Here is a 72,089-nt window from a genome sequence, read left to right as displayed (position 1 = left end):
TAATAAATAATAGCAGCTTTAAGGAAAAAAGAATATTTTAGATATTTTTAGCGTTGATATTTTTATACTTTACCACCAGCCTGTTAGTGGAGAGGGAAAAATCTGTCTGTGGTCAAAAAAGTTTTCTTTACAAAAGTGGCCGAAGGGTAAAAAATACACAGGCCAAATATTTGTTATGAAAAAGGATATTTTTATTGTTTTAGTGAGATAAAAAGTGATTTGGATAATTCTTGATTCTCAAAGATTGTTAATTTTAGAATAGTGGAACAAAAATGTCGATTTAGAGTGAAAGAAAAAGTGCACAGTTTTTTAGGAATATTTTATATCTTCAAAGATCGACTTAAATTTTCTACCAACAATTCAATACTTGAAGATCCTATTTCCATTATAATAAAACCAGACAACCAATTCCCATTGATTACAGGACATTTTTCTCATGATTCTCAATGCATGACAATGAGCTGCAGGGTATGTTGAGCTCTTTGAGGCTAGGTCGTGCTCGTAATACAAATGTGTCGCATGATCTGACATAGCATAATTTGTAATGACGTAATTGAGATGCTATTTGAGTCAAATACCTTCTAACTATATTTGCTAATTTCTTAATCAATTAGCTAGGTATTTATGTTATCATTAACATTGAGAAATGGAATTAAGTTTTTAAGGGGATGGTTAAGTGCATGATAAGATATTATATAATAATATTTTTATATTTCTTACAACCTATTGAAGATATAAATATTCAGCTGAGTGCTCCCAAAAAATCATATACAGAGACAAAACACCAAAATTACAATAAAATTAAAAATTCAACACCTTTGTAGAAAGTAATCCCTAGCACCATACATCCTAGCCATGGTGGGGAGTGAACAGAGCCCGCGGAAATCTAGTCACAGCCGGAAGGAAAGTCGGCGGAAGGACAGTGAACTTGATTCAGAACCTAATTCAGAAAATCTCTGGTAAGCTATATATGCAAGGATTTAAATTTTACTTTTGGCAGTAAACCTAACCATAGCATAATTAATGGTAGGAAAGGAGTTAGGATCGGGAAAGTAGCCTAGAAGCAGCCCTGTGGGAGGTTAGGTACAAATAAACAGTAGAACAGAGCTAAATGGTAGTCACCTTCCAAGTCTTGTGTTGTGTAATTTTCGTATTTCTATGATGACATCCTTCTTTTTCTCAGAAACTGCATATAACATAACTTTGTAAATAAGTTTACTATGCTGTTGAAATTGTCTATGACTAAATAATAATATAATGGTTTGTTTTTTATTTTAGGTCTTCCTTACTATCTGAGGTACAGACAAGTAGGAGTGCTCAACTAGCTTCAACTAAAAGTCTTCTTGTTCTTGGTAAGCAAAATTTTCTACTTCACTTGGTGTATGATTTACTTTATTTTCTAATTACCTACCTACCTGTAATAAAGTTTAAGATTTTTCTTGATTAAAAAAAATTACAACCTGTCTTCCTTAAAAGGAGCCCAAAACTTACCCTTGTTGAATACCAAACTTTTAGTTATGCCGTTTTAGGGATCTTAAAAAAATTAGACACTATATGAACAACTTTATGGAATATCTAATGATTAATGACTTATTCATTTTATATTAGGTGATAAAGAATCCGGGAAGACCACGCTTATCGCCAAACTGCAAGGAAACGAGGACCCTAAGAAAGGATCTGGGCTAGAATATGGTTATATTGATGTTAGGGATGAATATAGAGAAGGTATGATCCAGTTTTGCCTCTTAGATTGTGTTCTATATAAAGATGTAAGGTATTTTCTTATTAAATTAAGTTGATTTAGGAATTCTTTTAGGTTAAATAACTTAAACTAAAATAGTAAAAACACAACTTTCTTGTTTCAGATCACACCCGTTTAAGCCATTGGATCCTGGACGGAGACCCCACCCACGCTAACCTCCTTTCCTTCGCTCTGACGGAGACCAACTACTCCGACACGACGGTGCTGCTGTGCGTGTCCATGACAACACCTTGGAATATTATGGACCAGCTACAGAATTGGGCCACTGTACTTCAGGCAATTTATGTCTTCAATTTCTATCAATCTATTTTGTATCATAACTTCATATTTTCAGTATTACACGATTGGAAACTTACTTTTTCCATTTAAAAGTAAATGCACTAACCTAAATATGTATTTTCATTCATTTCTTAAGAATATTTCTATTAATATATGAAAAATTGGACACAATTGAATTAATATAGGATCACATCGACAAGCTGCCGTTAAGTAGCGAAGAAACGAAAAAATATCAGGCCGAGGCGTGGCGTAGCTGGGTACAATACATTGAACCCGGGGACGAACAGGAACTCGCCTCGCCGACCAAAAAGGGCCGCGGCGGAATTAACGGCGGTCCCGGCGGCGAACCTGAAGAAGAACTGGAGCTCGAACCCTTGCCCGAGGGCACGTTGACGCGGAACCTTGGTTTGGATCTAATTGTTGTTGTAACAAAGACGGATTATATTACAGAGTTGGAGAAAGATTTTGATTATAAAGATGAACACTTTGATTTTATACAGCAAGCAGTAAGTTACATTTTAATTATTAAAGTAAAGCAAATCAATCTCTGTATCTATAAATAAGATTTTGTCTATATGTATGTGGATTTGTATTGTTTTATTTACATTTGCATATGCTTTTAATCAAGTTGACCATAATCGAAAAAATAAGTACCTAGTTAGTAGTTATGTCTTATTCAAACAGTTTTTATTTTAATATTTTTAATTTCTAACAAATACTTTTTTTTGTTTTAGGTGAGGAAATTTTGTTTAATGTACGGAGCCAGCCTTTTCTATACTTCTGTGAAAGAAGACAAAAATTGTGATCTTTTGTATAAATATCTTGTACACAGAATCTATAATTTTCCTTTTAAGGTAAACACTTCAATTATGTAAACAAAAAAAATAAACAGTTTTCAATGTTTCATTTTAAAATAAAATAATCATTCATCCAACAACAACAAAAATTTATCTCATTTTTAAGCATAAGTAATATACAAGCACAGCTAAGCACTGTTAATAAAATATACATAAAGATTTTATAAATACAAATGCATACAACATTTAATTTTACTTTTTTAACTAGAATATCATTAACTTGATATTGGTGCGCTACTTAGGAACTTTATTATTTTCAATTTATCCCTTAATTAGGTACCTACGAAGATGCAAATTAAATAAGTGTGTATATTAATTGTTCTAATTATGTATCTAATACTATTGTAAACACTTGTTTAGAATATTACATTCTTTATATTATTCTTTTTATGATAAACAAGGATAACATCATCCATGAAGCGTAGCTCATCAAACATAAACAAACAAATTAAAGGAAAAGAAACCAAAAAGTAGATGCTTATTGCTTATCTATTCTAACAGTTCTGAAAGATCACGATGCCCAATAGACGATTTTATTTAAATCGCAATTTTAAAAATTAAGAATACCTAATTGAATCCAAAATAATGTTATGTTAAAAATATTCATATTGTTAACTTTTTAGACCCCCGCATTGGTAGTTGAAAAAGATGCTGTATTTATCCCCGCGGGATGGGACAATGACAAGAAAATTGCAATCCTTTATGAAAATATGCACAGGTATCAACTTGTTAATGAAGCGCAGCCACTTTATAACAATAGTATTTTATTACATACAAACAATGTAATATATGAGAATGTTTCAATGTATGATCGATCGCGATCACATCTTCTGTATTATTTTATATTCTTTGAGATCTTGAAACATTTTACTGTCTGTATTATATTCTGCATTGGATCCCCCGCTAAGTTGGGGGGATAAATGAAAAAAATATGTGAAGGTGAAAAACAAAAATGTATTGTGTAGGTATTGAAAATATCAGCTGATACTATTATCCGGAAAAAAATTTGAAAACCAGACCAAAAACACCAAAGATATGGAGAAATTTTGAAACTTGAATTTTGTTTAGTATCCGTCCAGATCAATATTACACAGATGTGATTGCCCGGCCAATGATTGGCATTGGAAGAAAACAACAAACATCCAGAGAAATTGAGGTATAAATATAAAACCTAGGATTGTAGGTGTAAAACAGTTGTCGGTATAGTAATGGGTTCATTTTTGTACGCAAGACGGAACAACTCATTACCTGGCTATCTGAGTATCAGTTTTGTATGTCACGGACCAACAAAAGACTGAATTCTACGACTTTTTTTGAATTGTACGATACACCATGGTTTGTAACTGAACCGGTTTTTGTCTAGCGGGATGAATAGGGTTCAGCAATCAATCAATCAAACTTGCTATATAGTTAAGAGGGTAAATATTCTTTCTCATTGTGTCATGATGTCCATTTTAAGATATTATGATTACCTACCCAGAATTGCAAGAGTAAAAAGAAAATATATATCTATTTTATTAAATACTACAAGAGACACTTAAATACCTAGCATAACAAAGTCTTTTAATAAAAACAACTAAAATGTAAGATGGGAATTCCCGGGAAGATATTTCAAATATTTTTCGTTTTGCATAGAAAAAATGTGTGTCATGCTTTTAAAGTTAGGTTATTTTATGTTTGTCCTCTGAATGATTCACATTTTACAATTCATTGTCTTATCCCTGATTTTTAAAACAGTATGTTTTTTCCAGGAAAAATATTTTTACTTAATAAATGTTAATTTCAGGTTGTAGCGGAAGAAGAACAGCAATTTCTCGGGCGCCAACAGGTTTTCCTGCAGCAAGGTGTTCCTGCCGCAGGCTCAGCACCCGGTGTCCCCGCAGGGGTACAGAAAACTCCGGACAGGAAGGTGCTCGGCTCACCAGGTGTCCAGGGCTCACCTAAGAAGGTAAAAAAAAAGACTGTAAGGGAATTTTCCTTTAATAGGATACACAAATGTTTCATATTAATGTCGTTGCTACAAAAGATCTAAACTACAAAAGACGAAATCTTACAAAAGACCCAATGCATAAGTCCAATCCTACAAAAGACCTAATTTTTTAATAGGCCTAATCCTACAGAAACTTTTGTAATTAGATCTTAAGTATCAATGCCATATTAAGATCATATTCATGGAACTCTCTTAATATTAAAGCTCCTAAAATGTATGACAGTAAATCTGATTTTAAGTTACTAATATACCTATAACTAGACAATGAATGAAAAATAACAAAAATGCTAAACATGCTAAAAGCAATACGAAAAATTACTTTTCAAAAGACTAAAGACAAAAATTCAAATCTGTTTTTTCTTCAAATAATGATCAACTTTTTTTTTATATATTGATTTTCTATAAAAAAAAAAAGAATAATTTTAAAAGCATGATATTAACAATAACTAAGACTAGACGCATCATAATCTTGATAAACATTGATAACAAAAGGAGTTGTTCTCTGAAAAACAAATATTGTAAGTTTAACAAATAAGGCAAAAGCACATCGGTCTATACAATAAATAAAAAAAAATATAATTGAAAGGATCTTGAAATTTATGCTCATTTGAAATTATGAACTTTGTCTTTTTTTACGTTTAGAGTTGCTCCTCTTAGGTACCACTAAACTTTGTACTAAAATCAATTTTGATTTAAATGTAGTATTATCTTAGACAAAAAACAGTTAAATTGTCTTTCGGAAACATCTTCTTGTTTAAAATAAAATTGATAAGGCTAATAAATGATTAATTTGTTCTAAGCGGAGGCATGGAATCAATTCTGATTATGTAAGCTATACATACATACAATATTTTCATAGTTTTTTTGTAGGGATAGAAGAAAGTATTCTGAAATATAAAAAAAACAAAGTTGTATCTAACTGCCATTTTTGTTGAAATATTATAAGACTTACAATTAATCTGGAATTACCAATATAATTCATACGAAGCTCGCAACGCATGAAAATGCGCGAAAAATATGAATATTTTTATAGCCGCGCGCTCCGTTCTGTGGATTCTATTATATATTTCTTATTATTTGTAGGCCTTAAGATTTTTGCCAGTCTATGTAAAAAAAGCAGTATGTAAATCTTTTTACCATTAGGAGAAAGAACACCTTTAATGAGGAAAAATGTATTTCCAACATGATCATATTTCTTTCATCTTAATCTGTCATGTTGACAAAGTTTCAGAATATTTGGTTCTATCTCTGAAGTTTTATAATTGCACAGCTTTTATATTAACCCGGCATTGCTTTAGATTATTGGATCGGGTGTAGTTTACGGTAAAATATTCCTGGTATCTTTTATCTCCAAAAATCTATCAATTTAAAGGCTGTTAGCCGCTAAACATCTGAAGTTCAAATTTTTAACCAACAAAAGATGGCCCATTAATAATCTAGAATAGCTATTACTCAAAAATACACAGTTATCTCGCAGCACAAATAGATGCGCGAGAAATACTTATTTTACGCGTGTTTTCTCTAGTCAAGCTTACCATGTGCAGCATTGAATCTTAGCTATCCCAGATTATTTATAGGACTTATGTCGCTTATAACGTTGTGCGGACATAACCATTTAAAGTTCATAGGGTTATTAAAATAATCGATCCTAGAAACATTTTACCGTGAACTGCACCAAATCCAGATTATTATATATTTGTGCTTAACATTGAATTACAATACATTGATTTTTTCCCTGATTAATTTTTTGTTGCATATTTTATCCAATTATATAAGTTGAAGTGGGTTTTGGAGTATTTCTAAATCGATTCTTTTTGTCGATATTCCAAAAGTTTGTTTGGTAGGATGCGCTGGAAATTTGAACTATTTGTGCGAATTTAACATAAAATTGTGCACTGCATGCATGAGTTTAGTTCTAGACAAGGATATGGATTCTATAAAAATATTAAATGAAATATAACAGCCAAAAAGAGTTAGTTTCATAAAAAGGTTTGTTTTATGAGGGAAAAATCAAGATTGATATAAAAATAATATTTTTACATAGAAGCGTATGTTGTAAAATAAACTTAAAACAAAAATGTTATTTTAAATTCAGAAAAGTTGATTTACTTATTTAATAAACATGGTAAAAAATTTAGATTTTCAAACATTGTTTTAAACATCAGATACTTTTAATGGAACTAACTCTTTAAGTGAACTTCTATGTTAATAACAACTCCGATTTAAATCTTAATTTTGGTTTATCATTTGTTTTACAGAATACTTGTCCTTGTCTTTGAATCTTAAGTTTGCAAGGTTTTAGTTTCAAGTAATTAAAACTATTTGCTTCATTGAGTTTATAGTACCGTAGCTACTCTATAATTGTTAGGAAAGTGAAAGTACAAACTACTAGTCTGTGAGGAAAAGAAATTTTAGAATATTTTCCAGTATTAAAATATAACATTTTTAGTTGATTTTAAGCACTGCTTTTGATTATGCTTATCCTTGTTATGATATACTGTATGGTGAAAAGTTTTATAATTTATTTTTATTTTTTGGTTTGGCTTTTATATTTATTTAGAAAATTTTAGCTTTTTGACCAGCTAGGTAGTAATATTGATTTTAAAATATTGGAAAGGGTAAGATCCCTATTACAAGCTTTTGGTTCATACGAACCTACTTTGTCGGAAAGCTGATGGGTTTGAATTTCAGTCCCAAAGCCTCATAAAGACGATTAAAGTTCCTTACTGCTGCTGCAAGATATGATTTAATGATAGTAGGGGTCGAGTCGGGGGAATGTCTTGGACCCAAAACAGATAGAATTTGACAACCTTTTCTGTAAGAGAAAAACGGTTAAAAAATCTATCTATAAATCATCGTACCCAAAAACTTGTCCCCCCCCCCCCCCCCCCAATACTTTTTGATTGGCAGTTTTCATACATAAGAATTGGGGCAAAGATTGATTCATTGTCCATTGTCCTATCCTTGCATTTTTAGACAAATTAGACATTTTTGTTTGTATTAGTCTACCCTAGAAAAATATTTAAATATTTTACCTAAACATGTTTTTAAACTTTTATTTCATTAGATGGACGTGACCCCAGGAAAACAAGCCCTGGGTGCCAACACAAGCGAGGGGGTCCTGGCAAACTTTTTCAACTCCTTGTTGAGCAAGAAGACGGGGGCGGGTGGTGTGTCCCCCGCTGGTCCTGGACTCCCCCCGGGTGCCCGTCCTGGCGTCTCTCCGCAACCAGATGATTGTAAGTATTTTAATTGTAATGCCAGTGTTGTGTGTAAATAAAATAAACAAGGAATACAACATTTATCAAATCAACGGAAAAAGTGAGTTGTATAGCAACTGCCCAGTGGCCATATAAAAAGAGAAATTGTGATTATTAAAACAATAGAAATCACGAAACCTTCGTATTATAAAGTAGTAAGTAAATTTGTCTGGTTTTATTTACCATTGCACCGATTGAGTTCTCTAAATTAGGGAAGTTTTACTCAAGTCTTTTGAATCTTTGTTTCTTGATTGAAATACCCTAGAGACCGTTCATAAACCATTTCAGTTGTTGCCAAATCAGTATTTTGAATTCTCGTAATAATTGTGCTTAATTTTATGTTTAGACAAAGCAGCTGTGAGATCAGATGCAGCCGCAGAATTAGATAGACTCACTAGGTACGTAATAATATTTTCTCGAAAACATTAAGATGATATTTAGAGAGTCTAGTTTTTTTTTCTCTATTAATCTAGGGGTTCGTGATTAATTAGTAATCACATAATATAAGTAGTGCAACTGCTATAATTAGAGCAGGGTTAGATAATGATGGGTTGGCTTATATATATCTCATAAAATAAGGACTGTAAAGTGAAAAGTCAACACACTAAAAAAATACTTGATAAAATAAAACTTAATGTTCAGATATTATCATTTTAACAAACACAACTAATTGTTTGACACAAGGTTAGATTATATAAATGATTTTAAAATGCTTGCTTTTTACTTTCTACTTTGTACCTAAAGGTTTGCTTTTTAAGTTAAGCAAAAAGTCTTGAATTTAGTAAGGGTTCCTAAGAGCTAAAAATAAGTTGATATACATCCCCAATGATAATAAACAAAATTACACCTCCTCTAGATGAAAACTATTTGTTGAAAAGTTTAGACACCTAGAGTTTAGAAGCAACAAATCAAAATTCAATAAAAAAAGTGCTCAAAGTTTTCGAGCCAACGAATAAGAAAAAACTTTGAGTACCAGTGTAATTTACTATTCAATAACCCCTTTCTCCCTTAGTAACGTAAACTCGTAATCATGTCATAAAGGATACTTAGCAATAGGAATTACAAGCTACCTTACGTGGATGTTCTTAAGTATCATATATTATCATACCTTGATTAAGAGATCTAATTCGCAGAAATCATACACAGATCAAAATAAACAAATATTTAATTGTTTCAGAAACCAAAAGAAAAGCCTGGCCAGTCCAAACAACAGTTTAGACGGACACAGCGCATCAGACTGCTAGCATAACAACAACAACAACTTATCACGTGACACCCCGGGGCAATCAATCAATCAATACAGTCAACTAGTATTTATCATATGATAATGAGAATAATATTCAGTTTTTATAAATATATTTTTTGTCTTTTTCATGAATTAAGTGATTGTTTAAGGACCAGAGTAATAAGTTTTCTTACAATTGTATTGGGTAAAAGAGTCTTCAACAAAAAAGAGAACTATTCACGAAAGAGGAGTAATGAGTTTAGTTACTCAACACTAAGTATACAAACTCTTCAACTCTCATTGGTGAATAATCCTTTTTGGTTACGGAGTCTTATTTCTAAAATTTTGTAAAGAAGCTCCTGTTAAAAAAAAATGTGTACCAAAGGCTTGTAAAATCATTTATTATATTTTTCATTTGTCTTCACTGATTTTATCTTCCATTTTCTTTGCTTCATTTTGTATGGCAGATTGTAGTTTTACTAAATACTGGATTTTAAAAATATATAAAAGGTTCCTATATAAAAGATTAAAGAATTGTAATATGTATATTTAAACTTGTAAAAAAAAAAAGAAAGCCATTTCTATTGATTAGTTTGTTTTATTTAGATATTTATTTTGATACAAAAAATGTTTTTTTTCTTTGTTAAACACGAATCGAGTGCCTTGAAATTTGTAATGGCATGTATTTTTTTTATTTTCAATGCATTTAAAATGTTTTCGCTCTATGCACTTAAATTATTCCTATTTTATATGATTATTAATTATTATACCTATGTAATATTTAATTTAAATCTTCCTACAATTTTTATTTTGAAAAGAAAGTTTGATGATTCCTGGTTTGTTTTTACCGATACAGTATCGGCTGTGATATGATAAGATATTTTATACAGTGTTCTGTCAAAACAGCTCAAATTAAACAGTAAACAGTTTAAAACAACTTAGAAATAGCCTCAGTGGAACTTTTTAAACAGTTTTCATATAAAGTACATTGAAAAATATTAAAAATCCGTCAAAATATTTAAATGAAAATGTTTCAAATTCTTATTTTTTTAGCTGTTTCTTTGTTATTTGATTTGAGCTGTTTTGTAAGATTACTTATTTTATACTGATGTCCATAGAAATGGTAGGATTTATATTAATCATTAAATCTAAGATATTGTTTAAATAATTTAGTAAATATTAGAATTAAATCAACTGTAAAAAAATGGTCTGAAATATGTAATAAAAGAAAAGAAAGCTCATTTTATGGATTTTTAACAGATTTTTATAATTGAATAGTTATTTATACCACATTTTAATTTACATAGGAACTTTAACATGAAATTAATTTTTAAAGTCACAATAAGATTTAATTTTTAAAATGTGTTACGCCAAATACTTTATATTTTGTATTTACAGGGATATAGGGGTTGTTCAATAGGAGATATATTCCTCCTAAATAAAAAGAAACTTGATTCTTCTCCTATTATGAAGAAATTGTAAAAAGAGAAGACTTTACTTAGGAAGAGTATTAATAAATCCTATTCCTATATCTCTCTATCCCTGAGTATTAAATTGATAAATAACAAAGAACCAGTGATTTTAGATCATTCATTTTATCATTTTATTTATTTTTAACATAGATTCTATATTAACAAATGAGGATTTCATAGAAAGATAGTTTCTTACCTTAAATAATTCAATAAAAGAAATCAATTTAGTTACCTACCTATTCAAGAACTGATGGATTTTTTCCTTTTATTTACAGCATTTTAAAATTACTACTCAAGATAACATGCAAAGTACTAAATAAAAAAAATAATCAGAGGTGTATTTCAGATTTCTGCACAATTTTTCAAGCTTTTTCTTCGACTGCAAAAATAGTTCATTTTCCACCCCCAGTTAAAAAATTTTTGTTTATAGATGAGTGAACAAGTAGCTTTTTGCTGATATTTCACATATTTCCTAAATCTTTGATGTTTTTGGTCCGATTTTCAAAATTTTCTGGAAAATAGTACCAGTTGAATTTTATTTTTAAGGCACCTTTTTTTTCAAAACTTTAGCCGGGGATCCCTTGCAGAATAAACTTAGTACCTAACCATTTCTTCCCATCCCTAAAATTAAAATGGTGTAAATAAAATGGAACCAAATCTAAAGTCTTGTTACTGCATGTAAGTTCACCAGCCTGCAAATAAAAGAGCTTTTGTTGAAAAATAATTTCATTGTGTACATCATGTCTCCATAACAATCCTGAAAACAATAATTATAAATATTCAGTTTTATTATTTTTGTTTTGTTGAGTTTTATTATTATTTTGGGTTCTGTTAGTTTTGGTTTTAAGGGATTTCCAATTTCTTTCAGTAAAACTAGTACTTAATAAGTCTGTCTATAACGGGTTTTTAACGGATTTTTTCTTTAAATAAACTTTTTTCGCGGATTTTTATATAACATTCCAAAAATATGTTACTTTTTTATTGCTTGATGTCTTTCTTTAGCATAATTTAGGTTATGGGCCAACAATCTGATAGAATTATCCTATATTATTTAAATATTCTAAGTTATCTAAGAAACTAACCCTTTCGATTAAAGACGTTTCTTTAAAAAATAAACCAACAATAAGAAAACGTCAAATAAGATATTCAAGGATTTAAGTAATTCTAAATAATCAAAAATACTTCATGATATTTAGGAAAGAAATACTAAGAGAGATATTGCTTCTGGAAAATATCTGTTTTTCCTACAACTTTTTGGCCAGTCAAGATATTTATTATCATAATTGTGCTTTAATTGTTGATTATAAAAATGTGTTCCCAGTTTCAAAGTACTTTATTTTGATTGGCGGAAAAGAAGTTGGTCTTATAGCTTTTTCACATGCTATGCTATATCTTTAAATTGTGTTTAGTATTTTTAATTATTTAGTAAACAAGAATCCTTTGGTATGATTATCTAACTAACAATAATAACTACTGCGCGCTCTACCAATAACAACAAACTTTGGATAATACGCATAACTGAACTATCATTTCAGATTATAAATATAAATACAGAATGCCTTGGCTTTCCAGAATCTTGTCCCAACCAAACTTAATAAATACTCGGGCTAGTATCAGAACATTTTGTGCTACGTCAGTGATTAATTACAAAGACATTTCTATTGAGGAGGAGAAGAATAAGATAACAGTGGAGGGTAAAATCTTGCCCTCCCCCCGTACAAAATATTTGGTGGCATGTGAACAGGCTGGAGGGGAGCAGGGATGCCATCCCTTCTGTAAATCTTCCATAGCTGCAAAGGTATGTAATAAGCGAGAATAAAAGAACAATATACGTATAAATTGTATCTAGCCTTTTTTATGGTCCCAAGGACCTCTAAATCAGTGGCATCCAAAAGGTATAGGTATGGGTTTTCAAGACCCACTTTTTAAGATTTGGCATGGCCTGGCCGAAACTCGTAGGATTTTCAATTGAACTGACTAAAAAGCATTATAAAATTATAAGCTGTGGTTCTATGCAGTTATGCATGTTTATATGCCAAAGTAGTTAGAAGTAAATAAAAAGCATTGTGCATTTTCTGTAGATAGAAATTATTGGTTGAAAAGTGTATACACTGCTATTTAGTATGGACCAACTAATCAAGATGTAATAAAAGCCCCTGAATATTTAGCCAACGATTGAGAGAACGTGTTTATAGAACTTGGATTACCAGTATATTACAAAGTCATACGTCTTTCCTTCTCCCTGTTAAACCTGTAATTTTTATAGGTCAAGCATACAGATGTATTAATTCTGGACCAGTTTCTTGACCCACAGGGGCAGCTACATAAAAGAGAAAATCTAGGAATGTGTAAGGTAAAAAATGTGTTTTTTTTTTATTTCATTGAAGCACACCTAGGTACTAATGCTCATTATTAAAAGTAAAACCATCCTATCAATCTTGATATTATTTAGATTTTTGATTTGAGTAGAAGGAATTTCTTTTCTAATAAACGGGTGTACCCTAGCTTATACTGAAATAATACTTCATTTAACTAAAAAAGTCCGAATTTGAGTCTTTTGCTGGTTGGTTTTCTAAATTATTTCAAAACAATTTATATGAACATGAAAGATTTATTATTTTTTTTTATTACCTATAGAAGCAATGGTTCAGATTAAGAAAACTGGTTGAGATGGCCCAAAGAGCTGGGCTTATGCCAGGTACAGTATTAATATTGCATTTAAATAACTTTTCAAGATTTTTAGAGTTATGTCAAAGAACCGTAATTTATTCCTTTGTTACTTTTCTAAATTTTTACGGGCCCTTTATTGGTTAAACTGCATAAAAACAAGCATAATTATAATTCCTGAAAATTAAAGATAACCTACTAATTTGTAAGAGATTTATAGGAAAATTTAACTATTTTTAGTTGGTAAAAGTGTGTATTTAATTTAAAAGTATTCAACAACAAAAAGTTACCTAATACATCTCTACAAAGACTACTTCAACTTAATTTTTTATCATTATTTAGGGTAAACTCACAAACAAAAGCGAATTTTACATACTTCTTAATTTGTATCATTCATATAGTGCCTACTGATATTTATTTTTAGGAAAAGAATTTTATGCTAAAGAAGTCCGACAGACTAAATGGGGATCTCAGAACTGTTATTGGGACGAAAGTTCTATCGATGCTCAATGGAAAAAATTGGAGCAGTCAAACAAGAGAAGCTACTTTTTGGGTTATTGTCAACATTCCAAACCAGTTTAAGTTATTGGAAAGATTATTTATACTAAAAAGTTAATTAAAATTAAAACTTTTTTTCTGAATATTAACACAATAGGTAACTATCTTTGTAAGTGATGAAAAGATACATAGCCCAGCCCCCTTTCCTTCATTTTGATTATATTGTGCCATCCCCTGAAGGGTTCCTAAGTCTGCACTGCAGGGCTGAGCTTATCTTACTTAAGATATTTTTAAATTCTTAAACTTCATATAGCTTAATAAATTGTAAATAAAGGTGGGGGGGCGGGGTTAGGTTTTTTCTTTGCCTAACCCCTGCGTGGGTCCTAACCGTGCGGGGCTACCAAATATAAACTAACCTGACCTAAATTAATAAACAAACTCACGAAAAACTAACCCCGGCCCCCTTACTTCAATTATAATAAAAAAAATCAGAGCTTACTTTGTGTTATAGCACCGATTGATCTGGATATCTGACACTTTTCTATAGATTTTCTCTACAATAAAACTAAGAAAGGATGTTTTATGTGTTCACTATTTTCAAAATATGATATGAAACCGAATATACAAATTTCAGAGTACAATGTCGCGTCAAACCGGACGCATAACTGATATTAAGAAAGTAAGTGGGGAGTTGTTCAGTCTAACCTATGGAGCTCTAGTTGCACAGATTTTAAAGGTAATTATTTTATAAGTTAATGGCGAAATCAGTTTTTTTAATTGCCCTTTAAATGTCTTATATATAATAATGTATAAGTCAGATATTTAAAGTAAATTAATAAGGTTCAGGCTAAAATAAGCTGCTGTGTGAGTTGTAAATGTTTTTTTAGGTATTTAATTCTAATTTTCCCTTATTATCTAGGTAATCTTATTTAACTTTATTTCTCTTATTTTACCGCATTGCATAAATTCATATGTCATTTGATTTGCATCAGGAATAAGACAAGGGATCGTTGAAAATAGTTTTTAGCAACTGTGCAAATTGTTAAAGGAATTTTCGTGGGTTAAATCTTGGCAAACTTTCTTGTGGCATATTTTTTTTTTTATAAAACTATCCCTGTAAAGAGTTACATGTATTTATGCAAATCATAATTTATTGCATTATCGTGGAATGGCTTACTCTACCGTGATTTATACATAGGTAAATGGAAGATGGATCAATCTCTTATTCCATGTTTAAAGCAATACAAAAAAAGTACTCTTTAATTTTTAGTTGTAAACAGCTGAAAACACCGTATAGGTTTCGTGATTTTTTTCCCAAATCAATTTCATTAGTGGTATAAGCTGCGATTAATCCCTCTTCTTAGTTTCTCCTTTAAGAATGACAGCATTTTTTATTCTTATTCAAATGCTATTGGCTGCACCCCAAAAATCTATGAGAGGGAGTGCAGTGAAATATCCTAAAACTACCTCGGGACCTATAAGATTTTTCATGAAATATAGAATTCAATCGTTACAGCAATTAGCGAGATCTTAACGGACAAACAAAAAATGACCTACTACTTTATTTGTAGGATTATTTCTGGAATAAGTTCCCAAAGTAAATGTTTCTTGAATGAACATGCCAATCTTTACTTGATTGATGATTTTGTGTTGGCAATTCAAATAAGTGGGTCAACTATTCTGCAAGTTTTTGTTCTTTTATTACGGGATAGAATGCATTCTTGGAATAATAACATCTGCTAGATTTTTTATGAAAATAACAGGGGTGTATATTATACATGGGATCTCCGGCTCGGGGGGGGGGGGGGGGGGGAAATAAAAAATAAGTGGTTGGAGGGGAAAAAAATATAAAAATTAAGAAAACTCAAACTGAAAACATTTTTTCCATTTCCCCCCCTCCTTGGTGAAAAAAAATAAAAAAATGTGTGGTAGGAGGGAAAAAATAAATGAAATATAGAGTTCTTTAAATATTTTCCCCCCTACTTGGTGAGAAAAAACTAGGGGGGGAAAAAATAAAAAAAATTTGTCGCCGGGGAAAAAAATAAATCTTGTGCAGAATATACACCCCTGGAAAATAACCACGCAAAGAATTATTATTATCTTACCTATCTAATGCAATGATGAAAAAATGTAAATTGATGAGTATCTTGAAATACTATTTTGCGGTATCCCTCGTATTGAATATGGACCTCTAACGAACTTTTTGAAGAATAACATCTTTTTGATGCTTATTTTAGGTTAGGTTAAGTTAAACAAAAATATGTATGTATTACATAGCAGGGAGGGAGGAGACATTGGGCTGTTTATTACACTAGTCCCCAAAGTTTTATATTACCTACCTACCGTTTTCTTAATCGTTGGCTTTACAACTTTTGGAATTTTATTGAATTTTTATTGGTTAGTTCATTAGTTTGAGTTTTCAAATTCAAACGTTTCAACTACTAAGTTAATCTACAGAAGGGGATAATTTTGTGTATCATTGTGGATGTACATTAGTGTGGCCCAAATGAAGGTCTAAATCGCTTTTCAATGTGCGGAATGTAAAAATAGGTTATGTATTGTTTGTAGATTTTAGCCCTATAATTGATTTTAAGAAAAAATCTATCGCTATCTCGCTAAATGCATATTTTTTTTAACCTTTTCTTCACCAAATTATGAAAGCCTTGCACCAGATATAAATCAAAACATCAAATTTTCTGTCTGTTTGTTTACAAACATTGAAATAAAATATTAAAATCACCAGGAATAAACATATGAAGAAAGAAAGTATAAAAATTTATTTATGTACAATTACAATAATTTGGGAAAGCTAATTCATACTGCAAAATCATTGAAGAAAAATAATTAAAGATAAGCCTTACTCTTTATTCCTGGTTTAATAAAAAACAATTACATTATTTTTTGCAATATTAATTTTTTTATTAGTATGCTTTTTTTAAAAGTTGAGTATGATAATAAGTATATTACATATTTTTTTACCTTCATTTAATTTTTTATTTGAGTAAATTGTCTCTTTATTGGCGACAATGTCTGTTGAGCCATGAAATTTATTAAAAACACTTTTTCCTATTTTATGTCTTTAAAACGTATATTTTTTTTTGAGTTTTTCATCATTTCTCTTCTCATAAGACTAATATCTACTGATTTAGTTCAATTTTTTACACAAATTATCAATTTAAATAAAACAATGTTTTTAGACGTTTTTCGGAATTATTCGGCAGGAATGGCGGTTCTGCCTACTTTTTATAATTGCTTCATATTTGAACTCTTGTTACATTATTTTAGGTTGGCAGTTCTTTAATTATTTCTTGTTAAAATCATGAAAATATGAAGTTTTTGATAAAAAGCTTAAGATTGAAATTTCGATATCAATTTTCATTGTAGAGAGGTCTAGTTTTCACAAAAAGGTCTACATTTGAGCCGGTAACAACTTCAAGGTATCCGCAATTTGATATGGTAAAGATTTAAAAATTCATGTTTTTTTGGGCCAGTCTAATGTACATCAACTAATCGGCCATTGTCTTATCATTTTAGATCCCTGAGTGATTAGGTACTTAGGCACAATAATAAAATTATTGTTCAAACTAGATTAAATTTTTCTATTTATTATACCTACTTAAAAAAATTACTTAAATTTGTAAAGGTATTTAATATGATTTAGGATTATGAGAATGTGGAAGAGGTTAACCGACAGCTAGAGAAGATGGGATATAATATTGGAGTCAGAATTGTCGAAGATTATCTCTCCAGGTAGTTTTAGAGATCTTAGCTGTCAAACAGCAAACGTTTAGATATCTAGCGTTAGAGAAAAGTAGTGAAAGAGTTGCTAATCGATTGTGTGAAATTAAATAGATTCAGTTTTTTGGCAAATGAGTGTTCCTCAAGCATTTACATACATTGGGCGTGAGTGGTTGTTACTTCCCCCCCCCCCCCCCCCCACAAAAAGCCTGGACGTTTTTCTTTCAAGATCCAATTTATATAATATTTTTAATGGCCACAAATATTTCAGAGATAGAAATGAAGCTAAAAACCTTCCTAGTCCACCAACACAAAAAAAATAAATTTTGGTTGACTTGTATTTTTACCTAGGACGAACACAACCAAATGTACAGACTTCCGAGAAACCTCAGAGAAGTTGCAGCAAGCTATGAAAATGTACCTTAATGTCTCACCTCAGGTTAGAATATATTTTTATTTTTATTCATCTTGCAAGGTACAAAAATTGTTCCAGAGTTTTCTCAATTTATTATATAGACAATAATATAAGAGGTTAACTTCCAAACAAAAAAATATGAATTTTACATATTTATTCAGACATTACAAATTGTTTTCAGCATGTTTGCTCTTCTCAGATGTCAATGTCTAACTCTTTCTTTTTACCTATTCTGATTTTTTATGAAAAATATGTTAAATTTTTTCTCCTCTTTCGACAATTCAAACAAAACTGATTTCGATCCTATAATTTTTCATTTTATTATCCTTGGAAAGCTGTCGATAATACGATGCGACAAATTGCTTTTCTCGTCATTTTTATGTTTTCAAGGAATTAAAAACAATGTTCTCCTTAAAGTTTGTATGTCAGCATGTTCCTAAATCATTAGGAAAACTCACCTTTGAATTTAGTCAATTTCAAAGAACTAAATATTTATGCAACCTTCATATTTTAGATCACAAGTTGGTCACCAGCCAACGATGAATTTTCTCTAGTATTTGAGGTAATAGGCTTTTTTTTCTAACGTCTTAATATATATGTATCAAAAACATATTTTCCAAATTCCCATGTCTTTTACTTTCTGTTTTACATATATCTTGCATCAATGCATAGGTTATAAAGTACTTTTTTGTCTTTTTGTTAGCCTAAACCACGACACATTTAAAGTAAGAGAAGGGGGGCTTTGCCTTGGTCCAAAACCTTGCAATCAATGGGTTGATTGTCTTTAATAAGAATGATTTAAGTGCCTTTGAATCTAATATAAAGGTCTGACTCGACGTTGTTATCCTCCGTCTCCCAGAGCCGGGATATTAAACAAAGAGGTTTTTAGGTTTTCTTCAAGAACCATGACATTTTTCTTTTCACATTAATTTTTTTGAGAACGCAATAAAGGAGTTAAATTTTGGGTTATTCTTTTTGGTTCGTATAGACTTGATTTTTACTTCAGTGGCGTGCATGCACAGGGTTCTCCTAGGGGATGATTTATTGAGATGGGAAAAATGGAAAATAAGGCCTTCCCCCTTCTGCACTCTTATTTTTCAATTATATTCAGTCAAATCCTGTTGGTGAATTTGTTGAGCTTCCAGAAAACTGTTCCAACCTGAAATATGCCAATATTTTATGTGGAGTCGTAAGGTAACATATATATTACATGGAGAATTATACATGTTGTCCTCATTTTGTTGTTGCTGCGCTACTTTTAAGATATAGGAATTGGGGGGGGGGGGGGGGCGGATGAGACACTTATCGAACTAAAAACTCAAAGGAACTCAACCAAAAAAAGGAGATTCAGCACTGAAATTTGGCCTGGTGGTCTTATCCGCCTCCCCCCCCCCCCCCCCTTTGGATCTAATCCAGAGGTGGATTCTTAAAACAAGATTTTTTTAAATAATCCTCCTTAGTTTATAGCAGGGTTTCGGATCCGCATTGATTTTATGCGGATCCGGATCCGGATCCTCAAAATTTGGTCAGTGCGGATCCGGATCCGGATCCGGATTCGGATGCGGATCCGGATCCTACTGGATCCGGATCCGGATCTTTGACAATAAAAATAAGATCACCAAATTTTTCAAAAAAATTTTATTCTCTAATTCGAAGTCAAAAATACTTTTAATTTTCAAGTCTGAACCTAAACCTTAAAGATTGGCTCTCATCAAGAGAATGTCTGAGATTTTATATAAATTTAGGTAGATTTTTCCATTTTTTCCGCATTTTTTGGAGTCTAAGGATCCGGATCCGCATTTTTTTGCGGATCCGGATCCGGATCCTTGGACTCAAAAATATGCGGATCCTTGCGGATCCGGATCCAGATCCGGATCCGAAACCCTGGTTTATAGTAAAATAATCCACAGAAACTGTGAACTTTTAAGGCTGTTTGTGCTGCCCAGGGAGGGAAAGAACATTGGACTGTATATTAAACACTAGTTTAAGTTTTAAAAGCACATTCTCTCATTGGTTGACTTGAAAATTGTTTGACTTCTTAAATCTTGATTTGTAGGTTCAAACTAGCTGTGTCCAAACTTTTCAACCAATTATTTTAATTTACAAAAAGAACTTTTTTTCCCTTTGGGGGTGAACATCATTTATCTTCCACTTTCTTATCCCGTAAGATTCATATTGCTTCCAATCGACGTTTTATTTTTTCGCTTAATTTGCAAATGTTTGCGCTCCTGTTTCTTTATCTAAAATTCCCTCGAAGTGCCTAGTTGAGCATAGATAACCCCCCCCCCCCTCTTATTTTTTAAATAATATAGGGAGGGGGGGAGTTTTTCATTTGTTTGTTTATTACGCCCTAAGAGTCCTAAATGGGCATTGGGGGGGGGGGGGGGGGGTATTTTATTCTTAAACAGGCACTTATTGGAAAACTCCAACTTCCTACACAGTGCAGTGCAACCAATTTCAATTATCTTTTTTTTCTGTAGAGGAGCTTTAGAGATGGTGCATTTAGAAGTAGCAACCTCATTCGTTCAGGATAACTTGCAAGGTATATTTCTATCATGCAGAGCGTAGCTATTCGTTAATTAGGTAATGTCATTGCGTCCGACCGTATGTGCGTCATTATATGAGTGTGTAGAAAATAACTAAAATAACACTCCTGGGGAAAATTGTAATATAAAACATATAAGATATACCTACGACGGTTCTCAGCTTCTTTAGGGTCCGTGATTCTGGAATAAATCCAACTTAAAAATATCTGCAAAATTCAATAATTTTTTGGGTTAAACTCTGAGAGAAACTGTTTAATGTATCCAAAGTGACGACAGAGAGAGAAAAATAGAAGAAAGGAAAATGAGTTTGAAAATAATATTTAACTTAAAAAACTTTTGTTACTGGTCTCAGGGCTAGGTAAGCTTTATGCTTATTTAAACTGTTAATTGAAATATAAGCATGAAAATCATTTCTAAAATGTTATTTTTATTCAGGAGATAATGTGACAGAATTGCGAGTAAAATTCTTGAAAAAGATTGAAGATACAGTGCCCCCTGGCGACGATTAAACAAACTATAATAATTTCATGATAATTGTGGCAAAATTGCAGGGATAGTCTGAAAAATTAATATTTTAAGAAGGTTTCATTAAATAAGTGTTAACAAGTAGGTATTTCACCATTAAAAAATAACTTATTAGAGAACGTCCAGCTAAGTAGTCGTAGAAAATATAATTCAAGTTATGACTGTATTTGAAAACATCCGTTAATCTGCCTAAGCGAAAATTTTGGAAAGTTTATTCAAATGAAGCCCTATAATTATTAATTCCCTGTTTTATTGCCACTTTTAAAAATTGTATTTTATATCCATGTTTTGTTTATGTTTATTTATCTGTGATTTTGTAGTAGAAAAGTATCTTTTTCTCTCATAGTAAGTATTTTAAAAACCCTTAAAATAAAAATTAATTTCTTAAATTGTAATTCTCAAATGTAAGCCTAGTGATTCAAAAAGGCAGTGTTAAGCATTTAATTAATTGCTGGTTACTTTTTAATATTCTTTTTATACTGCCATTTTTAAATAAAAGAAACTGTTAATCAGGTTTATTCCTTGAGACAAAAAAATACTAAAATCTTGATTTCTTATCTGATTATAAAACTAGTTTGTTTTATCTTACAGAATACCTTTCTCTTTATCTGAAAATATCAATAATTAGAACTAATTTCTATAAGAAAAATATGTAATTATATTCTGCATTATAATTATTATTATTATTTAATGTGATATTGTTGATTAGAATTATTAATAATAAAGTTGATTCTCAATCCTTGAAATTAGTTTATTTGCAGTTTAGGATTAGAAATATTATTAATTATATTATTATAACAAAGCCAATATTATGAGCAAAGTATCACTACAATTAAGTCCTAAAAATGTAAGCATGTCTCAATCAGTATCCTGTATTTGAAATTTTGTTTATACCTTTATATGATATAATGCTTATTCAGTTCTGACTCTACAATTCGGTGTAGAAAATCAATTTTCATTGGCGTTTTTATCAAGCAAACTATCTAATTCCAGCACTTCCAATGAAATGATGACAATTGAACCCAAAAATGAAGTTCTAGGTCCATTTATTAGTTCCATTCCTAGTCTGAGAATACCTCTAACAATTGGCTAATTCTCAAATAAAACCTTAAAAATACCCTGTAGGTTTTCAGTCATTTCGAGGAGCGAGATATTTTAAATGGACTTTGGTTCCTGATTTACTCCTTAAGACCTTTTCTGGGAGGAAAATATTTTCTCGTATTCATTCGAATCCGGTGGACAGAAACCGGTTCTCATCAATACGAAAAAACTATATCTAGCATCGTATTATAAACCGCTTTCTACGAATATAGAAATGTACAATCATAAGATTAAAACCATTTTTTTAGCCCGTGCCTTCGGCACCTCGGGGCTAAAAAAATAGTTTTAATCTTATAATTGTACATTCTATATCCGCGGAAAGCCGTTTATAATACGATGCGAGAAAAAACTATTCTCGTATTAATTCGAATCGGGTGGATAGGAACCGGTTCTCATCCATACGAAAAAACTATGTCTAGCATCGTATTATATACAACTTTCTACGAATATAAAAATGTACAATCAAAAGATTAAAACCAGTTTTTTTAGCCGGTGCCTTCGGCACCACGGGGCTAAAAAACTAGTTTTAATCTTATAATTGTACATTCTATATCCGCGGAAAGCCGTTTATAATACGATGAAAGAAATAACTATTCTAATGCAATAAAATTCGTATCCCTTTAAGGGAGGAAGAAAAAAATCGAAATTTATATAAAGCTGAACTAAAAGTCTTAAAACATTTTGAAATTGTCATTTGTAGTGAGTAGAGCTTCGCTTTTATGGAAGTTGTCAGCATTGTTAATAATAATCTGAATTGGAAAATTTTACTTTCTCTGATTCGTATTAATTGGTCAAAAAGCCTATTTGGCTATATTAATATTTACAATATTATTGGCTGATAATCAAAGACCCAATTGAGAGTCGGCACAGGGTCAGGACATAAGTAATTTAACCCCTTCCCCTCTATTGTTTTATTCTAAAATTATTATTGGTGAATCCTTATGTTAGAGATAAAATCAACCTTATTTGACGTTCGCTCAAAGCCCCCCAAAAAATGGACTTAAAAGTGTATTAAACTGTATATAAGTCATTTGCGAATATATTGATACCATTAATTTGCATCTTATACAAAAAAAAATATGTTTTTTTAATATTTTTCTCTTGCTACAAATCAAATTTCAAATTTGAGTCACCAAAAATGCGAAACTAATTTTTGCTCTAGAACAATCATTTTTTGGAGTTAGAAAGTGCTTAATACCTCATTTTAATCGCCTGGCATTGCTTTATAATATACAGGTAATAACTTGGTTGTTTTTAGAACAGTTGACTAAAAAATCGAGGTTTTGTGATAAACCTACTTTTGTTGTTTCTCCATAAATGATATTTTTTTTTCCAAAATTTTTGGCTGTAAAGAAGCTTTATATATTCATATAACATCCACCTAAATTTGACTTTTGATATATTATCTATAACATCACCAGAAGGAATTGAATTTTGGAAAAAAATATTAATTTATATTTTACACTGCTATGCATTGTTCTCGTTCTTGTTTCTAAAAAATATTTATGTAATTAAAAAGATAATTATTTAACGCTTCTATAGATACCTTTATCATTTTTCTAGGCTAAATATAACTATAATTACACCATTTTAAAGATAAACATCGTAACATATTAATGCAATCATTGAATCGGTCTGTATTATTAAGCTGGCAACCCTTAAAACAGCTGCATTTCATAATAAACAAACAAAGTAAAACAATTTGTGAATAAGTGATTTACTATTTTAAAAAGCAAATCATTTTTATAATAAGGGTGTGTATATCCGTATGTACCTACGCCACCATAAGCTCTTTTTGTTAATTCAGGCGTGTTAGAATCTTAAACGTTGGGTGATGATTTTTGTAGCAGTTAGGTACTTTATAATCATTACATTCTGTACAGGGACTTCCAGGCAGGTGGGGACGGGGGGGGGGGGGGAGGAGGTAAGAGGTTAGTAATTAATTTGGGGGCACCCCCAAAATCTTTTAATTTTAAATCTTTAATCTCCCCCTCACCCCAATAAATATAAAAAGCTTGGACGTCCTTGCCTCTATGATATAAAGACTACCCCCACAAATTTTTACCCCCCCCCCTTTCCCCCAAATCAAAAAGCTTGGACGTCCTTGACTCTGTAAGTTCATTTAAAACATGCTGAAATCAATTTGTGTACAACAATTATCCTATTTATCTGTTTTAAGTAGCAAAGCTACTCTATAATTCAAATGTCCATCCGTCCGTCTGTCTGTCTGTCTGTCAGTCTGTCTGTCCGTCAGTCTGTCTGTCCGTCCATCCATCTGTCCGTCTGTCCGTCCATCCGTCCGTCCATCCGTCCGTCCGTCCGTCCGTCCGTCCGTCCGTCTGTCCGTCTGTACGTCTGAGACAGAAAGAGGGAATCGTGATTTTCTTGGCTCCTACAAAAGATAGAAGGCTGAAATTTTCATGGATTAAATATTCTCCATATTTTCACCAAGTGGGCAAGATCAATTCTCTGGTCTCTGGTTTCTATATATCTAAAGATTACCCCCACAAATTTTTACCTTTCCCCCAAATCAAAAAGCTTGGACGTCCTTGACTCTGTAAGTTCATTTAAAACATGCTGAAATCAATTTGTGTACAACAATTATCCTATTTATCTGTTTTAAGTAGCGAAGCTACTCTATAATTCAAATGTCCATCCGTCCTTCTGTCTGTCTGTCTGTCAGTCTGTCTGTCCGTCAGTCTGTCTGTCCGTCAGTCTGTCTGTCCGTCCATCCATCTGTCCGTCTGTCCGTCTGTCTGTCCGTCCGTCCGTCCGTCCGTCCGTTTGTCCGTCCGTCTGTCCGTCTGTACGTCTGAGACAGAAAGAGGGAATCGTGATTTTCTTGGCTCCTACAAAAGATAGAAGGCTGAAATTTTCATGGATTAAATATTCTCCATATTTTCACCAAGTGGGCAAGATCAATTCTCTGGTCTCTGGTTTCAGGAAGCCCATTCAGTTATGAGAAGTTCACATTAGATATAATATTTTTGTATTCATAGTTTACAATTACAGATTTATAATGCTTATCCACAGATCATTCAATATTTCCGCTTGCTGTGCATTTACAAATTGTGATAATGAAGTGACCCATTTTCACCTACAAAAAGAACCCTTATTTTCAAGAGCAAAAGGTCAGTTGAGAGGTGATACAAATACAAATTTATGTGAAAGACATTACATGCGTTTTATAACATCTTACACATTTTTTGAAAAGTTTTGTTACAGTGAAACACATAAGAAACAGATAACCAAGGGCTTAAGGGTCATATCAGACGAATTTGCAAAAAAGTACAATCTAATTCAAATTTGACTTAGACCTCAATTAAAACTCTTGGAGAGTTATTAAGGTGTATAAGATTAATACACATAAAAGTTTGCAATAGATAAAATAAGGTAGATATGCAAAATAGGAAAAAATGTGATGTACTTGATGATTTTATATTTGTTCTCAATTCGATAAACTGATTTTAAGTAATGATGTTGAAAGAAGAATATTCTTCTATTCTTCTTGAGTCCAGGGGCTATTTATTCAAAGGGACAGTGAAGGGCTAGAAAAGTAGCCTAAAACCATCCAGAGTCTTAAATCTGAGAATGAATTAGCATAACGGACGGACGGATGGATGGACGGACAGACAGACTGACGGACAGACAGACTGACAGACAGACAGACAGATGGACGGACGGATGGACATTTGAATTATAGAGTAGCTTCGCTACTTAAAACAGATAAATAGGATAATTGTTGTACACAAATTGATTTCAGCATGTTTTAAATGAACTTACAGAGTCAAGGACGTCCAAGCTTTTTGATTTGGGGGAAAGGGGGGGGGGTAAAAATTTGTGGGGGTAATCTTTAGATCATAGAGGCAAGGACGTCCAAGCTTTTTATATTTTTTGGGGTGAGGGGGAGATTAAAAATTAAAAATTAAAAAATTTTGGGGGTGCCCCCAAATTAATTACTAACCTCTTACCTCCTACTCCCCCCCCCCCCGTCCCCACCTGCCTGGAAGTCCCTGTACAGAATGTAATGATTATAAAGTACCTAACTGCTACAAAAATCATCACCCAACGTTGCCAGCTTAATAATACAGACCGATTCAATGATTGCATTAATATGTTATGATGTTTATCTTTAAAATGGTGTAATTATAGTTATATTTAGCCTAGAAAAATGATAAAGATATCTATAGAAGCGTTAAATAATTATCTTTTTAATTACATAAATATTTTTTAGAAACAAGAACGAGAACAATGCATAGCAGTGTAAAATATAAATTAATATTTTTTTCCAAAATTCAATTCCTTCTGGTGATGTTATAGATAATATATCAAAAGTCAAATTTAGGTGGATGTTATATGAATATATAAAGCTTCTTTACAGCCAAAAATTTTGGAAAAAAAAATATCATTTATGGAGAAACAACAAAAGTAGGTTTATCACAAAACCTCGATTTTTTAGTCAACTGTTCTAAAAACAACCAAGTTATTACCTGTATATTATAAAGCAATGCCAGGCGATTAAAATGAGGTATTAAGCACTTTCTAACTCCAAAAAATGATTGTTCTAGAGCAAAAATTAGTTTCGCATTTTTGGTGACTCAAATTTGAAATTTGATTTGTAGCAAGAGAAAAATATTAAAAAAACATATTTTTTTGTATAAGATGCAAATTAATGGTATCAATATATTCGCAAATGACTTATATACAGTTTAATACACTTTTAAGTCCATTTTTTGGGGGGCTTTGAGCGAACGTCAAATAAGGTTGATTTTATCTCGTTATTGAGTGCAGGTCATGTCATAACTATAGATCTTTTCATTTATCATTAACAATAAACATTTATTTTCCTTGTATAAATGTATATATTATACTATGATCTTACGCCAGATTTTCATATTTTATTGTAAAGTAAACTCTGTAGCAGGCTAAAATGATGATCTCCCTCTCCTTTACCCCATTCCCTCCCATTTTACTGGTTAAACAGCCCGACAAAAAAGCAATGGGACCTAAATTGACGACAATTTTTTTCCTGTCAAAATATCCACTTATATTCTACATTAATTTTATATGATTACTAGCGGCTTCGCCCCTAGCCTCTAGGAACTTTGCCCCAAGAGGTTTGATCAAACCAATTTTTCGTATTTTAGATTTAAAAGAAAAATTTTTTTGGGGGGGGGGAAGCCGACCCTACTATTTAATTTTAGTTTTAAAAAGAAAAAAAAATTGGGGGGGGGGTATTTTTCATTTTTGGGGGGGTTGGGGGGTGTCCCACCCCCCAAGAAAATAGTTATAAACCTTCCCATGACTTATGAGAAGCTACCATGTAAAGGAGAACCCGATCGGATCAGCTGTTATCGAGATCCTTCGCTACAGACAAAATCACCTTACTACTTTATATTATAGGATGTACTAAAGGGCGCGTAGATTTATTTCTTGGTAGAAAAGCTACTCTAATATTTCCTAAAGGGTGTGCAAAAAAATGTGGACATTTTTAAAATTGAAATTGCGCGGCTTGTGTTAATAGTAGAAAAATGTTACGCATATCATTAGAACCGTTAGGAAGTCTATTTTATGGAAATATAAAAACGATTCCTGTGCTACGTATAGTTTGGGAGCGATGTGGTAAAATGTCCTAACTGCCTTAAAACTTGACTTGCGAGTAAATCATTAAAGATTAAAGTATATAAAAAAAATATGTACCTTTTTAAAATTTAAATTGCGCGGCTTGTGTTAATAGTAGAACAACGTTATGCATACCGTTAGAACCGCTATGAAGTCTATTTTATGGAAATATAAGAACCATTACTGTGCTACTTATAGTTTAGGAGCTACGTAGTAGAATGTCCCAACTGACTTAAAACTTGACTTGCGAGTAAATCATTAAACCTGAAACCTCTACATTGCTTGGTGAATATAGGTTAACTGGGATATGACGAGCGGAGTATTATTATTTTCCTTGTCCCTGGAAGGTCGTAGTGCTTCTTTCTCTCGTTTTGTTTTCTATATTAATGCACTTGATTTCAAAAGTTGAAACTAAAATATTGTCTTCTTTTACAATTATCTGATTTTCCCTTTTCCTTCTCTAACTTATTTGTTTCAAAGAGCTTCGCTACCTTTGGATCTATTCGTCCCTATTATTTACCATAATCTAATATTTAAATTAGAGTCTGCAAATTAAAGTTGTTTAAAGAAACCCTGCAAGAAACACCCCTCTTTAACTGCTGAAAACCTGCCACAAGTAGACCCAATACCCAAAATTTGAAGCATCCAGCTTCAATAACAAAAAAGTTACAGAAATTTTAAAATGATATTTTAGTACAATGAAAATTTTGAAAGATTTTCGTTTGCTTATGATGGAAATTTCAAAATTAAATTACGTCGTCTGGATGCAAAATTAAAAGCTTATCTTTGTCAGAAACTTAGACTGCCAGTAACCGATAACATTTTTACAATAAAAACACACCTTTTTATAGTCAAAATGTCTTTTAACAATTCGGTTTAAATTGCGTTTGAAAGCGTAAAATCATAGCGGGAAAAAAATAAACTAATGCAAGTAATACAGATGCTCAGCTGTGATTGGTTGTTCAACGGACTCAGACTTCTGATTGGCTGAAAATCCTAAAGATTTGCATTCTCACACTACAGTACTCTCAAAACCATGCAAATTAAACTGATTTTTAAAAATGATTTTGACTATGAAGAAGAGTCACTCTGAGTGTTTTTATTGTAAAAATGTTATCAGTTACTGGCATCCTAAGTTTCTGCCAAAAATAAGCTCATAATTTTCTTTCTAGGCGACGTATTTTAATAATGAAAATTCTATTATTAGCAATGAAAAACTTTCAAATTTTTCATTGTACTAAAAATATGATTTTGAAATGTCTATAACTTTTTCATTTTTGAAGCTGGAGGCTTAACAACTTTGGAGACTTTTATTGGTTTGTTCATTAAGTTGAATGTTTTAACGTTTCAACCCACAAATTGTTATCTACACATGGGGTTTTGGGTTTTATATATATCAATCGTCCATTAATTTATCCATTCAGATCGCTGTTGTTTAACCCTAAAAGATCTTACCCTTTGGTACTTTTGGGCACTTTATGAATATCTGAACGTAATGAAACTTTGCTGCTTTGTATTTTTCGACAGGTTATTTAGCAGGCTTATGTAAAAAAATATTGAATTTGGATATATTTGTTTTTATGTATGTTTTATCCTTGTTTTATGAAAAGTATTGTTCGATTTTAAAATAAAATAAACACGTCTAACTGATAAAACACAATAAACTTTTATTGGATAAAAGATGTTAACAATTCAATTCAGTAAAATTCAATTCGTATGATAATAGTAATAATTAATCATATAACATTAATTTTTATATCTTTTCTGTTCAGTGTTATTTATTATGGGTCGTAGTTTCTACTAATTACAATATTCTTTTAGTATTTATAATAAACTCTTTATTTAAGACTGAAAATTGGGGAAAGCTTTAGTCAAATGTAAATCAACTTTGAAATATCATAGATTTTTCGATTTGAAGAAAGCTTTTGATGGTGTACATTTTAATATTATTATAGAAAAGAAAACTCATTTCAAAATTGATTTAATTTGAAGAACTAGTTCTGAATGAGGGTTATAGACTGATAGCAGAAGGTAAAATAATAAAAGTATAAAGTGGAATCATCTTAAAGATAGGTTTACCTTTTTACTATATAAGGTTTACCTATATGATAAATAGGAATACCTATCTTTCAGCGATTTCACCTTTTTGGGTACAATCTTACTTATAAATTTCAGATCTTTTCAAAGCAGCAGATAAAAATGGTTTGGGCTATATTTTTTAAAGATTGTACCCTTTTTTAGGATCGACTACTTAATATGTAACCCTTTAAAATTATCTTAATTTCATCTATATAGCTTTAATAGATAAAATTAATAATAAGTTTTGCTGGGTTTGTATTCTATCCAAGATGGTTAGTGAATACTTTACAAGACAGGCACAGTCGCTGATACCATTTTTTATTTCATTTTAAAAATAAAAATCTTTGAAAAGAAGAAAAATTAATTAAAAATAATATCATTTTCTAAAGCTCTAATTTGTCCAGTCCTATTGGAAGATAGATGGAAAGCAAACCAGAGACGACTGGAAAAATTAAATTTTGGGGTATTCTACGTTATATACCAAAATGTTTTATCTTAGATTTAAAAAAAATACTTTACAGAATTGTACAACCCACTTGGTCCATTTACATACTTTTTTTTATTGAAAAGAAATTTTGTAAAATTTTGCCGGTGAATTGAAGAAAGTTTTCAATTAATCGTCTGAAAGGTTTCTTTAAAATTAAAATTTGAATAATTCAATTAAAACTTTTCTATTTTAAACTAGTGTATGTAAAGCTTGAATCATATAAGAATTAGGTATACCTATCTGTAGAGGTACACTTTCAAACATTTGTGATTCCAGCTTTTTTTATGTTTAGACTAAATTTAGGGATTGTAACTAGTTTTACTATTTTATTGCCCAAAAATGATTGTTTCTATATGGGTTAATCTTTGGCTAGGACTTTTAAAATGACAAAATCTTGGCCTGTTTAAGAAGATGTAACCCCTATGGAAATAAACCTAAAACTAAATAACATGCAAATCAACCAAAATTATTGCTAATAATAAGCAGCTCATAATTACTGGAATCTCATAGAAAATATAATGTTGGTATATCTAACTTCACATAAGTAAACCTATGCTAGTAAGTAGATAGATATCAATAATTTTTTATGGTATTCCAGTTGAATAGAAAAAATGAGCTAAAACAGACAGTTGTTTACTTAATTTAGCTTTAAAGTGTAATTTTATAAGCCTGGAAAATTTGTAGGCAGCTAAAAGATATTTTAAAACTTTTATTAAGTTAAAAAATTGTCTGTTCTAACTAAAATGTTGAAGGTGTTAAATCTAAAAAAAATCTTTCTACATGTTGATAACACACAGATTGAGCGATCTTTATATCAGTTTTATACTAGAATAATATATTTTATTTTACACAAAAAAAAGTTTTTATACTTGATGATTTATAAGTTAGATTTCTGCGCTACACAATAAAAAATGAATTAAATATTTAAATATTTCTATGTTGCATTTTGTCATAATGGTAGATATACTTTTTTGTGCTATGTGTACTTAAGTTTCTCTTTGTAGACCTTTAAAATCTTCCCTTTTATAATCCTTAAATGCATCTTTGGTTACTGATCTGTAAACTAAATTAAAATATTAACCTTTCTTGATAAGTACAAATTTATATCTACCAAAGTGAGGGCCATGCAACAAAGATAATTCTTTACATAAATAATTTTGTATATATACAACATTGAGATTTTTGTGTGATAAGATAAAATATTGGAGCTCTATCTACTCACAATTAAGTTAGTTTTTAAGAAATCACCTCTGGTTATCACCTTAGAAATTAGACTAGAAAACACATTCAAGTTCATTGCCATTGAAATTAATATTTTTTTGCAAAACAACCTAAACTTGAATCGTTTTTTTTTTCTTGATATTTTTAAATGGCAAATGAATGTAATCTCAATGTATTTAAGCCCAACATAATCTCATTTAAATTATAATTATTATGTTTCTGACATAACTATTTGCTTTAATCTCATTTATATCATGTTTCCTCATAGTTTATGTAGTAAGTATCATATTTAGTATAATAAGATTAGTAATAATCATTTATAATAAACATGATATTTACCACATAAACTAGAAACACATTTCTGGTGATAATGTTATTGTGTTTTTCTACTACAAAACATCCAGATCACATAATAATAATATCGGATATTCATATATTTAATCTAATAGTGTAGTTTATATGTATATTTTTTACTATACCTGTACAATGTACACTAAAAGACTAATTTAAATCAGCTGATTCTGAAAAAAATCCGCCAAACTAAGGAAAAGACGACTTTAGCAGATCTATGTACAGTAATCAGCTGATTTTGTTATCAGTGTTGCCAGATTAACTTAAAATTTGAACTGCTACATAATTTTGATGTTAACAATGTAGCAATATTAATCTTTTTAATTTGTCAACCCTGATAAGGTTGTGTTGGAAATATGATTATCTCATCTTTTGTAATTTGACTTTTTACTTCTTGGCATCTTTTTTATCCTTGTCATCCTTCTTTTCATCTTTCTTCTCTTCTTTGTCATCCTTCTTATCCTTGTCATCCTTCTTGTCCTTATCCTTGTCCTTGTCCTTCTTGTCTTTGTCCTTCTTCTTGTCTTTATCCTTCTTGTCCTTGTCATCTTCCTCCTCGGGCTCAGGATCCTAAAATAAGGTTAGTTTAGGTTGAGTTGGGTCTTGGTTGTATTTTTATTGATCTTATAATTTAGTGTTATAGTGATTTGAATATAGATTTAATTTTTATTTAAATTTTCTTAAGATAAAGATGTTTTTTCTAAATTATTTGGCTCTGCTAATGAAGGAACCAATCAGTTAGAATATCTCACATTCAAAAAGAATTGGTAAAGCCATTGGGCTGTAAATTACACTCGTATCCAAAGTTTTAACATTTAATGCACTTTAGACTTTAACAAAGCATTTGACAATATACATATATATTATTTTTTACTATTAATCATTATGGCTAAGCAACTCTATAATTAAGACCTTTCTGCTTGCACATCATAACAAATATGTTACGCTTAAATGATAATAAGGTTTATAATGTCAAAAGTAAAAAATAACATTTCTAGAGCAAAAGTCAAACACATATTTTTATTATTTTTTCTTGCAGAAAGAGTTATGAGAAAGGAAGCATTTACAGCTTTTTATGATAATATTATTGTTAGATATTTCCTAAGCTCACGCCAACAATATGGAAGAATATATTAAAAATATTTTCTTTTATGAGATCATATAAAATATAATCCTTTAGGGTTCAATAAAAAAAGATAATTATATTTTTCTGTTATAAAACTTAAATTCATGACATCATAATAATAATTTTATTTATTTGTAGATATAGGTTTCTAATTTAGTATTATTTCCTTTGATTTAAGCATTTATAACATGAACATTAAAAATCTATACTTCTTAGCTAACATTGATAATGTATGACAACTCTAAAATTTAAACTCTTGTGTATTTGTATCAACACTGGAATATAAAATACTTTGCATAATCTGTTTATTTTTAGCAGTTTTTTTATGATAAAACTTTGCCAGAGCTTTGCAAACTTTAAACCTGTTTAAACTTTTAAGGTACAGCATTTTCTGTTAAATAGCAAAAAGTTTTTTTTGTATATTTGAAAAGTGCCTAATTTTAGTTTTGTTTGCTTGGATTAAAATCAGAAATTAACCTTTCTTACAAGGTTAAATATTTGACAAAGATAAAAAAAAACATCATAAGGTTTTTAAAGATTAAATTCTAACTGCTTTTCTTTGTTTAGTTGTAAAAACATAGCCTGTAAAGTTTAAGGCGAGTTCTAGAATGATTTTATCAAAGTAAAATCACAAAACAATTATATGTAAAGCACAAGCAAAAATATAATTGTGTTTTCGTGAATTTGAACAACTTTAAAACCCACTATTAGTACTGGATGAGTTGAGATTCAGGGAGGAATACGGCAATGGCAGATAAATAGTAAAATATTTTGGATATCATCCAATATTAACAATCTAAAAAGTTAGAATTTTACGAAGGAGCTAATAGTGCCCAATAAAAAATGACATCATACAATACAAATGACCAATTTTAGGCCAGTATACACTGTAATTGACCAATGGTAAAATGTGTTTTTTCCTATTATTGGTCATTTGTTTTATATGGCGGCAGTTTTTATTTGGCCCTATAAGCTGCTTTGAATTTTACGCTTATGAAGAATAATTAATTCTTCCAATTTCTTGTCCCTTTATCCCTGGCTGAGAATGCAGGGAAAACCAGAGTAAAGAGTTTTGCACAACGGCCCTATCATAAGATGAGAACCCTTATAAACTTGGGTAAGGTGTACAGCTAATTTCCTATCAGGGAGAGAGAGAACATTGGGCTATTTATTATACTAGTCCCCAAATTTTTGTATTAACGTTTTCTTATTCCTTTAATTGGGGAATTTTATTGAATTTTCATTGGTTGGTTTAATAAGTTGAGTGTCCAAACGTCTAAAATTTCAGATTTCACAGAGGTAATTTTGTGGACATAAATTCATCGGCCATAGTTTTATCCTTTAGATATCTGTATATTTATACAGTTCATGCTTTAAAACCTGTTTTTCCGTTAAATTTGAAAATTAAAAATCTTGAGTAAGTCTTTAAAGACAAGCAAAGTCATCATATTTTCTGTTTTATCTTAGCCTTTTATGGATAAAATCATCCTTGTTCTTCTAAGGTAAAACTAGTGAGGTAGTGAAAGTACATTGAGTGTTTGAGACTAGATAAAGCTTGAGTTAGAGCCTCTACATAAATGCATTTTTACAATCAAGTTTCATTTAAGTGCGACATAAAATTCATTCACAAATATTTCAGAAAATTTCCTTAAAAATAAAAAGAATACCCTTTTACCCCCAATTCAATAAAAAAATTATAATTTTAGGAGCAAAAAATATAAGGAATAGTTGGTTAATTTAAGGCCCCCCCCTTGAAATTCTAAACTTTAATTTGGTTACAAAGAACCACATTAGAAAATGTTTAATAACCGCAGGGGTCGCAAATAAAGTATTTTTAATACCTGCAAGACGTGCCATTTGATGATTGGCCTCCTTGGGTTCTCCAGTGCCTCCTTCCAGTGCTTGAATCCAGGTTTGTATTCTTTGTTCTGGCTCCAGCCCAGCTTGATCTTTCCAATTGGGTCTCCGCCACCGATAAGATCGTAATCACAAACCTAAATAGTTTACAAGTTATTTGTCTTTTTTCGATGAAAATTAAATATAAAGATTAAGAATTAATGCTTCAAAAGACGCTATTATTTCTACGAGTAATTTGTTAACTTTAAGTTAGGTATTTCATCCTTGCTTTGTTTTTCTTTATATTGGTCCATTTTTGTTTCATTTACAAAAGATTTTTTTTTAAAAGAACTCTGCAAATAATCCACTAATCAAATCGTAGCTATTAGATGATAAATAGATTTTTATCTCTCCCCAATATTTTTAAAATCAATAAATTCATCGCCCCTAGCATTTCTCATTATATCATTAAATAAAAGAAAAGCCAAAATATTGCCTTTGAAGATATACAAATTTAAATAGCCTGAAACCTTCCCTGAATCTATCTAAAAATTCTCTTAAAACTATGGGTCCAGCCATTTAAAAGATCTTAGCGAACACACCAACGTACATAGATAATTAAGTATAAAGGACATAATATAAATTTCCTTTTATTACGTCATACTGGCCTACCATTGGTAATTTAGTCTGTGTATTGGATCATCACTAGTAATTCATATTGTATGACGTCATTTTTTTAGGCACTATAAAGAGCTTCATAAATGGGGAACCTACCGTCATCTCCAAAGTAACTCTCTTCATGTCCATCTCGTCAATGATGAAGACAAAGGATTCGTTCCAGTAAGGATTCAAGTTGCAGCTCTTCACAGAGGTCTTCTTCTTCTTACCAATTCTCTTTTGCTGAAATATACAAAAATGTTTCATTTTTCATATATTTAAAACATTTTCTTAAATTTTCAATTAGCTGTAAAAAAGTGATTCCTTCCTAGCAATTTTATTTATGTACTACATAGTACATTTTACATCATTCTGGAAGGTAAACTATAAACTATTGATTAATTTATTAAAAATCAGTTCAAGCCATTGACGTGCAAAGAGATTTGCCTGGAAAAGGTGATCAAAGCCAAAAAAAAACAACCCAAATTTAAGGAAGTGTAAAACAGACAACAAGAGGCGTACTAATTTGTTGTCAAGGGGTGGATATTGCTCCATATGTATCAACCCCCCAATAGAACCAACAAACTCAAAAGTCCAAAAAGCGTCCCTAGCCTGGACAATTTTTAGATCCCATTTATAATTAGTGATGTAGTGGGGTTAGACACCTTAGTTGGTATTTCAAGCACTATGAATCTTGCCAGAGGCTGTATATATCATATTCTGCTAGTTTTTTTAAAAATATTCTATAAACTCAGGAGTTATATTTCTGTAAAGTACAAGGTTAAAATTGGGACTGATACTAAAATATTGTTTGTGTATGTTTTAAAAGAAGTTTTTGGTGTAATGTTTTTTACCAGACTGTTTTATAAGGATTCCATATTTTCCTATTTAAATTTATTTAGAATTTAATGTGGTTGCAGTATTTTTCCATATTTCAGGAAAATCTAATAAGTCTGTCTTTTATGAAACTGTCCTTTTGAGACATTTATAAAGGCCAGAATTCCCCTTTGGGAGAATGTTTTATATATATTTTTTTATATTTTTCCCAGACATGTTTGAGAATGAAAGAGAATATATAATATAAATATATATGAATGTATGGAATAAGGCTAGAATATAAACATAATGTAGATGTATAAGGCTAGAATACTGTTGAATAATTTATCAAACTTGTCAGCATTTTTCTATCAAACACCAGAGATGGGTTCTTAAAAGATAATGCCGCGTTTTTTCGACATTTTTTACGCTATGAATAACAAGCGCGGCATTCGCGAAATCTAAAGAGAGTATACAACTATTTATTTAATTATTTCACTTTTGTTGGTACAGCCTTTATGAAAGAAAAACAAATTATCTTAAATCCATTTTTGCTGCATATTAATTAATATATCTTTTTAGAGCTATATTAGACATTATACAAATGGCTAAAATAATAATTTTATAATTTTGAATTCTTAAGTTGTATACTCTGTTTAGATTTCACGAATGCCGCGCTTGTTATTCAGAGCGTAAAAAATGTTGAAAAAACGCGGCATTATCTTTTAAGAACCCATCTCAGAAATTCTTGCGCAAACTGAGCTTTAACAATCTGGTTATTTCATTATTAATATTAGATTTTTAAAAAATATTTTGAAATATTTTTTCTGGGTAAAAATGTATTCCATTAATTTCTGATTTGCTATTTCAAGCATAGTTTATATGTAAATATATCATATAAACCCTAAATTAGTAATTCAATCCAAATTTCAAAATGGTTAAATTGAAAATATTGTGTCCCATGAGGATATTTTATTTTCAAATTACTTTTAAAATTATGCTGCTTTATCTTGTCAAAATTGTTAAGAGTTTTTGTCAACTATATGGTTTTAAAAAAACGTGGTCATTGATAACAAAATTTCAACATATTTCTTTCAAATTTTTTTATCAAAACTATGGCTTTAATAACAAGTAGTTGTGGCAGACATTATATAGACATAAATGGCATTATAACTACAATCTTATGTTGAAATAATAACAACACAATTTTTTACAGGGTACCTTTATAGATTATAAGAGAGAAATATTGATCCTATATAGAAGAATGAGTTTCATAATTTGCAAACACCATATAATAAATACCATACTTGCTCACATTAATGTGGCAAATATATTATAAACTTTTCAGTTTTCCTTCTACAGAATGGGTAATAGGTATTGGATTTATGTTGAACCAATATATTACACACAAAAGAGTTGCTTTAATTTGAATATAACAGGAAAATATTAATGTTTTATTCTATTTTTATAATACCTCTTGGACTTTGTATTGAATTCTTTCTATTTAAATACATAATAGGTTTTGAATGTGGTTTCAATTAGAAACAATTATTTTTGCATAAAGATTAAATGTAATGAATATCCTTGAAAAAATTTGCACTTTTATCATCTACACTCTACTACAGTCCTGCATGATGCTGTGAGTATTGGTGCAAAAAATATGACGTAACAAAAAAAATTAGCCAATGAGAGGCCGTTATTGACCAATGGCGGCAATGGTAGTGGACTCTCATTGGCTAATTTTTTTTTGTTACGTCATATTTTTTGCACCAATACTCACCGCATCGTCCTGCATTCTTTTCAAGGACTTTAAATTTTGCCAAACTTTTGTATTGAAGTAATGTATATGAGAAAGTGCAGTTTTGTAGAGTTTTAAAAATCAAAGTTTGACAGCCAAAGGCTGTTCATTGTTTAGTTATCAGGAGAGATCACTTGGGTTATATAAATATGTAATCAGTTAGTAAGAAACACTGTCTATGCTTTTACAGGCCATTTTTCTAAATTCTTTCTATTTACTTTATCCAAATTTGAAAAATAGTCTGAATAATATTTGCAAAGTATCATAAAGCATTATTTCTGAAATATTTTTTGTTTGGCCAAAGAAAAAAAATGTTGAAAGCCTGATCAGAAGATGTTTGTTTGTCTGGAGATGAAAGGATCCTCTTCAGATTGTTTGTAGAGAATAAGTTTAAGTGGTTGAAATTAAGTATGAAGAAAGTTGGCTGATATATTGTTTGCCCTGCAGATGCAAATATTTACACATACAACACACTTCTTCAGAATAGAGAGAATTTTAAACATCTTTGAGTTTGCATATAAAAAGGATATATAAAATTAAATTTTATCGAGGAATTACTCTAAAATGCCTGGCTTTTCATTACTTTAAATATTTTTTTGGTGTTCCTTTTCTAGGGACGATTTCTCTTGGGAGGGTGGTAAAACCCTTCTCCAAAATAGTTATAAACCTTTCCATGACCTACCCATGAGAAGCTACATTATAAAGGAGAACCATATCAGTTAAACGATTATGCATATCTTTCTGTACAGACAGACACACAAAGATCCCGTTACTTTTTTATAGGCTAAATTTTGCTTTGTGTTTTGGCAATACATTTTTCTGCACAGTTATAAATATCATCAAGTAAGTGGATGAATTAGATGAGACATTCATTTTATTTTTAATTGATTAAATATAGTTTTAAGTGATTTTATTTAGTAAATTAAGTTAAATGTGCATCTGATGATCTTACAACTTGATCTCTTGCCAATTTGGATTTCTTGTGATGTAGATCTTGTTTGATTTTAGTTATGTAATAAGTTAGCAATGCATAAAAAATAGATAAAGTAGATCCAGATGGTCAAATTGTCTCCGTAATCCATCAAACTTAAATAGGAATCCAGCAGACAAACACCTTTGTTTATTTTTTGTTTTATATGATTTATTTCAATAATACAGGCACCAAAAATTTTCATTATGCAAACGAAATAAAGAAATAACTTCTCTTTCATAAAAAATCTGTACACTTTTCAACAAATAATATGGCCAGATTGATCCTCTACTGTTTTTCCTATTGGCTGATTTAGAAAGTATGTATCTAGATTATCTCTATTGCATTAGATTAAAAATATTTGATATGAATGATTCATATGAACCTTCAAATCTAACATGAAAAGTGAATAAGAACTTTGTTATTTCCATTAAGATTGGAATGTTTTCTATTTGATTCTCCACAAGTTTATATCTGTTTTGAATTGATAAAAGAATTATATGAAAGAGTGTTGAAAATATGATCAAATCTAGGATTGAGCCAGTCTTATATTTAATCCAAAAGTAATTGAATCCATCATACCAACTATTTTCCAATTTCAAAACATATTTATATCCATTTAATTTCAAATTGTATCTTTCTCTGTTAAATCATATTCAGACTAAATAAAATTATTTAACTCCTCAAGGTTCAACTCCCCCCCCCCCTCCCTAATAAACCCTATGCACTAAGAGATATAAGTTTTCCGGAATTGTAATGTAGGGAGTAGATTTGAAATCTGCATCAAATTTTAAGGATTTTTTATAAAATTCGTTTTTTTGTAAAATTCTTTATCTAAAAGCGAAAATACATTTTAAGTTAATTAATTTTGACCAATAGGATAGGTGGATTTTAAACTACCTGCGCTTTAATTGGTTGAATGATGTACGACATCCAATCAGAGCGCAGATTTTTTAAATCCACCAATCACAGATGCCAAAATTAATTAACTTAATTTGTATTTCCGCTTTTAGATAAAGAATTATACAAAAAACGAATTTTATAAAAAAAAACCTTAAAATTTGATGCAGATTTCAAATCTACTCCCTACATTACAATTCCGGAAAACTTATACCTCTTACTATGCACGCCACCGATTTTAAGTAACCATTAAATGCAAACGCTCTTTTTGAATAATGCTGTTTGGCAAGAAGTATTTTAAATTTCTTTTGTAGCTGGACGAAGTGTCTCAAAAAATCAGCCATGTGACGTTATAAAAATGAGGGAGATTAAAGGAGAAGTGGGAAAGATATGGATAATCCCTCATTTTTATGACGTCACAAGGCTGATTGAAATGGAATATTATATTAAAAACAGTTTTGTTAGCCCTGAAAGCTGAGTTGTTGAAGGCCCGGGCAATCAACTTGTAACTTTATGATTTTTAATTTAATTATTCTTGGAAAATTGTCTGTATTACGATGCAATAACGAACCAGTATGACTTAGAACCGGTTCTAATCTAGCGGATATTAATCGGTTTGTAAGCCATACCGGAAAAATAAATAAAATTACCTTAGCATCAAATAGTTTAAGTTTGACATAAGGATCCGAAGCTCCAGTGATGTCCATTTTCTTCAGCTTACGAGCCTCAAGCACAGCAACTATACAAAACAATTAAATTTAAATATCTAACGTGTTTGAAGTACTGCCATGTCAAATAGTTGGTTGTCTGTTAGATGTTACTTAAGCGCTAATTGGAAGGTAAATAAAGGGGTAAGACAATGGCCGATAAATTGATGTACGACCCCTTTGATGATACACAAAATTATCCCCTTAATGTAGATTACAATTAGTGGTTGAAATTTTAAACTCTAAACTTAATGGACCAACAAATGAAAATTCAATATAGTCTCCATAGTTGTTACCCCGACGTATGGAACACGTAATTATAAAACTTTGGAAACTAATTTGATGACGTCACCGAAACTGTCCCAATTTTGTATAACTTTTGCGGAACAAGTTCTAATTACGTCATATTTTTCTTTCCCGAAAAAGGGAGGGGGGGAAGAAAATCTCTTCAAAAGAGATGGGGAAAACCCCCTTTTCTCCCATCTCTTTTTTCTTCCCCCCTTCCCTTTTTTTTCTTTCCCCCTTCTCTTTTTCGGGAAAGAAAAATATGACGTAATTGGAACTTGTTCCGCAAAAGTTATACAAAATTGGGACAGTTTCGGTGACGTCTAATTTGATACACAGCCCAATGTCTCCTCCCTCCCATGGCTACTTTGTTTTTTTTTATTCCTTAACTATGTGGAAATGAATTAACCTCTGCAAATGTTGTGAATTTAAATCCTGGTTGAAAAAAATGAAATACTTTCTCAGTAGGAGAACTTAAATTTAAATTCTTTCAAAGAGAGAACATGAGTTAAATGTGTTCATACAATACAAAGAAAACAGTTTTCCTTAAACTAAAAAAATCTAAAAGTTTTTGGTAAAATGTCTATGTTCTGCTCGTTTTATGTTAGGTTAAATGTAGTTTGAATTGGTTTTCAGGTTTTTTACTTTCCATTTTTTTAAAAATTTGTGATTAGCCGATTTTTTTCACATTTGTATGAACACTTTACAATTGTGGTAGGTTTAACATATTGAAAGAGCAAACCTTTCAAAATATATCTAGGAACAAAATTCAACTTCATATTTGAAAATTCAGGAATATGTGAAGTCACAAAAATTGGTTGTGTTCTCACAATATTAAAAATTAAGAAAGTTCATATTTTGCAATGGTCCTACTAAAATCTTTGTGCTGTTATTTTATTAACATAAGACTGTTTTCAGTATATTAAGGATGAAATCCATTAGAATTTTGTTCAGTTTATGAACACAATCTTCCTTTTTAAAAAGATTAATTTGAAATTTTTCCAAAGTTTTATGAAAACAACTTTAATATCTATTCTCTCCACCAATTGATTTCAAGAAATAATAGAATCCTTTTTGAGATTAGAGATTAGAGGAAAGAAGTTTAAAAACGGAGATTTATTGCATTGGTACAAAATTATTTATTTTGACTGTCATGGGACAAACGCATTAGCGACCATCGTCGAAATGGACACTTAAACTAACCTAACCTATTTTAAACTATAAATGCCAAACCTCTGCAGGGGGCTTATTTGCAAATTCATTTTTTAACCTAACCTAACCTGTATAGAAATACTTAGTTAATTTAATATTTTGATATTTCTGCGTTTGTTCACTCCGATGTTTGTCACTCCTGCGTATTTCCTGGAATCATTTGACAAAAAAATGTTCTTATTTTGTATTCTTATAACATTTAAACTTAAAAGTAAAACAAGAACGGCAAGATTTACAGGTAGCAAAGTAGTTATCCAAAGTTTATGTGAATCTTTGCTAGAAATTAAAGCTGATCAGTACACAATTCTCCAAGAGTTGTACTAAAAAATAAACTTGCTTTAGAAAATTGTAATCTACAAATATTGACTTTACATCATTTTTTAAAAATTACATAATTTTCCTGTAAACCATTTATTTTTAGAAAGCTACATAAAAGCTCCCTAAAAGACAACTCTAGTGTACCTGTAAGTTTTCCAGAAGAAGGAACGTATCTGAGTGAAATACAGAGATCTCCCAGGTATTGGTTGGAACCATCGTCCACAGGAGCCAAGTCCTTCCATTCCTGCACTGGTCCCGCTAAATCAACCTAAACAGAGAGAGATGAGTAATTAACAAAAAATAATAATATCTAATGCATCTATGAAACTCTGTACAGTGCTTTTAAAAAAGTGACATCATACAATATAAATGACAAATGATAGGCCAGTATACATTTTACCATTGGTCAATTACAATGAACACTGGCCTATCATTGGTCATTTGTATTGTGTTTTTATAGGCACTATAAAGAGCTTCAAAGAAATTTAGTTGTTAGACTTTATGACCTTCACATTAAGTGGTTAAAAGTGACACTAGTTATAGAAAACTAGTACAATAGCAAATTTGCCTGATATTATGTCAAAAATCAGGAATTAAGAATACTACAATTGACCAATTTATTACATTCTTATGAAAATACAATAACAACATCAAAGGTTAACAGGTAATAAATACTTTTTGAATTGATGTACCCTTCAAAAAATATGTGTTTATGTCAAAGTTGTTCAATTTAAAATCATGAAAAACCTAAAATTTCTCAAGTTTATGTCAGGTATCGTTTAAATAAGTTCTTCCTTTAGAAACTAATTCTTAACTAAATATATCTGGTATAAGCTTGTGCTCTTATATCAGATTGTAAAAAGTTGTTGTTTAAAATAAAAGTAATTAGATTTTTTATGAATTTTGATCCACAGATCTATCAACTTTGAGTGTATGTATAATCTTCTAGAGCACAATCATGTGATAATCATCCTTCAGTCAACCAATCCTTTAATACAATGGCCTTAGTGTGAAAATCCTATAAATCAAATTGCCAAGAAAAGAATGTTTTCTAACCCAACTTTTCTCCAATATTTGGTGTTGAAATTCACAAACATAAGAAGGAAAATGTCATCTTAAATTACATTCCCTTTTCTTATTAAAACTGAATGTGCTTCTCATACAAATTTATAGTACATTCCCTTATTTTGTTGGACCAACACCCCTCCCCCCAATATTTCACTGTTAAAACAAAATAATTTGCTTTTCCCAAAAGGTCAATCCCAACAGGGCCTTTAATATAGACTAAACTAAAGAGATTGTATCACAAGATTTAATTTTTGTGATATCAGAAAAATATGATTTATATGATATGTCAGCCTTAATCTTTTTATCTAAAGATGTGAAGTCAAGATTTATAATTTTATTAGAAAAAATGCATCTCAAGAATATGTCAGTCATGTCCACTTTTTAAAATGTCGACAAAAACCATTGAAATTGCATGACAATCCAATGATCCAACCTTGGCTAAATAATAGGTGGCCAAATAGCGATTTCAGAGATTTTACCAAATCTATTGATGCAAAAAGAGGCAGTGCAAAAAAATTGTATCCATCAAAATTTAAATTGTCCTCCAGAGGTTGGGAAATTAAAGTTAATGCACCATACCAGAAAACTATTATTTCAAATTTCGATTTTGGAAAAAATAGGGAAAATGAAAATAAGCCTATTTATCAACCATTAATATTAGTACAACTCGTTAAAATAGGAGGTTATTGGTTCGAATCACAATTAATTATTTTACCTTTATTAAATATGCTACATTTTAATTAAGAGTAGGTAATATGCCTTGGTCTACAAGATGAGCTATTAACTACAAAACATAGATAAAAGAAAAAAGATTGGTTATAATAAAAAAAGTTTAGGTTTCTTTAAAGGCCTGGCTTAGCTAGGTATACTATGATATTTCAATGGATGTAGAATACACATGGATATTATGACAAGGTAAAAATTGTCGCCAATTTAGGTTGCTAACATATACATACATCCCTTAATGGTCAGTTTGTTTATACAGGGTTCTAAAGGGGAGAGTATGTGGTAGAAGGGGTGGATGAGGAGATCATTACTTTAGCCAGCTACAAATTTTACTTTATTAGAGTACATTATAATCTGGTGTTAGATCCAAGTAATAATAAATCCATTGATATTTTATAAAACATAGTAAGATGAAAAACTTCTGGAAAAGCATACACTTTTGATTGCATTAAAATATCATCTTACACTTTTTTTGTATTATTTTATCAATTTTGTTACTTACCAAAATAAATTATAAATAAGAATGTGTGCTGCCAAAGTCAAGATAATCAATATAGAATAGATACTGCATTATAGTAGTATTAACTTACATTAACTATATAAAGAGAAAGTTCTTTATAGTACTTATGAGAAAAATGACTCCATACAAATCACCAATGATAGGCCAATACACAGACAAAATTACCAATGGAAGGCCAGTATACATTTTAATTTACCATTGTTAGTCCAGTGTGGCGTCATTTTTTTAAAGGCACTATAAAAAGGTTCTATACAGGGTGAAGAAAATTAAAACCAACAGAAGTAAAAAAACAACCATAAAAATAATTTAATCCATAGAAAAAAAGATACTTTTTTGCAATGCTGAAACTAAATTTGAATGAGAGATTGAGGGAAAAGGAGACTTATAGAGATGTTATCCATTTTAAAAAAGGGCACCAGGAAAATATCCAAAATATAATATCCACTTTTTGCATTTTTTCTGTGTAGTCCATAATCAAAGTGTCCACACAAATCCGTTAAATTTCAGCTGGACAAGAACCGGTTTTACGCCCTACTGATAAAAGGTGTATCTTAATGTATTATGGACAATTTTTCATAAATAATGAAATTAAAATCCTAAAATCAATCCATGTTGTATTAATTTGGGCCTTCGGCTCCTCGGGGCAACAAGACTGCAATTAATCTTATTATAATTTTTTATTTTGCTATCTGCGGAAAGCTGTCACAATACGATGAGAAAGTATTTTAAATTTGCAGTATTTAGATGACACTGATAATTTGTGTAGTATGTAATAACCCTCTGAAAAGCTTCTCTCACAAAATGCATTTTTTCTTTATATGTTAGAACATTTTTTACATGAATGAGTACGGTTAGTCATTTCTTTTTTAGTAGGGAAGCTACTTCATTGCCCAAATTGTCAGACCTATATTGCAATTTAGGATAGACTTCTGAAACTTCATGTATAGAATATATTTTAGAAATACTATTTTGAAATTATTTTATACTTTTAGTACTTCACTGACTATAATTGAACAGTTAAAATTTCATTTTAAAGTTTGAGGTATATTTGACTTTAACTGAGTTTAAAACTTTTCTTTTTTTATCATAAAAAGTATAAAATACTAAACATACTTTTGATATTTAACATTAAAGTAATAAGATCCATTATGTCCTAGATTCATATTTCAGTTTGAAAATAATTATATGAATAAAATATTTTTTAAAAAGGAGGACAAAGTGACCACGATGTTACTAAGATATCAAGAGGATGGGGGGGGGGGGGTAGAGTAGCACCCACCCTTTTTAGCATAAGATATTTACCCCTGTGGAAAGCAACTTTTAGAGCCTATAAAAAATAACGTAATACAAATGACCAACGATAGGCCAGTATACATTCTACCATTTGTCAATTAATATGTATACTGGCCTATCATTGGTCATTTGTATTGTATTGTGGTCTCCTTTTTAGCATAATTATTTTTTCCACTGTGGTCTCTTTTTTTAGCCTACTTATTATTCCCACTGTGGTGCCAGGTATAAAATTATTGCATGACAATTGTTCACAAATGTTTGGTGTTATGTACAAACTTATCCTCGAGAATAAAGGGAATTTTGTGTAGGAAAACTAATAATCTTAAATGATTGGATATGTTTTTACATAGTTTTTTGTTACTTAAGATCTTATAAATGTCTAAAATTGTAGAAAATTTATATCCCTAAGCACGATTTAGGATATTTAAAGATTGGGGGGGGGGGGAATTAAATAATATCAACTCCATTTATAAAATTGTCCGTCAAGGGCGTCCAAGCTTTTTTATTTGAGGGGGGAAATTTTTTTGAAGGGGTGTGGTTAATTTGTTTTCTTTTTTTTTGGGGGGGGGGGGGATTGGGCAAATTCCCCCCCCCCCCGAAAATTTTTACCCCGGGGGTAAAATTTGCTTGGGGGGGGAGTATTTACCCCCTCCTGAATGGTTGGGGCACCCCCAAGATAGGGGTAAATTTTACATGGTAAAATAAAAAATATTTTGTTTTATATACCTACAAGCTTATCTTTTAAATCTTTCGCTTGGCTTTATTAATTTTAAATGTAATTGGTCTTGTTATTATTTTCATTGTCCTTTAATATACCTTAATCCCTATAAACTTTCTTTAACCAACTTAAAAATAGGAAAGGATTTCTTTTCCATTACAAGCACAAAAAAATGTTATGCAGTTTTTGTTGGAGTGCATCTACTCTAAAATTTTCTATCCAGTATGGATTCGGAACAGATTTTTATCCGCTGGATTAGAGCCAGTTCTCAGCCACATTGAAAAATCATGTATTGTTTCGTATTTGTATTGTAGCCAGTTTTCTACGAATATTAAGGTAAAAACATAATATTAATAATAGTTTTGTTAGCCCGGTTTTAATCTTTTAACTTTTCATTTTAACATCCGCGAAAATCTGTCTATAATACGATGTGATAAATTACTATCATTAAAGTCTTTATCTTTTTTATTGTTAATAATTTTGTTCAGTATTTTATTTTTTACAAGACTTGATGAAAATATAAACTTAATTATATTAATGAATGAATTAATAAAAGTATTTTATTATTTGCGTCACAAAGTAGACATATTTTTTCAATATATTAATTTCTAAGTACTTTATTTTTAACTTTCAAGCTATACCAAATATTTATTTGTATAATCATAACTAGGATGCCAATTATACCATAATATCATTGTTCTAAATTCTTTCATCTATTACATAGGATAAAAATAAAGAAAAAAAAAACTCTTTTTAGACGTAAAAGACCAAAAACACATATGCTAAAATACTGAATAAGCCTAAAGCACAATTTTTGTAGAAGAAAAACAGAAAAAACTGAAAAAGAAAAATGTAAAAATCCTGGTAAAATGTGTAAGATTGTAAGTGACTTGTTGGTGAAGTGGTTACCATTAAAAATTCATTAAAAGTATTTAACAATTAACTCTACATTTTACGATTTACTTAAGTCAGCAGGAAAAAAGTTTATATATACTTATTAACATTTGTATTGTTCAGAATTCAAAAAATAATAGAGGGGAGCTTCAACTTAAATACAACTTCAATAAAAATTAAGCTAAGTTTTCTAAAAAAGACTTCTATATTTAATTCTTCCTTATGAAAAAAAAGGAAAAATGTTCGATATATCTTAAACAACATTTGAAACCCTTAAGAAATATTCCCTTTTTATATCAAATGACATATTTAAGGTACTATTATAAAATACTGTAGATTGGTTACGTTTTTATTATTGGATTTTTATTGCTTGCCAAAATATTAAAATATGGACTCCCCCTCCCCCCCCCCCCATTATGAATTCTATAATTGAAAAAAATGAAGGACGATTTCTCTTGGTACCTCCCCACAAATAGCTATGAACCTTCCTAGGACCTATGAGAAGCTACCCTGTAAAGTAGAATATAGGTGCAGTGGTTAACGAGTTCTATCGGTACAAACAGATCCTGTTTCTTTATTATATATAGGATATAAAGCTGACCTGGTTAAGAGGAAGCTGAAATTCGCCAGTTTGGTCAGAGGAAGAAAATCTATCATAATCGTACACAGCAAACACCAAAGTTTTGTCGAATGTATCGCTGAAAAAAAATAAATTTCATTCCAAAATTAGTTTAGTCAAAAAAGGCTAGTATAATTTGTGACAATAACAATTTTGGAAGATTTTCATTAATCACAACATATGAAAGTTTCCTTGGATAATATATTAAATATTACGAACGTACGGTTCAATTTAGTTATTGAATTTCTGCACTGATACAAAAAAATATTAACATAGGATTAAGATTTCCTTTAAAAGAATTTACATAAATGTTAAAGTACATTCTATTAAAAATTAAAACTTCAAAGTTAAATTAAATTGATTCTAAAATATTTCAATTTAAATCTATAAAACAAAAATTATATAAACATTAATTTATTTTATTTAGAATTTAGACTTTTTATGTTGAATTGATGAATAGTTATTTCTCGTATCGTATTATAAACGGCTTTCCGCGGATATGAAATGTACAATTATAAGATTAACACTAGTTTTTTTAGCCCCGAGGTGCCGGAGGCACCGGCTAAAATAACTGGTTTTAATCTTATGATTGTACTTTTCTATATTCGTAGAAAACTGGATATAATACGATGCTAGACATAGTTTTTTCGTATGGATGAGAACCGGTTCCTATCCACCGGATTAGAATGAATACGAGAAAAACGTTTAAAAAGAAAATTCAATTTTATTGACTTTATAAAAGCTTTTGACTCTGAACTTTCTGAAAACTTATTTTGGAACGTAAAATTAATTAAACGTCCTTGACTAGGATACAATGTGAGTAAATAGTTTTGAAGTAATAGCTATCATAACAAAAAAGGGAAAAAGTCTATAGTTGAAGAAGCAGGTAGCTTCTTTGGTTAAATATTTTTTTAGTATTATTTTCCAAATGGGGAAGTATATTAAAAGAAAATAGAATTTGGTAAAATTGTTTGTTGTTTTTTTGCTATAAGATATATTCATTTCTCAAAAGCCCATTACTACCAGACTGACAGACTAATTCAAGTTACTTATAGAGTAGCTTCGCTACTAATAATACTTACACATAGGGAAGATTCTTGAAAATAAAAGTTTGGTCAAATTTCGGGTTAAGATTCTTCCTGTGAACTTTGGTCTCATACTTAGGCTTCTTGTCGGGTAACAGATACACCTAAACAGAATCTAATTAATTCTGGTATTTCAACAAAACATAGACATCAATTATCATGCTTAGGCTTTTATCTTCTTGCGAAATTTCATTTTATTTGTTCAAAAACCATTAAAAAAAAATTAACATTGAAACTACGTATTAAATGCTAACTTTTACGCAAGTAAAAATCATTAAAAAGAAACTAAGCCGATCCCATACTAGTAAAACCTGAGAAGCTTAAATTATAATTTTGAAAATAGAAGACAAAAAAATAAGCCATCCACATTCCACATGAACTATCCTTTTATATAAGGAAATTAGATTTGCTTTATAACCTTTCATCATTTGATTATTTTAACTGTATTTGATTATAATTTCCAAAAATGGCTCAAAAATTGCAACCAAGATTCTTTATATAAAATCTCCAAATAAAATTAGCCAATAAAGAAAATTAGATACTACTGCGTCTAGATGCTTTTAGTTGGTGTTGATACATTACTGCAAATACCATAATAGAGCGTGTAAGTGAGGGTATAGTTAGAAGCCATGTCAAATAATTCAAAAGTAGATAGGTTTTGAAGGGTTTTTGTGTTCGACGTTTGGATGGATGTGTTTTGGCCTATCATTGGTCTTTCGTATTGTATTTGTAATTTTGTATAGGCACTATAAAAACTTCCAGTCACAGCCAAAATCATGCAATGCTAATTAAGATATCGCTGCAAACTCTCAATTCAGCCGACGAGCTGCCATCCACTATGTATCAGCTTCCGTTTATGAGTATTACTATTAAAGTTACTGGCCCCATTTTTTTCTTTTTGCAAGTAAAAAACTAGAAGCTTATTTTGCTTCCTTTGATTGTTGAACTTTAATTACAAGAAACAATGAGTTGTTTGGCTTTTTTTGGTTGCATACAGAGAACACTTTTATTTAATCTCCCGGGGTTTTGAGCTAGCAAAAGAAATAAGCAAAAGGGATTTACTGACCAATACTCATTTTTGCAAATATTTAGACTTATATATTTTCTTTTTTTTGGCTAAATATGGTCCAAAAAGAGACATACAAAATAATTTTGTCAGAATAGTATTTTTTAAAATTTTTTTAGTAAATTAAAAACAATGGTACACTTGAAGAGCACGTTGTTAGGTTTTTCGGGAATAGTCCCTTTCGTAACATCGCCCCATAAGGGGCGATTCGTCGTATTTTTAAAATGGCCTTTTAAAGTTTATTTAGGTTAGGTTAGGTTATATTGGGTTAGGTGATTGCCCCACAGGGTTAGATAATTGGCCCTGCAGGCTTAGAGCCCCCCGCAGGGGCTTAAATAGGAGAAAAGCTACCGTAAAAAATACGAAGAATCGCCCCACAAGGTGCAATGATACGAAAGGTACTAAACCCGGTTTTTCTGATGGACTGTCTTTTAGACAAAATACTTAATTCCTTTAATATTGGGATTTATTTTTTATTTTTCAAAACTCTGTATTTTACTGGAACCTAGTTATAGTGTCTAACTTTTTATCCTCGTGACGTAACAAAATCCATCTCTTTTTTAGGGGTTTCCTTACCCACCTCTCCTCTCATCCTTCGATTTTTGTTACGTCACAAAGATAAAAAGTTAGACACTATTACTAGGTTCATTTTACTGTTCAAAAAATTGACTGAAAAACTGATGTGGCATAATTCAATATTTCTATTGTGTTCAGTATAAAAGTATATACGTCAAACTATAAAAAATATGTTTATTTGATTTAGCTATCATGTTTTGAAGCAATTTAGAAAAAAATTTGATAATACCCACAAATAAAGTTAATTTAATTTTTTTTTAGTAACTAAAGAAAATGCTTGATATTTTGTTTCCATAAAAGTCTTTATCTTATTAGATTTTTACTGATAAAAAAACGCTAAATATGAATATAAAAGTTTAAATTTGCTGTATTGTATCTGAACTAGCACCATGTATTGAAAGAAATATTGACTTTTCAGCTTTTAGTTTTTTTTGCTTCTCAAAAGAAAGTTTTGTAAACTAAAATCTATTATTGATAAAACCATTTTTAATTTAACTTCCTGTCTATTAAATTCACTTTTTTGGATTTTTAAATTGAAGAGAATATTTTAAAAATATCTGTATCTTATCCATAGGCATCCAAGGGGGGGGGGGGTTGAAGGTGTGATCCTCATTGTAACCCACACAAAATTTTAAAAAATAAATTAGATTAAGATTACCCTCCCCCCAACCTCAAACTTTTAAAACCTCTCATTTTATCCCTCTCAAAAAAGATTCAGCCTTGTTTTTATTAACTGCTGCTTTAAACGGTCCTAGAACAAACGCAGGAGCCCCAGACGTCGGAGTTGACACTTAACCTAACCTAGCCTAATCTGTATAGAAATACTTGATTAAGTTAATATTTTAAAATCCTACGTTTGTCCACTCCTACGTTTGGGACTCCTGCGTTTGTCTAAAAACCCTATATACGTCGAATACAAGATTACATTCTGAAAATAATTATTCTTTTTAAAATTAAATTTACACTTAGAAAAAATATATGAGTCTTACCTTAACGAATGGATCAGTGAGACCCGTAGACCAATCAGTGGGTGGCAGATCACTGCACTCAATCACCTGAAATAGAATTGGATAAGTTTTCTTTGCAATTATTCGTTCTTATTTTGCATACTATTTTTAGACAGTTATAAATTATAAACTATAAACCAAACTGTTAACCAACGTTTTATTAGCACGCTTTTTCATTAGTTAGCTTAAATACTTTTTTTAAAATTTTTATTAATGGTTTAAACTATTTAACCAATTATTTTGATCAGTACGTAATTGGTTATTTTTTTATTATCAAAAAGTTAAAATTATGACTTTTGTACATATAGTTGAAACCGTTATGATATAGTAAGAAAAATATTAGTAGTAGTTTTTTTTTGTAATATATTGTTTAATTATCTGTTATATTTTGATAAAAAAAGTTGATGATTTGTTAAGCTGCACTACTTTTGTAAATAATATATAGCCAACAAATAAAAATATGTTATTGTAAAACTTTGGGGACAATTGTAATAAATTTCCATTGTCCCCTCCCTCTGGTAAAGAATAGTTAGTTGTTACAAAGTAATTTTATGTTGCAATTATTATCTTGGTAAAAATAAAGGATTATGCAGTAAGCAGAGTCACGAAATTATTATTTCAGCCTTTTTTTCTTTATTTTTATTTCTTATCTAATCGATAATGATTTTTGTGTTTGTTAAATTTTTTATTATGCTTAAATTCTTTCATGACAAACACTAAATAACACACAATAATATCCACTTTTTGTTAAAATTCTATGATGTTATTTAATTTAAAACATATAATTCCCGCAATAAAGCCAATATCAAAATAGCATTACAAAGTGTTTTTTTTTATTAATTTTATTGAGAGCTATATAGTTGGCACTAGCGACTGCGCCCCTAGCGTCCAAGAAAAAAATATCCTGAAACTACCCTGAGACCCATGTTAAGAACTTAAGATTACACAAAAGGAAGAACTTTCTAAGTTCTGTAGTTATCGAAAGCTTCACACAAAAAAAACTACTCCATATAATAGAATAGAAATAAACAAAAATCTTTTATATATTGGTAGAAGGTAGATTGTAGTTATTTAAAACATATCAAAAATTTATACTTTGTATTTTGTTTCAATGTTTTATCTCTTTAAAGCTAATAAAAAATTCTGATTTAGATTTCATGTTGAAAGGTTTTCCCTTAATTAATATTGAACTTTTACATCAAAGCTAATTAATTCAAATTCAGGTTTTGAGATACATAAAAATTATATATTTAAACAGGGATGTATCGTCCGAGAAGTCAGACTCGGACAAATAAGAAAAAATTGTTTTAAAAAATTATCTAACGAAAATGTTAGTATTTAATCGCCAACTATTAGCCACGCCCCTAGCACGTAGTGGCTAAGAGGGAATAAAAAATAGCTGAGCCATCTGAATATAAAATAGCACAAAACCATCAGAGGACCTATGTGAAGCTTACCTAAATTAGTGAACACAATTGGTTCAATAGTTATTGAGATCATACCAAAAACCTTACTATTTTACATAAAAGGATATCAAAATTTTAGATTTAATTGTTACAATATGCCAAATTTTGTTATTTTATAAATAATTTTATAAAAGAAAGAATTGAATTACAGACTAGAGCAAACAGTTTTCATTTTAAGTTCTACATTTTGGACAAACAATTTGATTTAGGACAAAAAGTCTCTCTCAGTCTAGTACTTTATACAAAACAGCAAAAAAAATTAGTACCAAAGCTACACTATTATTCACTTTAACCGTCCGTTCGTCAGCCCGTATTCCGTAACGTGTTTAGGGATATGTGATTTTCTCGGCTACTATTTGTTTGAATATAGCACTTTTCAAAGCGCATTTAGTATACAACTTACTATATCCGTCAAATTGGTTGTCATGATACAAAGTACTTAATATATTTTTTATAAAGGTTTCAAGATTTTCTATTATCTAACATATCAGTATTGTAAGCCATCGACATAAACCATTGAAATTGAAATTTAATGTCGAAATAATGCCAAAATTCTTTAAAGTATTAACAGGTATTACTTTGTGTGTTCCATTTGAACACCTTAAAAATTCTTTCTGCCTTTATATTTTGCTATTTAACTCCTTCTCCAATCTCAAGTCTCTCTAACCTATTCTTCAATCAGAATTTCTATTCTTTTTATCAATTCAGTTAGATAACTCTTATTTGTTTTAGGCGCTTTTGTAATTATACATTATAAAATAGATAATGTACTTTGATATAATATTTCATTCATTATATTTTTGTTGGTATAATAGAAAATAATTAATAGTATTTATGTTATGATTAGCTAAGGATCATCTAAGCAACAATCATACAAACCAATGCACAAGACTTTTATGGACATACTTACATTTTCAGGAGTTAATCATAGAGATGCTTTACTTATAATATTGTACCTTATTGTCCTAGGAATCATTATTACAAAAGTCAGATGCTTATGATAATTTTATCAATAAAAATGTTGTTGCCAAAAAATTTAAAAACAACATGTTTTAAAATGACATACGGACATTTTGGTAACGAAAATAGATTTTGAAAACGATAGGACAATTCTAACATGTTTGAATTTAAAAAAAAAAAACTATTTGTTACAGACATACAGACCAATTGACCCTAATCATAGAAAAGCTTCGCTATTACAAAAAATATCTCAAATAACTAACCGTAACTTTAAGCTCTTGAGTGGTGAAATCATACTCGAGCCTGTAGTGGATTTTCCCCTTGAATTCTTCATTCTTGGCTGCCTCTTCAATCTCTTCGGCCTGCTCCTCCTCATTCCCTACAAGATCTTTTTCATCCTCATCCTGAGAAAAAGAAGTATCTTTATATAAAATTATTTTTAAAAAAATATTTTCACATTGTTCAATAGGCAGCTTTAAGTGTAGAGTAAAATTTAAACTGGCATTAATAATTTTAATATCTGTGAAAATTTGTCTGTAATATATGATTTTTTACTAGAACTGGTTCTACACGGATTTTAATCGGTTTGAAAATTTTTAATTTCTGTATACTGTCAAATGTTACTCTTAAGTCAAACTGTCACACAATTAAAAAGCTTTACAAAGTGTCTCAAATGAAGGGATGAGAGGAGAAGTGGGAAAGAAAACCCCTATAAAAGAGATGGATAATAGACGTATTTTTATGACATCACATATTTGATTTTTTTATGAAAACAAAAATTCTTGCTTACCAAACCATCTTCAGCTCCTTTTGGTTTCTTCTTTTTAAGGAATCTGTAGGCGCACCAACCTCCAACAGCCAATAGAATCACCACAGCTGTTGCAATAGCAGCCAGAATCATCCTAAATTATTAGTTGTTAACTATCAACAACCTCCAACAGCTAATAGGATCACCACAGCAATAACAGCCAAAATCATCATAGTTTTTTTAATTCTTCTAATAATAACAATCTAAATATCAAATAATATTATTGTTATGTTTTTAACTTACTTCATTAAAGTACTTTTTAATTGTACCTACATCTATCTATCCAACTTCAAATGTTTCTTTAGTCATCCATTTATCTATCCATCCATAGGAATCTACAATTTTATTGAAAAGCAGGACTTACCATGGCTTGACATGAAGTTTCTCAGCAACTGGAGCTAACGCATCTTCTGCCTTATGCTCTAGATCCTCCATCTAACAAAAAATATTTATTTAGCATTTATTTTGACTTTAATTGTAGATACTGTAGATTAAGCTCTCAAAAACTGTGTAAAAAATTGTGCAATTAAGCAATTTATCATAATTCATAAGGTAATTGGACGTTTAAAGAGAGAAACACTAATTACTTAGAAAAGCTGAACATCTTTAAAAAAATTGAAGTAAATAGTTCTATTCCTTTGAACGTTCAAAAATAATGAATGGCGCTAGTTTACCTTATGCTTGGTCTTCTCGAGGACATTTTCCTCTTCACCGCTGCCGGCCTCTCCCTCCTCAGCCGCAGCCTCCTCGGTATCTCGCCGGACACGGGCACTAGGATAGAAAATAATTATCTATCTACGTATCCTTTTTCTATAATTTTCTATCTTTGAAAATATTTTATTTTAATTTTTTAATGGTTATTATTGGGCAATTTGGAACGATGCTGTAAGAACAGCTGCTCTATTATTATGTCTTAATAAGTAAGTGTGTCCATATTTACAGCAATTTTACGACCATTTAATGTCTTTTTTATCAAGACCCTAATTGATATTTCTGTTATTTTTTTTAATTTTCAAGCGTATCAATATTGGTGTTTGTTTGGTAACTTCTATGGATATTGTAATCCTTGTTTTGTTGTAGTTTTCTAAATTTTCTATTTCTTTTCTCCATATTATTCAGTCTGAATCTGTATTTGATTTAATTTCTGCTTTATTTGTAACCTCAATCTATAGATTTACCAACCAAACCAATAAGTTTAAAAGTTTACACCGCGTGAAATTGAATTCATTTCAAGAGAGTATACAGACAAACAAGATAGGCAGGGATCTAAAGGGATAAGACAATGGCCAATAAATTAATGTTTATTTCCAATGATGATACACAAAATTCACTCTTCTGTAGATTACAATTATTAATTGAAATGCATGGACACTCAAGTTAATGTATGAATCAATCAAAATTCATTAAAAGTCTCAAAAGTTATTAAGCCATTCAATAATAAAACATAATCAAAAAACTTTGGGGGATAGTGTAATAAACAGCCCAGTGTCCCCTTCCTTCCTGCAAAATAGGAGTATATGTAATTGTAGGGTGCCTTACATTCCGCTAAACTGCTTAAGTAGCAAAGCGTATTAAAGCCAAAGACAAAATAGCATAAAAACAGTTGGGATGTTTTATTATGTGACCGAGGTAATTACGAAATGGTAGTTTTTGCTGAAGTAATAATTTTCTGAAAAGATAGGTATTAACACCGTAAGACTAAATGGGGTAGTGATGGATGATGTTGTGAATAGAGATATTATTAGAATTATACTGTTTAGAGTTATTTTAAAGGATTTTTTGGGGGGAGATTGCATTTGTTTGCTTGAAAACCAAGACTTGCTTAGAAAACTACTTGTTTTTGTTTAAAAGTGTTAAAAACATCAAAATTATAAAATTTTCCTTTCAAATGATTTTGTATAAAGTTTATCTCTAATATAGGAAACATTCTCCAAGATTAAATTCGAAGTCATCAAATAAGATGATTAATTTTCTCCTCCTTGTGCTTGCAGGGAGGGAGGGGACAAAGGACTGTGAATGATAACTCCTTAAATTTTTATAAAATCAAACTGTAACTTGTTAGCTCTAATCTTTGAAGATAAATTTTATTCTTGATTGGAAAATTTTTCTACTATTGATTTTAATATATACTCATGCATTTTATACAAAAAAAAATATAATTTTACATAATTTTATGCTATTTTTCGGTACTTTCATAACCTTAGTTGTCCGTTTTAAAGCTGAAAATACCAATTTTAGACAAACATATTGAAATAAGGTTAAGAATTCTACCTATGTATAAAGGGTAATTTGTTTGACATATATAGTTGGAGGAGGGAGAGGGGTACATTAATTTACCATCCATTGTCCCTGAATATCTGTTGTAATTAATTCAGTGAGGGGGGGGGGGGGGATCAACATTAATCCAAGATAGGAACGTGCACAGGATTCCTTTACATGATTGAAAAATATATTCAAATATTTTTCATTATAAAATGCAGTTAATATTGTAAAAAATCAATATATTTTCAATTATGAAAATATTTTAGTTTTAACTTGAATAGAAATGCGTATTTACAGAAACAAGGGTAAAAATTGCCAATAATAGCGCAGCAATAACAAGCTTTGATATGGAAAAACTAATTTTTTTATTGGTTCTCAAAAATTTTAAACAATAAATTTTATCTACAGAATTAGTATTTTTTTTATCCTTATTGGGAATATATTCAATTTATTGTCCATTGTCTTAATATTCCTGTAACAAAATGTAAAAAGACTACAGCATTGGATATAGAATATACCTGGATATCATGACAGGGGAAAATTGTCATCAAATTAGGTTGCTAATATGGACATCAATTATCATCAGTTCGTTCATCCAGTATAAGGGTAGGGAATGGAGTAAAGAGGGTTAGATGGGGGTTATAGTTTTTTTAGCACGCTGCTAGTTCATTTTGTTAGAGAACATGACAATCGGATGTAACATCCAAGTAATAATAAATCCACTAATATATACACTTACACAACAGACAGACTAAAGAATACAGAATATAATACATTTTTTATGAACACATGATAACAACAATTACAAGTATATACTTGTAATTAAATTAGGTCTCTATTGGAAAATAGTTTCTTAGATGGTGAGTCTTCACTTCTGCATTTACCAAAAAGAAGTCTTTTATTTTTGCCAATGCCAAAATATTATTACAAGAATGAAAAAAAAGATTACTAAATCCTTTGGCAAAAGTAACAGGATCTCTGTATCGAAAGATCTCGCTATTCACTGAACCGATAAAGTTTTCCTTTAAAACGTAGCTTCAAGGTCCTGGGAAGGTTAATAACTATTGTTGTGAAGGGTACCACCACCTTTCCAATAGAAATCGCCCCAAGAAAAAATTTAAGCATTAATTCTTCTTAATGATTCATTTCAAATATTAAGTTAGTTTTTTACTATTTTGATATAGTTTTTTAAAGGAATTTTGTTTTGTATCTTGAAGTTTAAATGAAGTAGAGAATAACTCTTTCCCAATAGGTTGAAGTTATGGCGCACTTACTTAGAATCGTTTATTAATTATTTATTAGAGGCTCAATTATCTAAGTACATCTCACCAGGGAGGGAGGGAAAATTGGGCTGTTTATTACACTAGTCCCCAACGTTTTATATTAACGTTTTCTTATTCGTTAGCCCAAAATCTTTGGGGGCATTTGTTGCATTTTGATTGGTTGGTTCCAAACTATTCACATATTAATTGTGACAGAAGGGGTAATTTTGTGTATCATCATTGAGGATGTTTCCCAATTTATCGGCCAATGTCTTATCCCAGTATATCCCTGACATCTCAGTGTACTTAATAACAGAGAAAATTTGGTTTGCAGTAGATGATAGTTTTGACACTTCATGGGACAAGGACATATATTATTACTTTTCACCTAGCTATCTAATTCATTTTTTTTACTACTTAATGACTACCTACTATCAATCTAACTATCTATCTGGCTATCTATGTATTTAATTTGTAATTCTTTTCAATTAATGGTGCTATTAAGATTTCTTTAACTCGTAGGACTCCATCAAATATATCAACCCTGCAAATTATCCATCCACCTACCTATCTCACTATCTAATGCTGATTTTTCTAAAGTAAATAAAAGGCAAGGATCTAAAGGGATAAGACAATGGCCGATGTACTTCCCCAATGATGATACACAAAATTATCCCCTGTGTAGATTATATGAGTGGTTGAAACATTTGGTCCCTTAACTTAATGAATCAACTAAATAAAATTCATTAAAATTCATAAAAGTTGTCAAGCTGAAAAATAAGAAACCTTTGGGGAATAGTGTAATAAACAGTCCCCTCCCTGACTACAAGAGTTCTTTATATATATATATATATAAAATGAATTTGTATATCTGTCTAGCTATCTATCTATAAATCGTACCTATCATCAATGTCACTTAGCTATCTCACTATCTAATGCTGATTTGTAAAGTATTAAACAACTATCTATCTATCTGGCTAGCAGGATATCTATCTATCTATATATCATACCTGTCATCAATGTCGCTATCAGTAGCCGCCAGATGTGCCGCAGCTACAAGGACCAGTAAGCACACCAGCCACAACGGCCGTAGTGATAAAACCATCCTAAAATATTAATTTAGGTTAACTAGTTTTTATTCCTTTTCCTTTAAAAAAGTAACAGGGTGACAATTTGTCCATCTGTGTGTGTGTGTGTGTGTGTGTGTGTGTAGCTTGAGATCTCGCTAACTTCTGGACCGACATGGGAGGGTTTATAACTTTATTTCTACCCCAGAGAAATCACCTTGGTTAAAATACCTCCCCTCAAAAAACTTTTTAGATTAAAATAAATGGTCGACTATCTCCTCATCCCCTTACAAGTGCCCCTAGAGGCCTATAGGGGCGTAAACACTAGTCAATTATATAAAGTACTAGAATTTTTGTTTGAAGCCAAATATTTTAGAGATGGCTGATCCAATTAGGATATGTTTTTTCAGGAAAGTCTCATATATCTTCTATGGAAGTTTCCCCCTTAAAAAAGATATCTGAAGGCTTAGGGCGCAGTTTCATTTTAAGACAAATATAATGTTAAACCTTGTATAAATATCTTTTAAATGTCATTTCAATAACAGATATATAGTATTGTATTTCAATTAAATAAAAAGAGCACAAAAATTCAAGGAAAATGCTATAAGTAAGAAATTTGTAGAACTATTTTAATGTACTTTACGTGCTGTGTGATGTAATTCTTGTAAATTCCCTTTATGACCCTCTTACAGCCAAATAAACCCTCATTCTTTCACAGAACCTTTTCCAATTTCTAACTTTTAATCTTTTTTAACAAATATTTCTAAAAACCTTAAAAGCTACTTTTATTTAAAAATTTTGTATAAATTTCCTAAGTTATATATTCCCTTCTTATTATCTAATTTGTTTAAGATGAAAGGAATATGCAAATCAATTCTTCACAATTGTTTGTTTACAAATGTTCTTGGTCTAAATTTACATAAATTAAATCTGATAATCAAGTTTTGGTTTAGCATTGAATTCTTTAATTAGAAAAAGGGTATTTTTTGGCGTAATTTCGCAAAGTTAGGTGTTGGGTTGTTGTCAAATGCTCTTATTAAGTCAAGGTGTTCTTAATTATAACCAAATTAATTATTAACAGTTTTGACTTAATAAGAGCATTTGACTACAACACAAAAAATGACCCTATTTATGTGCATAAAAACATTAACTCAATAAAATAATTAATTTTATGGTGTATAATTCATTTTATAGCTCTAGATATTTAGCTTTTACAACAGGGGAAATGAGAGTTATTGTGTTTACATTTGGTATTTCAATAGAGATAATCTAGAGACATGTTCTATAAATCAGCCAATAAGATAACAGTGAAGATAAAATCCAGCCATGTGATTGGTTGAAACATATTAAAGATTTTGGGAAGTAATGGCATTATTTTTTCATTTCATTTGCATTATGAGTCAACTATAAATTAGCGCATATCTTAAGATAAGGCTCTTCTTGGGTAAATTATATAGTGTAAAAATTTATTTCCAAATATAATGTGAAGCATATTTCAATTGGAATTTTTTAGGTTAAAGTTATCTTTATATACATTGCTAGCGGCTTCGCCTATAATTTAAAGAAAAATATAAAAATTTCTGGTGCTGCTTGCTAATTTTATGTGAAGTAGTTTCCCCAGAATTTTTTTGTGTGTGTGGGGGAGGTGGGGTTAGGGTTGTCCCATCCCCAAGAAAATAGCTTAAAACCACCAATGGACAAGTAGGTGTATTCCCTGAAGAGTAGAATCGGTTCAGCGGTTACTGAGATCTTAAGCTTCAGACGGACAGACAGACGGACAGACATCAAGCTACTTTGTATTATAGATAGCGTTGAAAAATTTCATCGCTTGTATTCTTGAATGCAAAAAAAATAAAGAAAGGTGTTTGTCTGCTATAGGAATTTCTTTTTAAGTTTGGCGAAAAATGGGGTCAGATGACCCATCTAGATATATTATGTCTATTGGTATTTAGAACAATATTTACTTTAGGTTGTGGACACTTTGCCACAGCTAATCAATGAGGTTATTGTGTTTAATTTATTGGCTTTCACCAAAAATAACATTCTATACAGGATGTCTCACAAATATCATTCAATACAGGATGTCTCATAAATAACATTCAATACAGGATATCTCAAAAATATCATTCCATACAGGATGTCTCATAAATAACATTCAATACAGGATGTCTCAAAAATAATATTCCATATAGGATGTTCAAAAAATAACATTCAATACAGGATGTCTAAAAAAACTTAAATTTAAATCATTAATTTAAAACATGTAAAAATCTCAAATTTAGAAACCTTTGTTTTTTTTAGTAGCGAAGCTACTCTATAATTTACTTTGTCTGTCCGTCGGTCAGTCTGTAAGGAAATTTAGGGAAATTTAAGATAGAAGATGCCCTATACTAATGATGTATGCAGTATGTAATTTACTTTTTTTGTGTTTTGCTACTTATGGATGTTGTCATCCTTGTTTCTTTTTTAGATTTTACATTTTTCATGATCAGGGAAAATAGTAAAGTTTATTATCAATGAATAATTAATGAAGTTGCAAAACTCCTAAAATCCACTCACACCAAACCCATTTAGATGTTTGATTATCTCGAATTTTTTATATTTTTCCTTTTCAGTAAATGGACTTTTAATCTTATTAATTTCTAATTAAGAGTTAGGGATGCAACCATTAATTTTGATTTTCAATGATTTTCTCATTTCTTCTTTTTTACTCTTTAATATTCTGGTTAGGAGAGTATTGTTTCTAGAATCTAAAAACTTATTGATTTTTTCTCATTTTTCATAATATTCGAACATTTTACTTAGTATAGATTTTTTAATTTTGTAAAATTGCAAATTAACAAAAAATTTAATATTACAGAAATTCAACCCCGTGGCATTAGCGTTAATGATAGCCTGCTTTCTGTCGGGGAGCTATGTGTCGCGTTTAAGTCTGGTCATAAAATAGACCCTACTGCTGCTATGTCTAGAATGTGACACATATAGTGATATTAGTAGGAACGCTTTGACAGTCGAAACTAAGTAAGATGCAAAGTTAGGACTTCCAGAAAGGGTCTTTTATCCAAGGATGGTTGTCTGTTTTGATGTTAATTAACCTAATTTCCCAGTGGACGTCCCAATTACAAGCAGATAATGCTCTGGCTTCTCTAGATGATAACTTGAAATGGAAGGAGAATCCCTCTCAAACGAGATAATTAACTAAGTAAGGTATTACAGGAAGTAGCTGTCTATAGTGACCTAGCAAAAGAGGTATAGATGGTACTGCAGTTGGCCTACCTATTCTATTGACATCAGGAAATACCCTATACCCTATCTCTTTTCTATGGGGTTTCTTTCCCACTTCCCTTTCTCTTTACCTCTAATATGACGTCAATAGAATATGTAGGCCAAAAGCGGTGAAATCTATTCCCATTTTCCTAGGGCACTAAACACAGGTACAATATTTCTCACCTGAACAGCCTGAACTATCTCATACAACACAACAACCACAACTGAACTCAGTTAAATTCAACCTGAAATTATATCAAACATTGGAGAAACAAATTACTAAATTTAATTCAAAATAAAACTAATTGTACTGTAACTATGCATATATGGTAATTATAGTAAAATTTCAAATTATGTGCACTAGTATTTGATAATAATATATTGAAGTATAGTATAACATAATATTTATAGAAATATGCTTTAATAGAAAAGTTGTAAATTATGCATTCCTTCTTAAGCAGCTTATAGTGCCTAATAAAAAATGACGTCATACAATACAAATGATCAATGATAGACCATGTATTATGGTCTGTAATTGATCAATTATATTGTATGACGTCATTTCTTATTTTGCACTGTAAGCTGCTCCCATTTATTCTCTTCTCTACTATGTGTGAAAGTACTAGGACCTAATTTTAGAAATCTAATTTAGATTCAGCTATTTTTATAAACTAGTTAAGTATTTGGTAATGTTATTCATGAAAGTTTTATCATCTGATAACTTCTTTCAAAAACGGACATGAAGCCATGCTAAACAAAATTAAAGCAGCTTAATAGCGCCTTATAAAAATGACGACATACAATATAAATGACCAATGATAGGCCAGTATACATTGTAATGACCAGTGGTAAAATGTATACTAGGATATCATTTTTCATTTGTATTTTATGACGTCATTTTTCATAAGCACTATAAGCTGCTTCAACAAAATTCAATAAAAGTTTAAAAAGTCTGTTTTGTCAATTTTTCATATTAAAAGATCTTCATTTTTGCTGCATCCTGAAAACTGGAACCACAAAATCCATTAACACACATGTCAATGCAAAATTCCTATATTTAATACATCCACTATATTTGCAGAACTCTTAATGCATCATGTGACCTAAATAACTAGAATTTTCTCAAAGTATTAATGGTATCTACAATGGACTTTGTAAAGGGTTTATATTGATATTGAACACTTTTTGGCTCTTACTAGCTTATTTCCATGGCATTGTATAACAAAACTATAAAAAAAGTAATAAATTAAAAATATTTAAAGTATTCATAGGGCCTTAAAGAAGCTTTTTTTAAAACAAAACACTGGGACAGCGGAAAGTGTCAAGTGTGATGTCATAAAATACATCTTTAAATGAAGGATGAGAGAAGAAGTGGAAAAGGAAACCCCTAAAAAAGAAAAGAGATGAACAATAGACGCATTTTTATGACGTCGCAACATGACACATGACACTTGTCCCCAAAACGTTGTTTTTCCTCTATAAGAAAAAAAAATTCACCAGGTATCTCAAGAGATATGATAATGAAAGTTAAACTGGTTTTTCCCATCCATTATAAAATACAAGGATAAAACAAAGCTTTAGATTATTGGAATTAACAAAGGAAATTAAATATAAGGTGATAAAATTAAAGCAAGAAGAGTAAAATAGGAAAAGTCTGAATTGTAATAGATTTGATGTTAGAAAAAAGTGTCTGGGTTCTTCTTACACACAGACATACTCAATTGCCTTCACTATAAAGACAATAGGAAATAAAATGAGCTATCCACATGATACAACCAAATATTTTTACCAATTTTCAAAATTAATTTAGCAAATTTAGATTTAAATAAGTTAGGAACAAAACTTATCATTTGGGATGCCTATGAAAAAATAAATTTTTCCCCATATTTATTGTTTATGTTGTTTTAAATAACCACTTGCAAATGATGCAGAGAAATAAGCAAAGGGGAATTGATTTTTTGTCACATGGATCTTGCACCAGATTATCATGTACTAATAAAGTACAACTTGTAGATGGCTAAAAAAAAGACTCCCCTCCTACTGAATGAAAGAACTGACCACCAATTTAAATTGACGATAAATTTCCCTGTCATAATATCCACATATAGTTTACATCCATTGCAAAGGGGAATGACACTCTCTTCTTTTAATCCTCTCATTTTCCAATAAGAGAGATAGAAGGGGGAGGAAGGGGAAAGGGAGATGGGAATGTTGGTTGTTGGAAGTGGGGAAAAGAACAGAGATCTAAAGGGATAAGACTTTTGCCGAAAATTAATGTACATCCCAAAGAATGATACACAAAATTACCCCTTCTGTAGAGCTTATTTAGTGGTCAAAACGTTTGAACACTCAACTTAATGAACCAATAAATAAAAAATCAATAAATGTCCCCAATGTTGGAAAAACTAATATGAAAATGTTACTATAAAACTTTGGGAACTACTGTAATAAAATGACAATGTTCCCTCCCTGGGAAAAGAATATGGTTATCCTAAAATATATGCAAATATGTGTGTAATATATAGGCATACATACAACACATACCCACTAATACACAAACACACACACATACACACAACATATTGGATGATTTTTAAAAAACAAGAACTTAAATTTACACTTGAATATCAAATTTTGTTATTTCTAAAGTTAATTTATAAAGATAAGCATACTTAATTTAGATGATACTAGCGGTTACCCCCTAGGAGGCCTCTTGGGTACTTGATGGGGAGGGTAAGTAGACCCTCCCCCCACTTTAAATTTTAGTTTGAAATTAAAACTTTTATTTAGACTTTGAAGTTGGGTTGATTTTTTTTCCAGAGGCGATTTCTTTTGGGGATGCTGATATCCAAAATTAGATACAAATCTTCCCAAGGCCTGTGAGTATCTTTATCGTAGATCCTTCAGTGCAGAAAGACACAGATCATGTTACTTTATGTGATAATTTATTGAAAAGGAAAGAAACTTTTTTATGAATCATCCTGTACACAGATATAAACATACAGACATATTTGTACTCATAATGTACATATTCCAGGAAATATATTGCAAGGTCAATTTTCTATATGATAGATATTATTATTTAGAGGGGGAATCTTTATAACCTCACACTATACCAATTATCTTGTGATATATATGCATCAAATAAGCTGATTTTTCTACACCTACAGGCATTATGATGTCACAATGGATGTATTGTTACTTGGATATTACACCAGATTTCATGTTCTCTATTCAAGTGAAACTCGTAGCTGGCTAAAATAACGATTCCCCCCCCCTTTTGTCCCATCCTCTCCACTTCTAATGGATGGACTGACCAATAAATGATGTCCATGCCAGCAACCTAAAGTGACGACAATTATTCCCCTGTTATAATTTCCATGTATATTTTATATTCATTGTTGTTCCAATAACCTTTTTCGAGCAATGTTTAATGTTTATGCAATATTTTAAGTTTAGTTTAAAAGTTTGGCTCATGTAATAATTAGAAAGATAGAATGATATTGATCTTATAGCAGTTTATCTTTTCTTCGATGTATTTCAAGAATACATAATCTATAAATATCTGATTCCTAAATACTAATATATTAGTTTGTTTTCAAAGCTTATAATGTAATACTATGCCTAACTAAGCAGAATTTGATGCTCTTTAGTTCTAAAGACTGTAGGCCATGCCTTTAAAAATGTAACTATGTATATTAGCTCATGTAAACTATATCTAATTATTTTCAAATATGAATTTACTAAATGCAGTATATTTCAAATAAGTGCACATAATAAGAATTTTTGCTTTGGTAAATAATATCAAATTTAGCAAATAATTTTAAGAATAAATAAATTTAAATACAGAAGCTATTTACAGTATTATATATCTTATTTAATCTTTATGCTAGTTTTATAACTATTGTAGATTAATTTAGTAATTTGCTAATGGTTTCTTTAATTTAACACCAAATGTAGATAATTGTTTTTTAATGAAGGTAAAAAATCAATTAATTTTTTGTGAATATGACCTTAGAAACACTTAAATAGATATAACATAGATACATAAAAAGTGTGATTCTTTTAACAGGTATAGGTAAATTAAAGAAAAATCAATTTACCTCCAAATTAAATAATTTTGCTGTATTTTTTAAAATGTTTGTAGAAAAGAGTAGAGGAAATTCTAATTCATTTTTAATTTACCCCTCTAATTCTGTTTTTTTAAGCTTTTTATAGTGCCTACATATAAAATGACGTCATACTGTCCTACCATAGGGCAATTAAAATGTATACTGGCCTACCATTGGTTAGTTTAGTCTGTGATTTAGCCCATCATTGGTCATTTGTATCGTATGACGTCATTTTTATAGGCACTATAAACAGCTTTTTTAAAATTTTCATTCAATTTCATGTCAATCAACAGATTCTATAAACTAAATAAACTTCATGCAAATAAAACAAGAACAAGTGAGTGCACATGCAGCAACCATCTACATCCATCCAGCTACATTCAACACACAAGTTTCCCCCAGCACACATAGAACAGATATTACTTAGTTTGTTGCAGATTAAAAATAATTTTCATCTTACTTACATCCCTTTTTATGCCTCTTACTTTTTTTTCAAAGCAAACAAAAGTTTTATTTTTGATGGATTTTTAATTCAATATTTAAATTATTTAAAAACATCTAATCACATCTGTAATAAAAGCTTTTTTTGCTTTTTCAAATCTACATTTTTCTTTTTATTCCAATAACATGAATTGAACATTGCTAAAATATTCCAGTTATTTGTATTAAACACACAAATACACACACACACACACAGAGCCACAATGAACATACAACCAAACACAGACCTTTGTATATTTGCTAGCCTACCTCGCGTGAACCTTGCTCCCCTCCTTGTGGGTGGTACACAGGTTCTAGCCAATCCATCCAGGGGGAGCCGAGGCATCCCCTGGCGGCCACACACAGTGCAGGTGTAGTACAGGCACAGTACAGAGTACAGGTGACAGTGTACAGGCACAGTACAGAGTACAGGTGACAGTGTACAGACCCTCATAGCATGCACAGTAGTCCAATGAAGGTTCTATAGCATAATTAGAAGTCCTTAAATCCATTTGCTTATTATTTTTCAAGGACCCGGGAGAAGGAAAGTGTAATCACACAAAAACAAAAGAATTTATATTGAAAGATAGAAAAGGGATTAGGATCAGGAAATCTTCTAAACAAATTCTACAAATTACACACCATTGACAAGTTTACATATTCACACTTTTTATTCACATTACTCCTCCCTTCTCCCTGGTACAATATTTTAAAAAAACTTTTGGTTGGTTAATACATGATAAAAAAATATATATTTAGAATAATCATTTCATCATACTTTTATATTAAAAATACAATGTCAAAAAGGCAAAAAATATGCTTATTTGATGAAATAGTTATTCAAAAGCATTTAATATTAAAAATGGAAAAAGTTTCACAATGGGTGAGTCCTTAAGCACAACTTTTGTGAATTTATTGTCAAGATATTTATATCAAATTAAATAAAAATAAACTATAATTACTTTCATAAATAATCACTCAGAAATAACACAAACATTTTTATTAATTTAAATAAAATGCAAATGTAGAGAAAACAAATAAATTAAGGAAAAGAAGCAAACTTAAAAATTCCAGCAGAGATTTTAAATTTTTTGTTTGATTTTTGTCAGTTTGACAATTGCAAAGCGTTTAATAAAAGTTTATTTACATGAATTTATTATTTATTGGATCTTAGACCAGATTATCATCTATTCTAATAAAGTGAAACTTTTAGCTGGCCAAAATAAAAATCACCCCCTTCACCCAATCCCCTACCCTCCTACTGGATGAAAAAACTGACCAAGCAATCTAAATTAACGACAATTTTACCCTGTCAAAATTTCCACATATATTCTATATTCATTTTTATTGATGAATATGAAAGATCAATAAGATAAAACTTTCCCTCTATTAATAGGTTAATAATAAGAAGAAAAAAGTTTTTCTATCTGCATAATGAAAGTTGTACATTTTTAATTTAAAGGAAAAGCTATTTGATGTCTTTCTGAGTTTTGATGATATATGTTTTATATTATGCTCAATATTTTTATCACGTGTCATCAAACTTTTTCCACGAATAAAGTTTTCTATACAGCCTATTTCATATTTTCCAAGAGCATCTTTAAAGTAAATTCATTTCAGGTTTCTTCATTTGATATAATAAACATATTTGAATTCTTAAAAATATTACCTTTTTTGGTATAAGCAAATATTGGTCAAAAAGTTTCCTTAAAATTAATCCTTAAAACTGTACAAAAATCCTAAATTCTGTGATATCATTATCGACCTTTATGTAGAGTATGATCATAAAATGAAGGTATAGAATCAGCATAATAATGGTATAAAGAATCTCTTTTTATAATGGGATATAGGATAAACTATGATTGATGGTCCAATGGTAAAAGGGTAGTGGGGCATACTGTGTTCTGGGTTGAGCGGAGGGGTGAGGGATAAATCATATGATCAAAATTGGTGGAGAGTCATTGCCTCTTACACACCATCATGCCTACTTCCCCAGGCAGTTTTACACTTAAATCTGCACTTATTTTGCTTGTTTTTTCACAATTTTATTGCTGACAACTGAAAATCTTACATTTTTTATATAAAAAAAGATATAAAAAAGCACAAGTAACACCATAAAATTTATAGTTTTTAAAATAAAAATAACTTTTTTTTTGTGGATTTTTGCATAAATTTGTCACATTGTTTCATCTGCTGGAACTTTTATGATAAAAATATATAATAATAATAATGATAAATATATTAAAATATATGAAACAAACTCACTCATTTGGAAATTTTAGTTGTAAGAACTTTTGTGTGTAGATAATGTTGTGTGTGTACAAGTAATGTGTGTCCTGTGACGGCCACTTTCTGGTACTAATGGTGGTAGTGGCCTCCCTGTGTGTGTGTGTGTGTGTGTGTGTGTGCACCATCCTCAACACTCTAGCTTGGTCTCGTGAGCCTCAATCAATAGTTGGACGTGCATACATTCAAACACTGCTGTATAAAGTAGCATAAATTAACATCTTATAATATTATTATAAATATCATAACCTGAAAACCAATAACAAATATTTAAACAATTTTATGTTAATATTTTATTATTTTTGCTAATATTATCTTAGCAGTGATTATGCACAAACATACAATAGTTGGTCCTCCATAGTTTAGAAAACCAGGCACCAGAGTTTGGAAAATTTTGGCGGAATTATGCCTTTTATGAATTTATTATTTCATATTTTTTGGACAATATTAGTTTTTATGATCAGAAGTAAAATAATGTAAAACTTCTATATAAATATTTTGAAAATTAGAATTGTTGAAAAGTCCTTATATTTCGTACACAAGGCATTTCAGTTTAGGCCCTTTTTATTCTCTCTCCATCTCTCTCTCTTTTAGTTCTTCCCACCCCAAACAAAAACCTTCTCCCCATATAATATTTACCCCCAATAGACCAAACTAACGGTGTTTTAGTATAAAAGATGGAAATATTACTATATATATAATAAATTTGTAAATTAATATAAGATATTTCTTACTACAAATTTTCTTTAATTTCCACCTTTTCTATCCACTACCATTTGTTAATGAGACTTTAAATTCCTGATTCTCTAATATTTTAAGAAATCACAAGCTTAAAACACATTCAAAAACATATTAAACGTGATTTTTAAAGACAGTAATTAAATAATTTCAAGAGATAAACTATTGACATTAAATTAATCTCCCTCTTAATATATAGAATGAACGTCTTTCTTTCTGGAAGCTTGTAGATTTTGGAAGGAAGAAAGGTTTGTAGATCAATTAAATTATCTAAATATTCTTTTCTAAATGATGAGTAAAATAAGACTTTTGTATACTAATAATTAGCTGTTTAATTAATAACTTGCTAAATTGTACGACAACCCTCTTTCTAGCCTCTATATATAAATGTATAGCTTTAAATGGTTTCCAAGTCATATGAAACCCGCTGTCAGCCGCAGCCGCAGCTCCCAAGCCGCTGCTTAACCCATTCTCGATGTTTTGTGCTGTGTGCTCTCTCAGTTGGGCGGATGATGGGTGTTCTACAAATACCACCATAAAAATGGCAAAATTTATTTTTGGTCAAAACTGATAATAATAGATTAATAGATCTTGTAGAAAAATGAATTTTTCAATAAAAAGAAGTTAAGTGCAATGAGTGAAATCATCTGAAAAAGAATTTCCTCTTACCTTCACATTAGCAAAAGAATCATTAGTGTTATAAAATTTATGTCGATATTATAAGTTTTCTCCATAATAGTGTACAATAGTATGCTCTAATTGTTATTAATAAATGTCAAAATACGATTTTTAAAGTCAAAAAATTTATTTGTCATTTTGCAAACATGTACTGTAAATCTAATTGGTGTAACTGTGTAAACACCGGGCGTATGAGAAATACCCTCGAGTTTTGTTGTTGGGTTAGGTTACTTTACCATGCAGGCCTACAAATACTTTGGGGAGGGGGTAAGGCCCCCCTCCCTTCTACCAAAATCTTGTGTTTAACAACAACAACAACGTGTAATTGTCGGAGGGGCAGGTGTAAGTTTTGGTAATTATAAAAAATTGGATAGGAAACAAAAATATTTAAGAAAATATGAAGTTTTAAAG

General features: G+C 30.3%; 4 protein-coding genes across 8 annotated transcripts; 3 read left to right on the top strand and 1 right to left on the bottom strand.

Moving 5' to 3' along the window:
• The first annotated feature begins 266 nt into the window (after positions 1–266).
• Positions 267–12,381, top strand: Dlic (dynein light intermediate chain). 2 transcript variants are annotated; one of them, XM_080172531.1, is made up of 16 exons: positions 267–313; positions 747–959; positions 1,279–1,352; positions 1,609–1,725; positions 1,866–2,038; positions 2,227–2,547; positions 2,776–2,895; positions 3,522–3,616; positions 3,967–4,054; positions 4,685–4,846; positions 7,956–8,127; positions 8,495–8,546; positions 9,326–9,578; positions 9,727–10,292; positions 10,464–11,670; positions 11,911–12,381. In XM_080172531.1, exons 2-13 carry the CDS (start codon positions 856–858, stop codon positions 9,390–9,392), a joined length of 1,545 nt encoding a protein of 514 aa, XP_080028657.1. In that variant the 5' UTR covers positions 267–313; positions 747–855; the 3' UTR covers positions 9,393–9,578; positions 9,727–10,292; positions 10,464–11,670; positions 11,911–12,381. The 2 variants fall into 2 exon arrangements, with proteins under 2 accessions (XP_080028657.1, XP_080028650.1); XM_080172524.1 differs by lacking the exon at positions 267–313 and having other exon boundaries at positions 727–959; positions 7,956–8,129; positions 8,491–8,546; positions 9,326–11,670.
• Positions 12,382–12,395: 14 nt separating this feature from the next.
• mRpS18A (mitochondrial ribosomal protein S18A) lies at positions 12,396–14,645 on the top strand. The gene is made up of 4 exons (XM_080172544.1): positions 12,396–12,643; positions 13,112–13,198; positions 13,483–13,543; positions 13,937–14,645. Exons 1-4 carry the CDS (start codon positions 12,401–12,403, stop codon positions 14,092–14,094), a joined length of 549 nt encoding a protein of 182 aa, XP_080028670.1. The 5' UTR covers positions 12,396–12,400; the 3' UTR covers positions 14,095–14,645.
• Bet3 (blocked early in transport 3) lies at positions 14,645–21,973 on the top strand. 3 transcript variants are annotated; one of them, XR_013882580.1, is made up of 8 exons: positions 14,645–14,746; positions 17,672–17,760; positions 18,100–18,187; positions 18,678–18,725; positions 19,275–19,357; positions 20,644–20,705; positions 21,145–21,579; positions 21,826–21,973. XR_013882580.1 is itself a non-coding variant. In XM_080172556.1 (7 exons), the coding sequence occupies exons 1-7, from the start codon at positions 14,651–14,653 to the stop codon at positions 21,216–21,218; spliced, it is 540 nt and encodes a 179-aa protein (XP_080028682.1). In that variant the 5' UTR covers positions 14,645–14,650; the 3' UTR covers positions 21,219–21,973. The 3 variants fall into 3 exon arrangements, 1 of the variants encoding a protein (XP_080028682.1); XR_013882578.1 differs by having other exon boundaries at positions 21,762–21,973; XM_080172556.1 differs by having other exon boundaries at positions 21,145–21,973.
• Positions 21,974–29,600: 7,627 nt separating this feature from the next.
• LOC145313401 (synaptotagmin 1-like) lies at positions 29,601–70,411 on the bottom strand. 2 transcript variants are annotated; one of them, XM_080152776.1, is made up of 15 exons: positions 70,242–70,411; positions 63,568–63,629; positions 60,061–60,156; positions 56,201–56,297; positions 55,891–55,961; positions 55,509–55,620; positions 54,982–55,122; positions 52,275–52,340; positions 49,641–49,747; positions 48,541–48,637; positions 42,865–42,988; positions 40,849–40,937; positions 35,832–35,957; positions 35,063–35,215; positions 29,601–32,665 (listed from the first exon to the last, which is right to left on the bottom strand). In XM_080152776.1, the coding sequence occupies exons 3-15, from the start codon at positions 60,153–60,155 to the stop codon at positions 32,483–32,485; spliced, it is 1,461 nt and encodes a 486-aa protein (XP_080008902.1). In that variant the 5' UTR covers position 60,156; positions 63,568–63,629; positions 70,242–70,411; the 3' UTR covers positions 29,601–32,482. The 2 variants fall into 2 exon arrangements, with proteins under 2 accessions (XP_080008902.1, XP_080008910.1); XM_080152784.1 differs by lacking the exon at positions 70,242–70,411 and adding an exon at positions 68,247–68,457.
• Positions 70,412–72,089: the final 1,678 nt, after the last annotated feature.

The sequence above is a fragment of the Acartia tonsa genome, chromosome 1, assembly GCF_053477335.1.
Source record: "Acartia tonsa isolate MP-2025a chromosome 1, ASM5347733v1, whole genome shotgun sequence".
Classification (NCBI taxonomy): domain Eukaryota; kingdom Metazoa; phylum Arthropoda; class Copepoda; order Calanoida; family Acartiidae; genus Acartia; species Acartia tonsa.
This window is presented reverse-complemented; position numbering and strand designations above follow the sequence as displayed.

What these genes read in the sequence shown, in the direction of transcription:
- mRpS18A (XM_080172544.1), top strand. Translation starts at nt 12,401, where the DNA reads ATGCCTTGGCTTTCCAGAATCTTGTCCCAACCAAACTTAATAAATACT. An exon ending in AAAATCTAGGAATGTGTAAG is followed by an intron (nt 13,199 to 13,482) that starts GTAAAAAATGTG and finishes TATTACCTATAG; the next exon opens with AAGCAATGGTTCAGATTAAG. An exon ending in AAGAGCTGGGCTTATGCCAG is followed by an intron (nt 13,544 to 13,936) that starts GTACAGTATTAA and finishes ATTTATTTTTAG; the next exon opens with GAAAAGAATTTTATGCTAAA.
- Bet3 (XM_080172556.1), top strand. Translation starts at nt 14,651, where the DNA reads ATGTCGCGTCAAACCGGACGCATAACTGATATTAAGAAAGTAAGTGGG. An exon ending in TAGTTGCACAGATTTTAAAG is followed by an intron (nt 14,747 to 17,671) that starts GTAATTATTTTA and finishes AATATGATTTAG; the next exon opens with GATTATGAGAATGTGGAAGA. An exon ending in GTCGAAGATTATCTCTCCAG is followed by an intron (nt 17,761 to 18,099) that starts GTAGTTTTAGAG and finishes ATTTTTACCTAG; the next exon opens with GACGAACACAACCAAATGTA.
- Dlic (XM_080172524.1), top strand. Translation starts at nt 856, where the DNA reads ATGGTGGGGAGTGAACAGAGCCCGCGGAAATCTAGTCACAGCCGGAAG. An exon ending in TAAAAGTCTTCTTGTTCTTG is followed by an intron (nt 1,353 to 1,608) that starts GTAAGCAAAATT and finishes ATTTTATATTAG; the next exon opens with GTGATAAAGAATCCGGGAAG. An exon ending in ATTGGGCCACTGTACTTCAG is followed by an intron (nt 2,039 to 2,226) that starts GCAATTTATGTC and finishes GAATTAATATAG; the next exon opens with GATCACATCGACAAGCTGCC.
- LOC145313401 (XM_080152776.1), bottom strand. Translation starts at nt 60,155, where the DNA reads ATGGTTTTATCACTACGGCCGTTGTGGCTGGTGTGCTTACTGGTCCTT. An exon ending in TCGAGAAGACCAAGCATAAG is followed by an intron (nt 55,962 to 56,200) that starts GTAAACTAGCGC and finishes ATTTTTTGTTAG; the next exon opens with ATGGAGGATCTAGAGCATAA. An exon ending in AAGGAGCTGAAGATGGTTTG is followed by an intron (nt 55,123 to 55,508) that starts GTAAGCAAGAAT and finishes TCTTTTTCTCAG; the next exon opens with GATGAGGATGAAAAAGATCT.